General features: G+C 34.7%; 2 protein-coding genes across 2 annotated transcripts; one reads left to right on the top strand and one right to left on the bottom strand.

The window, feature by feature from the left end:
* Positions 1-27512: 27512 nt before the first annotated feature.
* LOC123561552 (transcription factor RFX4-like) lies at positions 27513-53590 on the bottom strand. The gene is made up of 18 exons (XM_053516918.1): positions 53449-53590; positions 42336-42443; positions 41514-41574; positions 40108-40231; positions 39401-39462; positions 38908-38985; positions 38745-38778; positions 38444-38542; positions 38014-38091; positions 37554-37717; positions 36640-36740; positions 36151-36354; positions 34939-35033; positions 33806-33923; positions 33291-33410; positions 32969-33091; positions 32228-32315; positions 27513-28205 (listed from the first exon to the last, which is right to left on the bottom strand). The coding sequence occupies exons 1-18, from the start codon at positions 53588-53590 to the stop codon at positions 27737-27739; spliced, it is 2268 nt and encodes a 755-aa protein (XP_053372893.1). The 3' UTR covers positions 27513-27736.
* A 7356-nt stretch (positions 53591-60946) lies between these two features.
* LOC128546334 (uncharacterized) lies at positions 60947-62585 on the top strand. The gene has a single exon (XM_053516745.1). It carries the CDS (start codon positions 60971-60973, stop codon positions 62285-62287), a length of 1317 nt encoding a protein of 438 aa, XP_053372720.1. The 5' UTR covers positions 60947-60970; the 3' UTR covers positions 62288-62585.
* Positions 62586-72089: the final 9504 nt, after the last annotated feature.

The raw sequence follows: 72089 nt of genomic DNA, 5'->3' as shown, positions 1-72089 counted from the left end.
AGGGAAAAAACGTTAGATTGGAGCATTTGGTCAGTAGACGCCAAGGAGGAAACCGTCGACAAAAAAAGTAATACTTTATTTTCAGTTAACATTTAATTCTTTGTGCTAACTTAAAAAAACTTAATGGTTTAAAAAATTTCTTTAAATTATTTTTAATAAGTTCTTTGATTACCATACAATGTATATTACGTTATAGATAAATCTATATGATTATTAATTCAACATTATTAATATATAGTTTTTGTTTTCGTGTATTATCTCCCCGTCTAGGGCTGAGCACCTGACCCTCAATGTGCGCGAACATGCCCTAGATAGGTATATAAGTCAGCTCTATATACTTCTGGGAGATATAAATAGCAGAGTGAGGTCATTCTTAACAAAGGAAGATGATGTCATTCTAAAAAAAAATTCAAAATGGCCGCCGCGCATGTGCAGTGAATTCATTTCTTATATGCAAATGAGTTACTATTTATAGTAACTAGGTCATCCAAGATGGCGCCCGTTTGTTTACACACAAAGAGGCCCCTATACTACTAGTACGCACACGACCTGAGCCAAAGTGACAAGCAAGTAAACGTAAAACTGCCTTTCAATTTAAGTTGTAAATGCGTATATTCAAGAGCAAGAGGTAAAATACACAACAGTTCCTACATGTGTGTATATGACAAGCAAGAAACAAACTGAACCGTCTGTTACATTTGAATAGTACACTTTTTACTATGTTAATTAATATTCAAACCTTTGATAAATGTTTGAGAAAACAGTTATAGAAAATAGGATTTAACAAGAAATTAATATATATCTTATGTTAATAACCAAAAATGTGGCAGCCATATTATAGTTACAGAAGAACTGTGAGCCTTTAAATAAGGTATTTATATTACAAGTTTCTCTGCAAGGCATTATCTCTCAGATCTAATGATAGTATTCCCTTTTTGGTCATCTTTGTAAGGAGTTTCATTTCTCATATTATTCTTATCCTGCATATTTTGCTACAGCATGTACAGATGCTTTAAGGATCACTTCCCTTATTACATAATTTGGCACATTACTTTTTTCATACCATCGGCATGATATCATGATAAATTTACACTTTATCTCAGATATCCTGTATAGCAAGCGTGTTCACTTACATCAGATTTTTCATTGTCATGGTTGTCATGTATATGTGATAAGCAGGACAAAGTCTGACCACATTTTTCATTGAAATTACGCATGTACACTGAAGCTCTTCGAAAACGCGCACCTAAGATAATTCTAGTTTGAATCATAGTTTTTCTTAGGTGTGCGTTTAATTAATTGCTTTTACCTTGTACGCGGAACAGATCAGCATGCTTTAATTGTCAAAATAGTTTTTCTTGTGATTGTTGACTATTAACCAGTGCCTTTAATTAAAGAGCCTGTGTTTTATTTGTTTTGAGAATGAGACCACATTTACAGGAATTTTAAAACATTTTTTCAAGAAAAATGATTTAGTTTCATTTTTAACATAGAAAATGTACACAAAATCAACTCATTTTAATGAAGTACTGGATGTTATAAAATCCTCCCTTATTTGCCTTGATTTTGAAAAAGCCGCCAATCAAAAAGCTATATCTACGGATAATTTTGTGACGAATGGAAAATATTATTTCAAAGAGAGTCACGATGGAACTTAGTCGCTCATCCGACTTTGACCTTTTGACCTTGGAAATATAACGGCTCTAGATTCAGTCAAGCAGGACCATTGGAACACACGTGAGAGAGATCAATGCAACTCTAACTTTGACATACATCGAGAGATATTGAAGGAACTTGGCACAGCTGTTCACCACAATTATTTGATGCGTCGTTCGCATGCCCTTGGACAGGTTTCACAAACTTCATTTCTGAGTAAATGATATATTTCTTACCCTGGACAGGTTTCACAAGCTTCATTTTTGAGTAAATGATATATTTCTTACCCATCTAAACACACAGAACCAACCATTTCCATGCGTTGTCCGGGGAGGACCCCATAATACCACTCGCATGTATACACCAAATTAAAAATCTAAATCTAACGACGGAGATTAAATATTTTGGAAAATTATTCGAGTAAGCCCACGCCCACATTTTACCATTCTTTAACGTTGTGTTTCAAAGATATCTGTGATGGACTCTCAAAACCCCTCACATTTAAAGAGAAAAACAATCTTTTTTGCCAGAAATATTTATCTAAGACCACTAAAACACGCACAGAATTCAACATTTTTGTTTATGCGGGATGTTTTAAAAATATCTAGGTGGAGGATCCACGTTAACACGGCCGAATTTTGGTAGCGACTACTAAAAAGCATTGCTACCATTTTGAGGTGTGACAGAGGTAAGAACAGTTTCCATTTAACAGAAAATAAATTTACCAAACCTCGCCCCCACCAGACGTCTTCTCTCAAGGCTTTCAATAGTGGTCCGATTTTAAAATTCTTTCAGTCTTGTGAAAGGGTTTAAAATGGCTTTCATGTAAAATTAACTTATTGTCAGACATTTCTTGCTCTCTAAGGAAAATACCTTATTTATTTCTAATATTTATATTCTTGATCATTTTCATATTCGTGATATATTCGAAAATGTACCGTGCGCAGAAATAATTAACCTTCAATTAATAAAATGATAATAATAAACCTGAGATCTGAAAAAAAAAAAGATCATAGTCTAACAACAGATAAAGAATGTGAGAGTAGAATACCCATGCCCGCTACCCGCCACCTCTCTGTTAAATTTGATCGCTGCGGTCACCACCCAAACCACTTTGATATTGTTAAATAAAAACTTTAACATTTAAAGAATCAATAGAAATAAAAAAATAACATTTCTCAGATGATAATTATCCATTTGAAAACGGAATGATTGAGCCCCATTTGGGTACAATTTAATACAAAATCAAAGGAGGAATTGTGTCCGTCATTGTTAAGTTTAGCATGGGGGACTGTGAGGGACTTTATAGGTGTGTTTGTGGGGGTTGAGGGAGTGGTACATTAGTTGAAATAAATCTGTAACCCCGTCGAATATCTTTAGTTTTTGAAGTTTTAGAATCCATACTTCAGCTACTCTTAATTAAACTTTTGATTTTTAAATTCGACTTTTAATGATATTATCATGTAAGCTAATTGCGACAGGTTGTAAGTTCTGTCAGATCATGTTAAGATATGTCTATATCAACATAAACTTTTTAAATTGAAAGAAAATATCAATTTCTCATTTTTCTTTAGCCTAAGTTTAATAAGATCAATATTGCTGAAAAATAGTTTATTGCCTATTCTTTATGAGTCCCTAATTATCAGTAATAATGCGCATTAGTTGAAGTATTTCATTTGTGGATGTGCAAAGATTCACATATATTTTTCTATGTCCTGTAGTTGTAATTTATTATAATACAAACCCATATTGATCGAATAGATAAAAATGTGATATTACTTTAACTTAGTTTATATAGTGCGGTCATGTCTTTTTGCCTTACGTAGAGTGCGCATTCGCGAAATTATATTTCCGTTGTTTAGGATCGCGCCAAGTGTAAATCCATCTATTGTAATAATATTTGAACCTTTGGTCTGAAGTCCTTTTAAGGTCAAGACAGCGTAATGCAGAGACATCTAGCGGAACGTCAAACATTACGCTTGACGACGCCACGTCTTTGCGTTCTAAACGTTGACAGTAAACAGCTTGTTTGCTAAAGATTTCATTTCGCATCCAGTTTTTCGTCATATCTAAACAATACAATATCTACTTGTAGTTCATAAAAGAAGTGGATATAACTACTGCCTTCTTTAAATATATTTTCTGATATATTCTTTTCCATCAAAGACAGAATGAACGCATTGAAGCAAAAAAAAAAAAAAAAAAAAAAAAAAAAAAAAAAAAAAAAAAAAAAGAGAGAGAGAGAGAGAAAACAACACAAAAACAATTGGGTCGGGCTGTAAGTTATCTCAACATCGGCATATGCAGCTATTATCACAAATTGAATGTTAACTTCCGTCTTTTTAAATGAACATTTTAAACCATGGTTAACAAATATGTGCAACTCAGATTTTAAAATAATTCCCGTTTAGATAACTTCAAATACAACTGACCCTTAGAAAATAGTCTCTTGTTTAATTCATCCAGTCAAAGATTACCCCCAGCCCTCATGTCGGACCAAATGACACACTGGTTTTCTTTGCATTTTTGTTGTTGAAATCATATGACAGATCTATGCTTGATATGTAGGTAGCATTTTCATAATGAAGTAATAAAATGACAGAATTATTTAGATGATTTTGCAGTTTGTGTGTTTGACTGAAAATATTTTTCTTGCATCAAACATGACACCAACTTTTCTTTTGATTTTTATTCAGCACTGACAATATTCTTCAAGGAAATGTAAGTTAAAGACATTTAAAATGGGCCCTGATGTGTGCTGCGGTCATTGGAAATATGGGTAGGGTGACTTCGGCCAAGAAAGTCCACTTTTTCTAGGGGTAACCCTGACCCAATTGTTAACAAGGCATGTTAAATGAAAATGTTTGTAGATTCTGATAGTGCCGGCATTAATTGGCATAAATGGTGGCGAGCTGAGAAATCCAAGATGGCGTCCAAGATGGCCGCCATAAAATGAAAAAGGTGCTTTTTAAAAATAATAAGGTTTTCTTCACTCATTTTTTATGAGAAAAACTGCTGGTATGTATTGTTTTGTAGAATTATTGCAACACACCTTTCATGAATGGTAAAACATTTCAATTGTTCCATTTAAAGGTAAAAAATATGTTAAAAAGTCAAAATCCCGCTAAAAATACAAATTTACCCATTCATTATCACTAAAATGTAGTTTTGAAAATTAGAACTTATAAATCCTTTTGAAAGAATTCAAAGAATGGCACAAAAAGATTATCTTATACAAAGAATGACAATTATTGACGATTTACAGTAAAACTGTTGTTAAAGGTACTCATACTAATGTGACTTTACGCAGGCTCCATAACCTCAGATCCCCTTCCTAAATTCCAGTTTGTTTAGTTCTGCCCATTGTTTTCTCGTTTGGGGCAAACCCTTTACTTTATCAGGGGACCAAACGCCGCTTTTCATGGAATTACACGCCTAAACACGTGTATCATTGAAGGTTCCATGTTCACCGCCGTTTGAATACATCTGCGGATGTCTCTAAATTGCTTTTTATACTTTTAGCATGTGTAAATGTTGAGTTCTGCTCAACCCGGGGCTAGAGGGCGTGGACGGTAGCATGCATTTCCACTACCGTCCATGAACAGGCTCAATCAAACCGAGCCTGCAACATTTTTGTTTTTGACGTGTTGAGCGACCTGTGAAGTTTCCACTTTTCTCTATTTTATATGCGCATTACAAGCAGGTAAACAGAAAAGTATTTGGAGAAGTTGATACATGCGTATAATTTTCTTCCTCAAGTTATGCAGGTAAGAAAAACAAATTTCGTGGACAGTTTCTAGTTCTAATTCATGTTTTGTATCCCCCGCCCCCCGTGTAGGTATTTTTTATCCATTATGAGGCCAGAACATCAGATTAGCTACATATTTGGTATATTTACGGTAATTGAAATAGCATAGGTGTTGTCAGAAAAAGGAAAACAAAATTCCAGAGTAAGTTTGTTAGTTTGAATATGCAACATTTTTTTTTTCATAAAATATTATTTTCTTTTTCTCTATATTGTCTATATTATTTGTCATATTAATAATGAATTAAAGGTAGACGCAGTTATAAAATTTATGCATTATTATATTAACTTATATTCCATTAAAATATTTATGTGCTGTTTTGAAAATGTCTGCTTCGTATCGCAAAAGATTACAATTAACATGTACAAAACCATGAAAGAAGTTAGTAACCTGTTAAATGTATGCATAAGTAGTTTATATATTTTATGTGCGTAAACAAACAAAACACTACATTTTTTACTATAGACTTACATATATATCTGATAGTTTTAAAACACTGTTGCAACTTTTGTATTTATACATTTATATGAATTTAATATATCGAAATGTGATTATATTACATTATATTACCTAAATATTTCAGTTACAATATTTTCAACCCAACACGATATGAAAAGAAGAAAAGAAAAAATAAATATTCAACTTTCTGATGTACCTATAAACAGAAGGGGATGTTGATGATAGACATCAAACTAAATAAAACTGATTCAGTCAGCTTACAAAACTTCAAACACAAATAATTCTTAATTGATTTTTTTCAGCACTATATTTTTGGTATATTCACTGTTTGGTAAACTTAAATTGGAAAAATCTCTTGTTATTTAAATAAGTTATGTAGTTTTCTCTTGGCATTTATATTATAATTCAATTGATGAGAGTTAATAATTTGAACAAAATCAATTCTTTTTTTCAATGTTTGTTGTTGCGATTGTATCATATCCTTCAACACTCTGGTAAAGGCTGATCTATGGTAAAAGCAGTTAGTAACTCGCACATAAAATGATTGTTTGAGAACAGCTGTGTTTATATATAAGCAAAGATTTAAAGTTAAGGAAATCATTCGCATGCTTCAATGAAGTATACTGGGGTTTGTCAAGTTATCTTATATTGCTGACAGTTCCTTGTGGTGTTCTCACTGCCCAGGCGCAACATTTGCTTGTTGAAGTCTCATGCTTCAAGTTCTAGAACTGTTGGTTGTATCTCCGACAGCATCATGCAGTTTGCGCACTACAATGGATTGTGTTGCTGTCTTGGATTCTCCAAATATACGTGCTGGTTGGTGATATATCGATTCTTACATCGTGGAGATAATCATTCAAATAGCAATCCCTTTGAAACGGAAGAATGGACGCCCCTTAAGCTTATGCTCATGCTTCACCTGCTGTTGGAACTGGTGAAAATGTCCACTACCCTTCAATGTTCCATCTCCGTTGCCTCTTTACGAATATAGATTCTGTAAGAACTGTGTTGTGATCTCTGTCTAGCTTGTTACCCGTTCACCATCTGACAAAGTAGTTGTCTCTAAGTATTTCCTTGCCTGTGATTATTGCATTTTCTGGTGTCCAAACAAAATCGGTATAAATAATTGTCTGTTCATACGCATTTATGATATATATATTTTATAGGCAAGCTTTACAATATCTAGGACAGACTGGCCAGAGGAGTTTGATGTTGGTCTTCACATACTCTTCAAGTGTAGCCAGAAGGATAATTCTGATTGTGACCGTTTCACCGACAAGAAAAGATGACAATTTGGAGATTGGTTGTTTCAGTTGAACCTTTTCCACAGTCTTTTGTTGGAAAAAAAAAAGAAAGTGTGCTGTGTTTATCTCTGAACATCAGCTGAACCTTTTCTTCTTTTGTTGAAAAAATATAGTGTATGCTATGTTTATCTCTGGACATGTGTTTAAATAGTTTTTCCAGCGTGTTAATATGCAGTATTCGGTCTTGTTGTATTCAGTTTAATTTTCCATTTTTGTGTCCAACTATGTATTAATTCTAGATCATTGTTAATAATTACTGCTAAGCGTCTGAAAAAGTCTCCATTTTTCACCTACACATTTGATACTCTTTAGATGTATGTTAGATAAAAACTAAAGAGCAAAGCGGAGAGTACTGAGCCTTTGGGTAAGCCTCTATCAGTGCTGAAGTTCTCAGTTTGTTATTTCCTAATTAGGGGCATCCTAAGCAGAGTAGGTAAGGTCGCTGACCTCAAGTCACTTGCCCCTCATCGATGTGAGTTCAAGCCTCACTCGGGGCGTTGAATTCTTCATGTGAAAAAGCCATCCAGCTGGCTTACGGAAGGTCGGTGGATCTACCCAGGTGCCCATCCGTGATGAAATAATGCACGGAGGGGCAACTGGGGTCTTCCTCCGCCATCAAAGCTGGAAAGTCGCAAGATGACATATACCTGTAATTTTGTCGGTGCAATGTTAAATCCAACAACATTTCCTTATTAGCATCAGGCTTTTCACTTTGTCAAGAAGGTCGCTATATATTGCCATGTCCTACCTTTAAATCCAAGTCTGTCTGACTTGACTATAATGCCGTCTTTCCAAACAGTGTCAAAGGCTTATTTCATGTCATTGCAAACTGTTACTGTGTCCTTTTTATGGTTAAATCTATCAAATATATTTATGATCAGACTCAGCAGAGCATGTGTAGTATTTCTATTTTTCTTATTGCTGAAACATACGTTTTTCTCTCTTGTGTTTTCTTGCCATTTAGCAATGTTCATGCCTCTGATATCTTTCCATATGTGTAGCAGTGTGATTCAGATGTAGTTCTACTAAAACAGCTATGTTATCAGATTTTACCCCCAACTTAACTTTTGTGTTGTACCCATGACATTTGGTCCTGTCCAGAATAGAAAAGTTGAATAGAAGAGTATTCATGTAATGCAGATTGATGTAGACAGACTGTCAAAATAAATCATGAATAAATGACATTCCATTATCAAGTTTTTCTGAATAATCGCACACCATTGATACTAGATATTGAGATTTGCAGCATTTCGTAATTATCAAGTTTTCATACGCTTTATCCGATATATCGACTGTTCAATGCAAAACTATGTTATCTCCCTATGTAAATCAATATAGTTAGCGTAGTGTTGCGTTGAACCATCCATATTTTCAAGAAGAGTTTGCCAGTGTGCAAAATTTCTGAACTTAAGGGCATGTTTTTGCATAAATACTTTTGAAATCTGAATATTGTCTTGAAATCATATGCTAAATATATACTTTTATCTATCCATTATTTGAGTTTAATGATTATTTGACCTTATGATCATTACTCTGCATAATAATTTTAGGCAATTTATGTTAAAAAGATACTCATAAAATCTGACATATCGTAGTAAAGTATTAAACAGAAAAATAGTTAAAATTGATATGAAAATGTAGACACGATGGTGTGTTTAAACATTGTAGTCATCATTACTTTTGTGGCGGCCCGGCCATCTTGGACGCCATCTTGGATTTCTCAGATCGCCACCATTTATGCCAATTTATGCCGGCAGCCTGATAAACTTAAGACCTTTACGAACATTTTGATATATAATTTGCTTTGTTAAATATTGAGTCCGGGTTTTCAACTTTTTGAATGTCCCTATTGTCATCCTACCATATGTCAATTTTATATAGAATAAAGAAGAATAGCTATTTAGTGTGTTGTAACCTATAATGAAGTTCTGCATGGACCAGTGCTAGAGGACGTGGGTGTTGCACGTTTAATTACCTCTCATTATCAAACTCGAGGACACCGATTATGTTGTTGTTTAGCTTGGTTGCAATCTGTCCTTCCATAGTATTTAATTTAATATTTTGTCATTATTTTTTTTCAAAAAGTGAAACACTTCAAATTTAAATCTAAACCTTTTCCGATAATGAGACCATTCAAACCGTATACTATTACTGGGTGGCCTTGCTGTGGCGTTTAACTGTATTTCAATCTTTGGTAGTTGGTAGTTGAAACCCGATGTTATCGACTAGTGGAAATACCGTAGATACCTGTCTATAATGCGCATTGTTTTTTACCATGGAAGCACCTCCGAATCGTCAGTGCGTATTTCACACAGGCATAGATGATTTTTTTTCCAACTTCAAAATAAGTTTGTTTACGATTTTCGCCATTCCGGCGAAGGGAATCTACTTTCCGCGCTAACTGTCTAGGCTACGTTCCGTAGTAGTTGAAGATAGAACTATAAAAAAAATCGTATAATATCCCCTTTTCTAGAATTCTCAGGGTTTCTCATATTATTGTTTTTTGTCTTAAAGTTGTCACATGATATAACGTTTGTTATTTTCTAGACAGGTATGGTACAAAACTGACACACTGAAAATGTCAAGTGATTTGAACGCAAAATGATGAAAATATTGGCATTTTAGTGAATTTACCAAATAATCATATTTTTTTCTGGTGGTGTAAGCAAAATTGCCATAAATCATTCACACTGCAATTAATTGTCATATTTCTTAAAGCCTTTACTACAGAATATATCTTTTTATTACACCATGGTAATTTTAATATTTATATTCTACAAAAGATAATAGGTAAGGGTAGATCTCTCGGAAGCACAGAGCACCAAAAACACAGCCCCAGAGCCACACATTTACATAGTAGGCCCACAACAAAAAGAAGCTGTAATGGAAAAAATATTTCAGACGGGGTGCTTCAAACATCCAACAAGTGCATATTAATATAAGCTAAATATTGATAAAGGGGGAGGAATTGGTAAGAGGCGGAATGGGTTCGGGGGAGGGGGAGGATTCCGAAGGGGCAAGTTGAACAAGGACGAATACACAAGGGAATGCCATGTTCTTTAAAAAAAACAGTCGCACTACAGCGTAAACCACAATAGCGCAGACACTCATGTACCAAAGATAAACACACAACGGCGATCAACTGAATAACATAAGAAAAACGAACAAGCAACACATAAGAAAACAGTAGGGCACCGTTATAGACTCACAAGCTTACAAACGCACCCACACCAGTAGGAAAAAACAATCAAGTACCGTCTTGGGATTCGGCTGCCAAAACAAAGAGGAGCCACGAAAACTTACTAAAAGTAAAGGGGGAGGGGATGCAAAAAGTAGCGTAAACGCAAGGGAAAGGAGAGGGCAAAAGGGGGAGTGGGGCGGAGGAAAAACGCTTACAACAAACAAGAAAACATACGCAACACACAATACAAGACAGACAAAACAACCTGTTGAAAATAGGGGCACCGCCTTGGAACGGTCAGTAACCTAAATAAAGGAAACTGGGGGTTTAAACGCGTTTAGGGCATGTCAACCTCGCACTTACCCTACAAGTTGAGTCAAACCTAAATCCATGGGAATACGAGAAACTCTTGCTCCATTTCTGTGGTTGTGGGTGGTATCAAATACTGTAACAAAATAATTAAATGGGATAATTTCTGTAACATCTCATCGCTCCATCTGAAAGACAAGTAAATTTTCTACAAAATTACACCCAAATATTGTTTATGAAAAGCTTAATTTGTTACTGGGAATAAAACAACCCTTTAGGCCCCTGAGAATATGAGAAAACAGCATATATGCTATGACTTTACTTGACAGATATTGAAATCTATTGCTTTCTATTTATCAATAAAAATATTTAAATTTAGAAAATAAACAACAAATATAACGATATATTATTGGTTTCTACTTTCGTTTTCAATCTACCTCAAAATTGACCAAACTGTTTTTTTTCTCGGGACTTTTTGGGTGAAAATAGGGGATGCATATTATACACGGGTACGTATTATTTACGGGTATCTATGGGACAGTCAACTCGCCAACAACGGATCACTGCCAATAGCAGATAACTTGAAAATAAAGTGTGAATCTCTCTTAAACGTGGAAGAGTATACAATACTTAAGTATCCAGTTTTTTAGACTAATCACTTAGCAGTTCTTAGACAAAAGAAGATGGATCTAATCGAATGAGCTTGAGTTTCGTAGATAACTCTTGCAACCATGTTTCCTGACTTGGATTTTAGCACTCTTAAATCCTTCAAAATAGAATATTTTTGAGCATACCTCACAGTTTTGTTTAGATAAAACCACACAAAAGTAAAATATAGTTGGTGCTAGTATGCATAGAAATATAACTGAAAACTAGCGCTATATTCTTTTACCTTTGAAATGTAAACGTACTGATTCTTATAATATTGCCTTGAAATCTTTATTTCTAATACCACAGTCATACTATGGTGGCTGATTTTGTCAGAAAAAAATATATTTTTGAATTGATAGAAAATATGATAAACTAGGTGACCCCTATTGGCAAAAGTGATCCACTATTGGTGAATCAGACAGGCTTAAAAATTTCTTATAAAAGATCGATTCAAATAAATCAAACATTTATATGAATGCGAGCCATAGTTCTAAGTGTAAACATTCTTCACTACATGCTAAAAGTGTAGATAGTGACCCGCTATTGGCGAGTTATCTTTAACAGGAAGTTCAATTTATAGGCTGCCTAATGTAGAGAATAATATTTAATTTACGAACAACAAAACCGAAACTACTCTGTTCTATGCAGGATATTTGACGGTTCTGGAATTTATTTGTTAATTTTTAAAATGAATATTGACGACCTCTTTAAAGATCTAGAATACGGGAACTTTGTGTGTGTCTATTTTGGTTTGGCGTATGTAGGTCAGATTTTAGAGCCATACACTAGAAACGGACTTCAACAGGTTCATCAGAAGATACAAAGAACTCTAGCAGGAAACCCGAAATGTGCCGGAACATGTGGAAAAGATCGATCAAGGTAGGCATTTAAGGTAAATATGAAATAGCAATAATGAATACGAAACAATCATTGAATACCTAGACATTTACAGGCCCAGACTATGGTGGCTGATTTCGTATTGGTATGCCTGCGAGGCGAAAACACGAGACAACATGAACACAAGTAAACTTGACACATTTTACATAAAACACGACGTTAAGAGGGCGCCAACACGCCACCCTCTTTCATCTGTTGGCCATTATCGAGCATAGATGGTAAGCATGGAAGGCCGGTAAGCTGATTCAAAGTCACAGGCCTTAACCACCAGGCTAAGGAGACCACGCCATAAGTTATAAGCTGTGTAATTTTACTATGAACTTATTCAGAATAGCGCTATCAAGCTCCAGTGTAGTTTATAAAGCAGAAAAATAGCATTTGATAAATAAATATACTTGTTACTTTTTTCCCAATTTCTTCAGCCCTCGTTCAGTTTTCTTTTGTTGATGCATAGTCTTTTTATGTCAAACACAATTCTTTTTTGAGTATTTTTCTTAACTGTAGTTCCATCTGGAGTGTTAGGCCTAAAAACTGTGTTTCCGATATCGCGACCTACCCTAAATTTTTGGCCCAACTCTAAATGTTTTTATGACCTTGGAGAATTTTGTTTTCAACGTTTTAGAAAAAAGTTGCAAAACTACACTTTTTATGCTATAAACATAGCCAGTGATGTTAGACATCAACTTACTGGTGCTCTAAAGTCATGACCCCCTTATTTGTATTCATTTTTTGACACAAAAATAATTTCTGAAAAGTCCAACTTAATAAAAAAAAATAAAAAAAAAGAAAAAAAAAAGAAAGAAAAAGAAAAAAAAAAGAAAAAGAAAAAAAAAGAAAAAAGAAAGAAAAAACAAAAAAGGAAAAAAATACCCTATTTTTTAGCATTCTTTTTTTAGGCCTAAGGCTGAATTGACATGTATGAGCATTCGATAGACGTCGAGAACTAGCCATTCACACTACACGCACTGTTTAGCTACATTCGCTTAAATATGACACTGTATTTGCTTTGTCTGTGACTCTTACATGGTGTTCAGGCCAGTGAAGCAGTGTTTTGGTGTCATTGGAACAATGGAGCAACAGAGCGACTAGCAGGAGGACTGTAGAACAATACGGTATCCATAATTTTCATAAAGCTTTTATTGAGTTGTTTTTGAATTATCTCTAATTTTACGTCTACTGATTCAAAGATATGACCTGTAGATTAACAAAGTTTATATTGCTATGTGTCTTACAGATGGTGCAATTCATGTAAAGACTGGCAGAGGGAGTTGATAAAATTCAGCAAATATCCAGACAAAATTGACTGGAAAAAGCAGGAATCGTCGAAATGGCCAGTATCGTATGAACACATTGCAAGCGTTTTCATGAGCACACCAGGAGACGGAGGACCCGTTAATCTTCGAGATCTCTCAAACACTTGTAGTATATGGACAAACTGCAACGAATTTAACATTGGGTCACGCGCAGTAAACTACGTGAAAGAGAGCAGAAACAATTACTTTGCACATAATGATACGCTACGTGTTACTGAAAATGAAAAAGCAAAGGCATTTGATGCGCTGAACGATCTGCTAAAACAAGGAGATGTACAAAATCACATTAATAAACAAGAATGTCTGAACGAATTAGACAGAATCAAAAATGATAATTATCTTCCAATGGAAATCGCTTTAATAAGTGAAAATATTAAAAAGATTAGTAATGACGAAGATAAAATCATTAAAATTCTAACAGAACTTACTGGAAGCGGTACAGAAGAGAGGAAAGTACTTGAGAGAAAACAAGATCAGGTTTTTGCGCTGCATGAAAGGCAACGACAGGAACACGTGTTTGTTAAAGCTCGCCTTGATCTTATATTGAATATACTACAAAGCAATCGTCATTATATAAAGTATTTGTGTGCTGCATTTTGCATCATCGCCGTGAGTCTCCTGGTATTTATATCACAAAGTTATCTGCAAAGCCAAAAACGGAATCTGAATGTCATCCCGTTCAGCATTGGCAGCAAATGTTCTGGTGAGTATATAACATAGACTAAGTACTCTCATTTCAGTTCTTAGCACCAGTGTTAATCAAAGCAATGGATGGGCTGGTGGGACGGGATTTTGTAGATGTCGTCTGTTTTATGTCAATAATTGCATACCTTAACAGTTACACGTTTACAGTTTGTGTAAAGTAGATGATTACTGCATTTACAGTTTGTCTGGGAACAGATAAAAAGCCATTTAGAAGTACAGAACAACAATTCAATTAACTCAAGAAATGAAACAACATTTTGAAATTTTGAAACAAATAACATTAAACCTGTTTCAAAATGATATATTATAATTATCGCAAAATTTCCCCCTCTATTAACCATGTTAGCAATAAATTAAATGTCAAAATATTCAAACATAAACAAAGTCTGATGTAAGAAAACATGATACAATGTTCACCATGCTTATGGGTATGATATCTCGGATAAGTTAATCAGTCGGGTGCTTTTGTTACTCTTGTCCCTTGAAGTACTTGAAATTCTGAAAATTGCAATGTCCACTTAATAACTTCAACAGTTCTTATCCAGTGTTCACTTAACTTAGAATGTTTAGAGTATTTCATCTTGGCTAAAAACCAGATCTAAAAACTTCTCAGTTCTAAAACCAGATGGATGGTATTTGTGGCTCTGGAGTTATAGCCCTTGAATTAGTCGAAATTACGAAAATTGACTAGTCTGTTCAATAAGTAGAAAATTTTAAAAATTAAAAGCAATAAGCTATGACGGGTTGTCTTGTGAAAGTTTGCCACTCTTGTTTAGGTTTAGCGTCTTTTTGTCTGTTCTTCCGTTCGTCTCCGCCATACCAAAAACATGGATGGAAGGATTTCAATAAAACATGGAAGACATGTAAACTGCTACATGGAAAAGGGGACATGCAAGTGTCAGCGAGATTGCTTGAAGAAGACAAGATTTATGGCTCTTTGTAATTTAATGTATATACAGTATAGATATAGTGTTTTTAATCTATTTTTCTGTCCGTCTGGAGCCATATCTCAGACATGGTTTGAAGGATTTCCACGAAACATAACATACTGTAAAATCATTTAATTTCGTGGGCATGAAATTTCGTGGTTTTGGTCAAAACAGCAATTTCGTGGGGATATGAATTCGTGGATTTCAACTTTAGAACATTACATGAATTGGAATTTTACTTGTTCGTTGGGATTAAATTTCGTGGATTGACTCAACCACGAAATCCACGAAAATAAGTCCCCCACGAATATTAATGATTTCACAGTAGTAGAAGTGTTAACTGCTAAAACGAAATTTAGCTTTACAACTGTCAATGAGAATGCATAAAATCAAGATTTATGGTCCTTTGTACTTATGTATATGATATATATAGTATTTGTATTCCATGTTATGCCCGTCCGGAGTCAAGTCTCAGTCACGGTTTGGAGAATTATTGATATTTTCTACATAGGTAATATAGGGCATTTCTTTATAAATGACACAGCTCAATTTTACTATGAAATATTGCGACAAAGCTTATAGGGGCCTACATATTTAACTTTTCTGTAGCGTTCTGGGTAAGATAAATCACTGTTACTTAATTCTGAAAACAGTTCATGGTTAGGAATAAGGTGTTCAACCAAACTTAATATTTAAGATATAATATATCTCTTCCTATATTTTATCAGATAGATAACAAAAACATGATGATTCTGTTCAGAAATGGGCAGGAGTAATAATTAAATCCCGAGTGCGCAGCGATTGTCGACTGTCCATCTTAATTTAGAATTTGTTTTGTCGATTTCTCGATGGAAACGTGGTCTGCTTTCGTTTATGACGAGCCAATAAAAAGCCTTATTGCAAAATATGGGAAATAATTAGATCTACATCATTCTGATGGATATTAATAGCACAGCGACGATATACAAATACGATCACAACATAGAATATGAATGACACGTTTTGTAAATAAAAACATCAGATAAATGTATTGAACGACAATAATGACTTTTACTATAAGAATATCGAACATACAATAAGAATAATGACATATACAATAACAAATGGTAATACTTAGAATATGAATGACACAACATTGAATAACAATATTAAATATACAATAACAATAACGATATAGAATCTAGAATAACATTGACTTTTACCATAAGAATTTCGAACAAACAATAAGAATCATAACATACAGTCAGGTGCAAAATTAATGTCCTCAAAATGGCCGCCAGTATTGGAAGGTTTTGTCAGATGGGTGGTAATAAATTGTCAGTAACATGAAAACTTAGAAAGGAAGTTATTTGAAATTTTCAGTACTTGGTGACACATCCGTTAGCTATCAGAAATGCCCTAATCTGTTTTGGTAGTTGCTGATAAAGTGATTTTATGTAAGTTGGAGTCAATGACCTCCAGATTTCCAAAACTTATCAATAAGGTCCTGTCTAGATTGATGTCACCTACTCTTTTTTGTAGTTTCAGTTTCGAAGTTTTCCAGACATTTTCGATTATATTGATATCTGGGGACTGTGGAGGCCAGTTCATGCAAGGAATCTAGTTTTCCTTTTTCCTCTGGGTGGTCTCGAGAGAGATGTGCAGTGTGCATTATCCTCTTTGAAGATGTAGCCCTATCAGTTGGAAGTTTAGCAATGACAGGCCACAAACGTCATCAAGCGCTTCAATATGCTTCCTAGAATTAATGTTACCCTAAACAGATCCCAAGATACCTACACCTTCATATGTCAGACATCTCCAGAACATAACACTCAACAGAGGCACAGACTTTTCCTTGTACACTTCTAAACACATGGGTCGGCATTTCTCCTCGTTAGTTCTCCAAACATAAACACGCTTATCTTTGCCAATAACTACTTGGGTTTCGTCTGAAAATATAATTCTAGACCAGTCTTCTTCTGTTTTCCAGTGAAGATGAGATCTAGCAAAGGACCTCCGTTTTATTCTATTTCTGGCTGCGATGGTGGTTGTCTTCTTTACTACTCTTCTGAAGTATCCATAAAAATGCAATTTTCTCTGGACAGTTCTTTTTGAAAGTTTATATGGTGTATTTCTACTTTATTTTATACTCTTCTGTGAAATACTGAAATTTATCAGGATAATAAAATTGATATTTTCACTGTTTGAAATTTTTATTTTTCACTGTTAGATCTATGGAACTAAATCTGAATGCGAAATGATATGAATTATAAATGATAGGAAATTCTTTGCAAAAATATTCTTCAGTAAAGGTAAAGATGTATAAAAATAATAAAATGATCATAAATATTTACATTTTATCATAATACAATGTCAAAGAAATCAGAAAACGTAATAGAACTATTTATAGTTTTTCTACAAAGACATCCTGACGTCACGGCATTATCACGTTATGATGCGATGCACGTGACGATGCGCGGGTAAACTGAATATAATTTGGTTAAAACCATTAAAAACGTATAAAATAAAATAGAAAATTTGTTTGTTTCAGTCAAAGAAGTATAAAATACACAGAATGGCAACTGGCTGTAATCTCGCGTGAGCTCGTGTCAGAGCGTGATTCGGCGTTATCTTACTAAAAACAAACACCGGCGAGCATGGAGTTACAATTTGTACCTTTAAAACTACATTTAAAATACATGTTAGCTTCTAAAACAAAATTAGTTTAATGTGAAATGGTCTTAAGACACGAAGTACACGTTTTTTTTTGCCACCGAAAGAAGCGTGGTCATACGGTGATAATTATTTTACCGATGAATAATTGCTTTCGCATACAAAATGGCGCGTGGAGAAAGCGCCACTTACGGTAAACGAGATCTCGTTTTTTTGTCACGGGAGGTTGGCGAGATTTGCTCTATATGCCTTTCAAGTTGCCAATCTATTTATTTTTATAGCTCTTTGTTTCAGTGTAAGACCGAAATATATTTCACCGAGTGAACACTATAATGCAATATTTTCACGAGTGTTCAAATATCCTCTATATATTCACTAGTTAATTCAGTCAAAGTCTTCCTTGTGTTAGTTTTCACCACCTTTATTAACACCCTATCTGTCCTCACATTTGTCTTCTTTTTTCTTCCACATTTCCCCACCCGCTTGTTTACATTGATGTTTTCTAACTTTTCAGCCTGTTTCAAACGCTTTAAACACTTATTTACTGTAGAACTACAACATCTATTTTCAATAATTCTGCAAGTTTTCTTCCACTATATAACCAGTTCATGTAATTATAATATGGTATCATTCACAGATGGAGTCAAATATTTACCTCTTCTACCCATGTCACTTTAGCAGAGGAAATATCAAAATGTAAACAAACCAGTTACTTCCCTTTTAGAAATTTTTTAGGTGCTAATATGGATTGTTATCCTGAAAAATTATCCTACCCTTATTTGGATTTGAATTGGAAGACAACACACTTTGAATTTGCACTCCTCTGTAAATCAATAACTTGGCGGCCATTTTGAGGACATTAATTTGGCACATAAGTGTAGATCTCTATAGCTCTACAATAACAATAGCAAAATTTAGAATGTGAATGACATGACATTGAATAAAAATAACAGACATACAATAATGACTAAATAGATTATATAATTTAGCAACGTTTGGCATGCCGTAATCCAACAGCTCGTAAACTATTTATGAACAGAATCATCATTTTTGTTATTTGACCCAGTGTTGTGAGCTTAACTTTTATATGACGTCACATCATTATGACGTCATACCTTGTGTCATAATTTTATGACGTTACTGCTGAATCATAACAGAGCTAATTCGCTTGTAGAGATAAAAACGAGTTTTACGGCCCTGCACATAAGTTAGTACGACTTCTTATCATGTTTTTGAAACGTTGTTTACTGGGGTAAATTATATCAACCAATCATATTTTATCGAAGAGTCATATAGATCTATATTGATCTAGGCTGTTTGCTATATCTTTGCATGGAGGCGAAGGTTTATAAAATTTGTTAGTTGTATTTTTGGTTGTTTGGGTCGGAGTCAGATCACCATTACTAAAAATTAGGGCTGTCATTGATTGGGTCTTAGGCATATCGACGATACCGATATATCAGAAGACAAATATCGACGATACATCGATATATCGATAATTAAGTTAGATTAACAACCTATTTGTTCATATGCATACTATATACCTTCTTGTAAATGCTATTTTAAGTTTTATTGCCTACTTTTCATATTACTGTTTGATTGTGTTGTATTTGTATTTATGAAATGAAAGAAATAAGTAGAAATTAATAAAATCTTTCATTTTTATTTTGCCTTTACTTCTCTTTTGCATTTATCCAAATTTACAACTTTGTGAACTTAATTGTTTTTGAGGGTCTGAGTGTTTATCTGGATAGTATTTTCTCTCCGTAAAATATCGATTTTTGAAAATGGGAATCGATAATCGATCGACAAAAAAATATCGTTGATACATCGATATCGTTTCTATCACTAAAAATCGAGAAAAAAAAATGGTTTCCGAACAATACTTTAGTAAGAAATGTCAGAAGAAGACCAAACTTGGCAAAAAGGCCTAGGTATCTTGCATAGACATCAATGACTTTTGTTTCGTTTTGATTTAATTGGGTCAAAATCATTTTTACACATATAGCCTACCTTAAATATAAAACGTTTTCCCCAGTAACGTCTGTTAGAAATATTTATAAATTAGATGTATAGATCTAATATTATATCATACTTTTATCCGAAAATATCTAAGCTGTTTAAATAACTTTGATTAAGGAATGTGACATCGTGTCCAAACTGAAAAAAAGTCTGCTTAGTCTGCTTAAATCTTAGTCCTGTCCGGCGTTGTTGTAATTCCTCGTAATATCTGAAAGGTTTGGAAAAAGCCGTTCTATATTGTAAAAACTGATAGATACAGTCGACATCGTACTTGTGACCACCTCTATTAAGCGATTTTTTTATTGAACGACCGGTCAGAATCCCTCCCGAATGTTTTCAGTACATTAATTCATTCCATTAAACGACTTTTTTATTAAACTAAACGACTAGCGACCACATAAATGTAGTCCCGACAGGTAAAATATTTGACAAAAGTATCTATTAAGCAACCGCGTACCAAATTCCCGCCGAGCATTTCTTCACCTGTGTACTCAGCGAGAACATTTTGCACCTGACTAAATACAGTTAACATTTGTTCACGATCTTAAAACAGATTTTGCAATCATACATGTAGTTTTTCGCCACCATGGGCATAGGCTAAACTCAAAGTACATTAACAATTAAATATAACTCATCTCTTCACCTGAATGAAATTCATTAAGAGACCATTCCATTAAAAGACCACTTTTTAGCAGTCCCTTGGGCGGTCTCTTAATACAGTGTCGACTGTATATCATTCTTTCACTTTGCGGTAAATGCGGAAATCGACTGATGTCTACACGATCTCTTACTGTAGCTCGAGAAGTGGTGAGCAGGCATCAAAATGCCCTTGACGAAAATTGTAAGAATTATTTGTAAAAATAAATTGTGATTTACAAAGGTTGGCCTTAGATTGTTTATATTGCGGCTTTTGAGCTTGCAGTTTTACTTAATACGCGCCATTTGATCTAACCTTATTGAAATAAACAATTTTGTTTAATAATAAATAAACTGAGCCGTGCCATGAGAAAACCAACGTAGTAGGTTTGCGACCAGCATGGATCCAGACCAGCCTGCGCATCCATACCGTCTGGTCAGGAGCCATGCTGTTCGCTTTCAAAGCCTATTGCGATTAGAGGAACTGTTAGTTAACAGCACAGATCCTGACCAGACTGCGCGGATGCGCAGGCTGGTCTGGATCCATGCTGGTCGCAAACCCACTATGTTGGTTTTCTCATGGCGCGGCTCAACTATCGTTAAATCGTTTTATGCTTCCCGAAGCTCTTCTTTGTTTTTATCGGTTTTAAAATTTTGCTCGAACCATTACTTTGCAACTTTTTAAGTGAATTTATAGAAACTTTTCATAAGAATAGAAGTGCAGAGAACAAGACAAATACACTCTATCTTACTTTTTATGTGCCTTTGTGTAATTAATCTATAAGAACCTTAAAGTGGTGATAATCAGCATTGTGAAAGCAATAAGGACACAAGAACTTCCTTGTAGTAAGGTAAACCGCATTATTTTTTCCAAATGAATGTTTATATCAATATCTTGTCGAAAGAGTCGGATTGTTTTTATATGAAAAACACATTTTTAGATTAACAAAAAGCTGTGGTCAACACTTTTCCGGGGATATTACACCTGGCCCCAATTTCACGAAATAAAATTAGTAATTACTTAGTTAGGTCTGTTATTTTTTTTTAAATCGTGCTATTGCTTAAGTTATTGTTATTTAATGTTGATTTTTTACAAACATTTCAAACAACATAGTTGAGAAACAAGAGAAAACCCCATTAAGGGCCTGACAAAGCCTATCACTTTTTGCTTCTTCTCAAAATAACGCGAAAACAATAAAAAAATTCATTGGAAGGTCCATTTATGCACGTTGGTGGGTATTACATAATTACGCTAGACAGACCTGCCCGTGTGTACAGATAGGTCTGCACACGAGCAGGGTAATTCTTTCTGAAACATTCTGAGTGTATATATGTATGTAATGTGGATGCATGCATACATTGATACATTCTTAAAAATTTGGAGTTAATAAAAAGGTACATAACACGTCTAAGTAATTTATAGCCTAGGCGACAAGGGCTCAGTTGTTAGAAACTTTCACCCACTGTTAATCGCCGGTTATTTTTTTTAATATATCAAAATATAATAGATTCATAATTATAATAAATGTTAGTGTGTAGTTTGAATGATGATCCTAAATCTTTCTGGAAAAGTGGGCATCGCCTATGTGTGCCACTTTCTTTACCAAGAACTGTTGTGGTTGGAATCAATCCACATTTCACTGGAAGCATCCCCTTAAAATTGGAATTCAAAAGTGTACAAAAAATTGCCTAATTCGTTCAAAAATAACTTCTTTTCTTTACTTCAGGTTGTTTGTCAGAGTCATATAAGTATCCGTTTCCGTTGGAAGTACGGATGCTAGAATTTTTACCCTACCAGAATAACTTGGTTGGTAGAGAATGGGTCTTTGATGCACTTGAGCAGAAAATGTTTGAAAAGTACACCAAGTCTAGAGGTACATTGATGACTGCAGGTTATGGATTCGGCAAATCGGCAGTTGTTGCACACCTACTATGTGCACGAGAGAATGAGAAAGGTTGGAAATTGAGACAACACATTGTCGCCTTTCATGTTTGTAAGTTCAAACACGAAAGTACAAAGAATCCTGTGCTGCTTATAAAACGATTAATATGGTTTTTATCCATAAAAAGTGCGGAATACGGATCATATATTGCTTTGCTTGAAAATTCAATTATAGATGATGACGAAAAATGTAAAAATGATACGAGATTATGTTTTGACCATGCCATTACAAACCCTTTGGACAAATTAACAGTGCCAAATGATGCTCCTTGGATAGTAGTTATTGATGCGTTGGACGAATGTGCGGACGATAATGGACGTAACCGAATTTTGGAACTACTTGCAGACCGCCTTATCTTTATGCAGCAAGAGGGCCCTAAATGGTTTAAATGGTTTATTACGTCAAGAAATATGACTTCCCTTAATAAATTAAACAAACTGGATACAGTGCATCTTCTATACGATGATGAAAGAAATTATGACGATATACGACACTTTATTATCAATCAACTGAATATCTTTGATTTCGATTTAGTTGATGGGTTTGTTTATAAAAATGGAGGAAATATTTTGTACATAAAGCATGCTTTGGAATATATTATTGAATCCGGAAACGTAAGTATACACAATATAGTTAACCTGCCTAGCGGTATCGGAGAGATTTATGAACTAAACTTTGAAAGGCTGTTTAAAACTAACAATGATTTTGAAGTAGCAAAATCAATTTTACAGGTGATTAGCGTCAATATGTTTCATACTGCTGAACTTTTTAGAATTATAGAAGCAAACAAAGTCACTGATAAAGCCGAGTTTATACGAATTATGGATAAACTGTCAATCTTTGTAGCACGAGATGATTATGTTACGTTTAGACATAAATCGTTGTATGTCTGGTTGATTAGTGACACCAAATCAAGTTACAGAATTTCTCTACGTTTAGGTCATGTGATGGTATCTGAATATCTATTTGATGCAACTGGATTACATGCCACCGATTTATCACCCTCCTTAGATTATTATGGGCACATGTATTTTTCGGCAATATCTACAAAATTGACCTTCCACGTTTCCGAATCACAGAACAGTTATCTCCAAAGAAGATATTTTTCCTTGCAACTTTCACGTTGCATTTTTTGTTATGAATGTCTACAAAGATACAAAATTTTATCCCAAGATATACGTTCTGTAAAAATGTTAAAACTAATGGTGAATTTTGTGATGAATAAAACTGTTGAAAACAACACGTTTTTTTCGCTTTATTCGTAATGTTTACCGTTATTCTATGGAATTTACATATAACAGAGTGGATGCTGTGTCGCTTTTATATGAAAACGTGACAAACGCTAAGGGCGTTCTCAGATTTCCTTTACATAAAGCAGCAAAGCATTGTCACGAAGACGTAGCTCTATATCTAATTAATGTTGTGAAAGTTTCGCTGTTGGAAAGAGATAATAAGTGCTTACGTGCAATTGACGTAGCAGCAAAAACAAAATGTATGCCTGTGTTAAAATTGATAACAAAAAAGGACAGATCAGTGTTAGACATGGAGTGTCTTATGAATTTAGGAAGTATGGACACTAAGACATTTTTTGAAATCAATAAAGAGCTTGTTGCCAATAGAATAAAGCCAAGTTGTCTTGATACAGCTTCTCAGAAAGAGATGTTGATGCGTATCTATCTTAAAAGACACAAAAAAGATCAGTGTGTAAGATATTTTCTTATGACTTTCTTCAAAATTGAACCAGTCTTCATGATACCTGCAGGTCACTGTAACTACCGTTATAATGCGGCGGTGAATTTCTTTACCGGTTTTCATCCCGAGCTTCTGTCCTGCTCAGATATTGATGGATATACGCCAGCTTTACGATTTATAACTACTGACGCTCGTAATTCGTTTTCAGCTATACTCGAAAAAGGTATCAATGACAAATGTCAACCTGTGTCAAACAGCATGTTGTACATGTTTTACAGTATTATACAGAATTCATTCTCCTTGGCATTTAAAGACATTTTAAATCCATTTAAGTATAATGCTACCTTTTGCCCAGAAGGAGCATCAGTTGAACATCTACTAATGCGGTATAAGAGAATAGAAATGATCAATTTAGTTATCGCAAACGGTTACATAATGAACTTGACAAAAACTGACTGGAAAGGAAAAACACCACTGGACTATGTCGACCAGATGTTTATTATGCAGTTGGAATGTCAGTTTGGTGTTGACATTCATGTATTATCAGATAAAGATAAACTCGATGAATTATGTTTGTGTGGCTGGTTTTATTTTTACCTTCTGTTGGTTATGTACACTATAGCTTGCTGTAGTGCATGTTTTTATTGGGTTGTGTTGTATTCTATAAAGACAATTCTGTGTAAAGTGGCATTCCTATAAAGTGGCATGTACATATTGTAATATAGTCATAACAGTCAAACTAAAAAGTAATGACTCTATTTTTGTCTTTCTATTCTCAAGGCATATTACTTACAAAGGAATTTATAAAATACTATTTATACGTGGGTTGTTTTTATACAATGTATAATGCATAATGCCAATATGAACTAAAATTTTCTGATTTGTTATTATCTCGTAATAATTGAAATTATTTAGTTTCTGTGCGTTAAAATTTACCTAACTTTAATGACCATTCGTTTATCAGTAAATTAGTTTTTTTTCTGTATTGGAAAGTTAATATCTATATTAACAACTAAGTCAACCTTATTTTACCGTCACTTACAGTTAGCCCCGCCCAGTGCACTTGAGCCGACACACAGGCACAGTGTTATTGGCGGAGTCTATTAAATAGTTGCATTTAACAATTAAATTTAATACATACAACTGATGTGACAACTGTATGTGAAATAGAATGCCCAGATTTGAACGAAATGGAGCAATTCCAATGGCAGAGCAACTTAGACACGTGACATTGACACCTTAGAAGTCTTATTCTTGATATTCTATATTATAACAATTTTAAACTACTCATGTCACTCATTGCATCATTTGTAAGGCCCATAGAATAATCCCAGACCTAGAGTAATTCGTCAAGTGTTCTCTGTAACCATGTTACACTAAATTCCACTAAACTTTCCATGTTTGGAATCTTGACATTTCATACGCTAAATGAAATATTTAATTATAACCCTGAACGTATATGTGTAGGTTAAAAAACGCTCGCTCAAAATTAATATCTTAAAACTGCTGTATTCAACTTAAACCGTCTTACAGTTAGCCCAGGCGGAGTCTGTTAAATCGTAATATTTAACAATTAAATTTAATACACTGTATGTGAAATAAAATGGCCAGATTTGAACAAAAAGGAGCAAATCCATTTGCAGAGCCACTTGGGCCTGCACAAGTATGTGAACAGTTGTCAACATTGTCAATTTGTTGTTTATATCAGTTAAATTTATGCTCAAGCGTCATAAGTTTGTTCAAAACGTATAGGAGTGTACTACGTACAATTATTCGATAATTCACTGAGAGTCAATAGAACAAAAAGTCTTGAAAGTATATAAATCAACGTAAAAAAATGTCCCGGTTGGAATATTTAAGCATTAAGGTATTAAAATTTTCTTAGAAATATGTGTGCCCATCAGATAAATCCTGAATGTATATTTGAAAATATAAAGGATCTGTTTTGTCTAACAGCAACGTTGTGAATGACCCTGTTTTGAGTCAGGTGGTTGAAACAACAGAATTCTTACGATGTTTTCGATATAGAAAACGGCATTAACTTAAAAGTTGATTCATTTTTAATTTAATTTATGAGTTGTAAGATACAATATACAAAAGTCATATAAAGAAAATCGAACTGAAAGGTAGAAATTACAGCAAACGTATTAATTAGGTCATATGTTATATTCCACCGTCAAATTTTGTCATAAGATTTTACGATCTGTCAAAATTTATTTTTATTTCTTTATGCTTGTGTATTGTTTTTGAAAGTATCTTGGTAACATATTGTAGTGTTTTACGCTACAATACATTTCATTTGAAACTGTTGCTGAGTTCACTGAAGCCTCGGAACGCATGAGAATTGCTCCTTTCTGATGGGTAAAGAAATTGTTATGCTCTTCTTATTAGTTATAACTGAATAATGTCATTTTTGTCATTAGCTGCAAGTCAATCTTCAACTTTAAAATATCTCCACATAATACATGCAGAAATAAATCTGAAATTCGAATACGTTTAGATTACCATAGTGTGTGCTATTTGTTTGTTTAGATATAAGAACAATTTTAATGTACATCTCTTTTAAAACACATTTTAAAAAGGTCTTTACATTCTTATGTTAGAGTTTGTTAACAAAATAAAATGTGGAAACAGACAAACATTTGTTTTAAATTCGTTTTTGTCTTTTGTACTGAAGCAAATATATTGACCTCTTCTAAAACAAGTCTGTGAAAAGTTCTCCCCCACCCACACTTTTTTAGCGTTATGATGGTAAATTATATTCCACTACAAATTTTATGTATTACACTACTCATGTATATTTTGTTTTACTTTATTTTTTCCCCTTTTTTATTATAAATCCATTGTTAATGCTTTGGTATTCTGAATATATATATAACCAACAAACCTCTCCTCAAAATATTGTCGGGCTGAGTCGTTCTATCGAAATACAATGTTTAAATGAAACTCTGGTCTGGTCTAAATGTCCTAAAGTTTCGTGATATTTAGCAATAATAAACCACTGATTCGCCCTTATTTGGAGAAATGGAATTTTATGACAACACTAGCTCACTGATTTGCCCTTATCGGGAGAATAGATTTTCCGACAGTACTAGTGGTACTGATTCGTCCTTATGTGAACTAGAAGGGTTATCAGAAAATACTAAACCACCGATTCACCCATTTTTGGAGAAAGGGGTTTCCTGATAATGCTAGACCACTGATTCCTCATTATGTGAAATAGTGGGGTTATATAAATATATAGTAGTGTTAATCCACTGATTTTCCCTTACTCGGAGTATCAGCGTTGTCTGATAATACTAAAATTGTCCTTATTTGGATAGCCGTGTTTAAATGACAATACTAGACCACATTTTTGACTTTATTTTAAAAAAATCTATGTTATCGGGCGATTGGCCCTTTTATTTGGAGCAACATATAAAGATCATTTCCATTTTAAAATAAAGTACGTATAATAATATACACACAGTATTAAGAAAGAAGAAAGATTCTTGAAAACAAAAAATATTTCGATAATTATTTCTATTCAAAGTTATAAATGACTGCATTTTATATAGCTGTATATTGTAGTATTAATAACGTCAAAGAAGGTTTGTTACGTGATGGTAGTACATGTCAGACATGTTCGGTCTGACAGTGTCATTTGGAATATCTTCCGAACATTTCTTACTAAAGGTATTGTGTCCGTTTGAACATCTCTTAAAACTTGTCTGATCTCCGCAAAATCCTCCGTAATAATGACTCGTGTTTTGTCGGCGTTCCGTCTGTAGTTGAACAGTTTGTATTTCCATAGCATTTCCCGGATTCAATAAATTATTTTTGTCAGAAAAATTCTTACTGCTCGCCATGTTTGTTAATCCCGATGACCCTATTTGTCCTGTTGTTGACCAATCATTGCAGTCGTAAGAGTTTACTGCGGTATTATTTGACGAAACAACATCCGGTACTTGTGAGGAATAAATGCCGTAAAAAGAATTCGTTCTATGACGGCATGTCGTTGGGAAAGCATTTCCGAATGGAGGTGGTTGGTTCAATGGCTGTCCAGAGGAACTAAAAGTAAAATAATAATCATAATTATAATAATATAAAAATAATAATAAGTCTTTATTTAACGAGGCAACATACTTGGGCAAGCCCAATCTTCCATATGAGCCTCACAACACAATTTACTTAAATATTTACAACAAATTATCAAAAAAAAAAAAAAAAAAAAAAGAAAGAAAAAAAAAGAAAACAATACATAGTTATAGGACAAGGGTAGAGAGGGAATTTCTCCTAGATTGCTAGGATGATACATGTAATTAATATTAACCCCCAAGTCAATAAAATGGACATTAACACTCAGCAATTGGGCTATAGATTACGACAGTGGTCAAATCTGGACAATGTGTGAAATGATAAGAAGGAATGTGTAAAACAAATAACTACACATGTATATGGCAACAGCACAGACTCTTTTAAGTCCACAGTTTTGATGGCTTAGCTTTCTATTTTTAGTCTCAATGTTTCAATGTTGCATAATTTTATTAATGTATAAAATGCAGTGAGATACATTTTTGCTATCAAAAATGTGTGTTGCATCTCAACTATGTTCACAATGTAAAAGCAAATGCATTTATTTGTTTTTATAATTAATGAAAATTACACGGCTCTTTTTCAACAAGTTCAGTGTCTGATTTCCTGAATTCTTCCTTTGAATTTACATGTTTGTGGAAGTAAATATCATTTACTACACTTAGCTGACAGTTATTCTTTGCACTGAAAGCAGTTTGCACTGTCTTCTCATCTTTAGACTGACAACTGCTACACACTTTGTCATTGTATGGTCGACAGACTTTTATTTACCAAACTTCACATAAGAGTTATTCTTTGCACTGAAAATTAGACTCATTTTTATCAGTCATCCATGAAAGTCATTCTGAGTTAAGGTAGGTTTTTCTACAAAACTGTCATAGTCATTCTGAATTAATTCTGAATTAATGTCACTATCATTGTAGTTACTTGATTCAAAGTCATTCTGAATAAATGTCACAGTTATTCTGACTTGTGATCGCAGTCATTTTGACTTAAGGGAATAGGCATTCTGAACTTGATTCAAAGACATTCTAAATAAAGGTCACAGTTATTCTGACTTGTGATCGCAGTCATTTTGACTTAAGGGCATAGGCATTCTGAACTTGATTCAAAGACATTCTGAATAAAGGTCACAGTTATTCTGACTTGTGATCACAGTCATTTTGACTTAAAGACATAGGCATTCTGAACTTGATTCAAAGTCATTCTGAATAAAGGTCACAGTTATTCTGACTTGTGATCGCAGTCATTTTGACTTAAGGGAATAGGCATTCTGAACTTGATTCAAAGACATTCTCAATAAAGGTCACAGTTATTCTGACTTGTGATCGCAGTCATTTTGACTTAAGGGCATAGGCATTCTGAACTTGATTCAAAGACATTCTGAATAAAGGTCACAGTTATTCAGACTTGTGATCACAGTCATTTTGACTTAAAGACATAGGCATTCTGAACTTGATTTAAAGACATTCTGAATAAAGGTCACAGTTATTCTGACTTGTGATTGCAGTCATTTTGGCTTAAGGGCATCGCAGTCATTTTGACTTAAGGGCATAGGCATTCTGAACTTGATTCAAAGACATTCTGAAAAAAGTCACGGTTATTCTGACTTGTGATCGCAATCATTTTGACTTAAGGGCATTGGCATTCTGAACTTGATTCAAAGACATTCTGAATAAAGGTCACAGTTATTCTGACTTGTGATCGCAGTCATTTTGACTTAAGGGCATAGGCATTCTGAACTTGATTCAAAGACATTATGAATAAAGGTCACAGTTATTCTCACTTGTGATCGCAGTCATTTTGACTTAAGGGCATAGGCATTCTGAACTTGATTCAAAGCCATTCTAAATAAAGGTCACAGTTATTCTGACTTGTTAAGGGCATAGGCATTCTGAACTTGATTCAAAGACATTCTGAATAAAGGTCACAGTTATTCTCACATGTGATCGCAGTCATTTTGACTTAAGGGATAGGCATTCTTAACTTGATTCAAAGACATTCTGAATAAAGGTCTCAATTATTCTCACTTGTGATCGCAGTCATTTTGACTTAAGGGCATAAGCATTCTGAACTTGATTCAAAGATATTCTGAATAAAGGTCACAGTTATTCTGACTTGTGATCGCAGTCATTTTGATTTAAGGGCACAGGCATTCTGAAATTATAAGTCCCAGTTATTCTGAATAAAGGTCAGACAATCTGACGGAAGGTCTCTCATGCATTTTGACTTAAGATCGTAATCATTGACTTAAGAGCATAGGTATTATGAATTATTGTCAGGTAGAATCAACAAAAAGTAAAATTCTCTAAGTAAATTCTAAATATTTACTAATTGTACATAATGTTAAAATATAAATTGAATATGAATTTCGCTAAAACGCATCATGTTTTATCTAGAATGTATTTTTTTTCTGGGGAGACATCCCCCTATCACCCTTAAAACAGTGACTTCTACTTTCATTACGGTTCAGCTACGCCTTTAACACCGGTGCACATTCTAAATTGTACAATAGCTATCACGGGTCTACACTTCATTTTGACGAATAAAAAACATAAAAAGTCCAGATAAAAACCAATTTGCATCTATAATGTGAACATTTTCTGTGGAAGCATGCCACACACTCCTTGGACAGTGGCCTACAATTCCATTTTAGCCTAACTAAACCCTTGAATTATAAATTTCAAGCCCTAGGTCTTGTGATTCAAAGTTGCATTTGTATTGTAGTATAATAAAACATTGCCAATTACAATGTAAATTATATTTTATCACACGTTACAATATAAAATGCTTACACTGTTTATTCTTAACTTCATTTTGTAAAACAGTTTCAATAAAGATTTTTAATAAAACACATCTCAAAATAAAACAACTATTGAGTTATCACATTCATTCTTGTTGTGAGACACAAAATTTAACATTGACTAAAAATTTACAATCATTAAACATGTTCAAAAATTCTCAAACCACCATTAGAACAGATTCCAAGCTTATCAAATTGGTCAGTGCCATTAATTCACATTTTCTGATTCTTAATGGGACATCATGCTGACAAGACAATAAGCCTGAAAGTTCCAAATCAAAATTGATTCTCCAGCTACCCCTTGTCCTAGAACTGTACACACATTTAAATCACTGTACAAAGATATTTTTACAGAAACAAACATTTACACCACTTTTATTTAACAGTATTAATTCGATACAGAGAACTTCCAGCGTATATACCTTCTTTTAAATTCTTTTAATGTATTTACACAACGGATATCAATAGGGATGTGATTCCAAAGTTTAGAACCCTACTAAGTAAGAGATTTACGAAAGAGTTCTACATTGGGTTTTGGAACCTTTAATAGTTATTGGCCATAAGATCTCAATCTTGTATTGTCAACATATTGAAATTTGCTTTGTAAATAATCTGGACATTGTGGGGATTCTATTTGCAAGGATTTGAAAACTGTTATTGCTTTTTATATGCTACACGGTCTGGAAAAGTCATCCAGCAAAGTTGTATGAAGAGTTCTTCAGAAGACACATCATATGGCTTATCTAGTATTATTCTAGCTGCTCTTTTTCGAAGTTTAATCAAACCGTTCTGAAGTTGTGAATTATAATTACCCCATATGATATTGCAATAGTCTAAGTGTGGCAAAATATAAGCATTGTAGAACAACTTAATTAATATTTTGAATAATTCAACAGCAGATCGATGGAGAAATTAAAATGATTCAGCAATACGGGTTTTTTTTTAAATAAAATCCAGGGAAATGTATATTAGATCTCCGTTAACGTTCTGATTAACAATAATATAGCCAGCAATTTAAGTTTTTCGAACAAAAAGTAAACAAACTATTTTGTAGTTGCTAAACCGCAGCAGTTTCAACACTTTTGGGTAAAGCTACATGCAATAAATGATTGGGATAAGTAATATAATGAAAATGTGTCTGCAACGATAATTAAAAACGTTTTCTCTCCATCACTGTCTCTATCTAACGACTCACCAAATCATTCTTTGATTGGTACACATAACTGGCTGTTGAAAACATACTGATTCGTTTTGAGAGTAGTATCCGGAACTTTCTTCGATTTCTGAAATTATAAAAACATATTTTGTTGGCGACAATGTAAAACTACACCCGAATACTTTGCTGCTAATGAGAATGAATATTACAGAAATATTTGAGAATCTAGTTACATTTAGACTGATATATTATATACAAGCAACACTATGCATATCATTATGAAATCAAAAAGAAAGGTCAAGCTTAGATGTTAAAGAAATATATATGTCTAAATAAAGAATATAAAAAAATGTCTTTATTTAATTTATTAAACTCGTGTTCATTTTGTTCAACTGTTTGTTTAGGTATTTTTATTGGATAATTATCTGTACATTTGTTTTCAACAAGTAAATAAGAAAGTAGGTCAAAGTCATAACTCCTCATCTTCCATTTTGTAATAACTCCGGCCTTTTGTGCACCTCGAAAATGTGAAGTTTGGTTAACGTTTGTGTACATGGTAACTGTTCTTGAAACCAGTCTATGACACAGTATTTTAAACAAGTTGACTGACTTGTTGACCAGCATTAGGTAAGTACGTTTGAGAAGAACCTTAACTCTGTCTTCAATTTTAACAGAATTCTCTTTTCCTGTTGGCACCCTGAGGCGATGTTGTTTTTTTTTAAAATTTATATATACTATCTCTTTTTAACCTTATCTGAAAGATACAAATTTTTGATATACCGCCATTCTGGAATGGTAATTCAGGTCCCCGTATAACAGTTGTTCTTTGTGTATCCATCGAGTCAGTCAAAATACTGCTTTTGCAAGGGTATTGTACAGATAGCAGAAGTTCATCTAAAAAATCTGAAATAGTATATATAGAAATAAAAACAAAGTTCTGTAACTATGACATTTTAGTTAAATGATATAAATAGTTCTAAGTATGTGCATACGCTGAAGTGGTAATACGACAAACGTCATAAAGGCTACCCAAAGGTAAATATAACTAAGCCATTTTTGATAATTTACATAACTTATTAAAACAGATACATGTATACATTACCCATTGCTATTTCTCCTTTGACTGCACGCAGTAAGTCGTTTGCCTTGTCATGGTTGTGTATATTTTCAACCATATAGAGTACATACTCATCAAACATGAGATGTAACAGGTGAAATGAACCTGAAAATATGAAGTATTAATTTCGGCGAAACAAATAAAAATGACTTTCAAAAAGCATGTCTTTACAACAAAATTTAACAGAACATTCTAAATGCAAAATACAAGTAAAATTAAGTATTAAGTCTTATAGACTAACGAGAGAGAATGATATATACACTTTTAATACTAAAGGAACAGTCATGTTTAAACAACACAGTCCAAACAAACTAAATTTTAAAGGGAATACGAGCGAGTTGTGAGATGTTTAAAGTGTGAATTCCTTCCCAGCACATCTTTTCCATCGTTTCAGAAGTTTTTCTTCAAAGTAAATGCAAATCATAATAATTCAATCTATTTATGCATGCGTCAATGCATTTTGTACCAAACATAAAAGATATTATTTTATTTATGTATACCAAAGCTAGGTGCACTATGCAGGGTCATGTCCCGTATCACTCGTGTTCCAACACAACTCCACATCAACAGGAACTGTCTGGCTACCCGAGGAGTACCATCGCCTTGTTGTTTGCATTTCTAATAAACATTTCAAGATAACATATATCTTTTCATTTGTTAATAGCAAAATAGATAGTGTATTTCTTGGAAAATCTAACTAGTAACTTTCCATACTCCCGTGCCCAAGCATTCCCATTTGCCGTTTAGAATAGTGTATGAAATTTTTCGTAACATTATGTTTTATTTTCTTTAATTTTTCTTGATATTCACTTTATAGAAGACATAAAATAAAATTAAAATCTTTATGAATTATATGAAATTAAACCCATTAATATCTGTTAAAAACATAATTGACGTAATAAGAAAAGACTGCACTATGTAGATGTGTGTCCATAGGACACTGGTGCTCCCCTTCCTGTCAATGTAAATGGTTTTCCGACTCTTATAGGATAACTGCAACATAAACTTACAAGCACTTCATGCGTATTTTTAACTAAGTCAAGGACAATAACTCTGACCTGGCTGAGTGAAAACCTAAACAGAATATCAGGTGAACAAAACATGCTTTATAACTATCCTCTAAAATGTTTTATGACCCTAGGAAAATTTTTTTTGAGATACATGCGACACATTTTATACCCTTAAATAAGAATGGTGCTGTTTTATTTTCTGGTCCTTTTAGACAATAGAATCCATTCCATGTTTATAAATAATAGAGTTCTGCTTACGCTGTTGCTTGTGGGACGGGAGCGAGAGTGAGCATTAAGGGTGTTGCAAATTTCATTCCCTCCTCCCACGAACAGACTCATTTAAAACGAGTATGTTATGTTTGGTTGATTGTAGTCTATGTTCATAGATTTTGAACAATAAATATTAGAATGGGATGAAAAATTTTTGTTACAAAACTTCAAGCAGCCCTCACCAATTTCCGTCATTATGACATGAATGATTTCTGGAAATTCCCTGCAGCTCACCTTTGCAACTGCGCAATAGTGTCGGCCCGACTATGCAGTTTGAAATAACATCTCACATTTTTAAATGTAGAAATCGAAATTGCCGAAATTGTTGATATTTAATCTCTTATTTTTCTTACCTTAGAAACACATTGTTCTATCATTCCGTCAAGCCATTCTATGTAGGATTCCAGTGGCGCTTGCTCTTCCAGTAATATTTCAAAATCCCGCGCAACTGGAAAATGTGTAAACATGATTAGATCTGCTTTTCACTAGAAATACGTAAAGTGGCAAAAGAAACACGATCAAAGCCACCTTTTAAGTATTGTAGTAGTCACAAACTCGCGTTAAAAGTGCAGTATGTTTAATGTAGAATAAAACCATACTGAATAAAACACTTGCAGTAATCCATAACATTCAGCATAATTGGCAGCAGGTTTATGTCCATAGTAACACTTACACGCATACACATAAATAAAGTGTAGAAACATCGGTACTATTGATGCATACATGAAAAAGACCCTACAGTACAAATTGATGTAAAGGCATCCTAGCTGACGTAACGCTATGTAGGTTTACCAATCGAAATAAAATGCGTGCAACCATGCTACCTAGAATACCCCAGGCATTTAAAAATAGTGAAAAGTTTTAATTTGTCTAGTGTACAGCTTTGAACAAATTCTACGGCGTCAATTAGTTAGTCACAGGCAACATATTGGGTACTAATGGTAATTTCAAAACCTAAAACTACATGTTGAAGTCCAAGAAGAAAAATAGTCGAGTTGTTTTTGTTGTAGGTAAGACAAATAAATAAAGGCTGTGAATGCTTTCTGACAAGAGAACCCTCATAGGTATTTGATATTTTAAATAGCAATTTCATCATTTGCAGACATTGTAACACGAATAGGTGTATGACGGAACGATTTTGTTTTTATTTATAATCGGGCAGGTTTCCATGCATCATAAGTTCCCTAGACTTACAAAAATCTTCATTACCATAAATTTTATAAACGATGAGAAGTAATATTTTGTACTGTATCGCGGTTTAAAAACCTCATCATTCCCGATGGCTTATCACTAAAAATTACTGTATTTAATCAACAAAATAATGTTTTACATCAGTTTTCATAAAATCACATTTGTATCGAAATCAGTTCAACTTTTGTAATTTGAAAATTCGACACCCTTTAAAGGGCTGTTCAATACTTTTAGCAAAGTAAATGCTGTCACTGACGCATATCGAATTTGGGGCGTGACCTTGAGACTGTAAAAGGCATAGATAAAATTAGACCAAACCCCTTCCCGCTTCATGATATTTAAGGTATTTCAAAATGACAGAAGTTTTGCCTCACGTTTTACAATGACGATATTATCTATGTTGCTGTTGCTCTCAGTGGTATACAGAGTCTGTTTGATAATACTGTTGAGGTCAACGTTAAACCAATCATCTAACATCTGTGACGTAATTTCCGCCGAGTTAATCACAGTCCTTGCAGCTTGACAAAGGTGGTTCAGTGACGTTTGTCTCTTTAATACTTGTGAGAATCGTCTGGCAACTGCATCAAGAAAATATTTGATCAGTAACAACTGATAATTGATCAGTTTTCGAAGTATGTGTAAATTGGTGGGTTACATAAACAGGTGGAAGTTCCAGTAATCTGTTGCCATTCTAAACGTTTTAATAAAAATCTACTAACCACTGTTTAAACTATATACAAATGTACTGCATTAGAAAATAAGGTAAGAACATTTTTGAACATCGAATTAAAAATATTTGTACTGTAAAGTTAATTGGCAACCTTTCCTTTTTGATAACAACGTGTAAAAGCAGCATTACTTACGATCAAATTTCACTCGTTGTAAGCTTTCCGGCAGAGAATCTAACGCCTGTCGCAACCAATCATCAAGCTGAACAGAAAAGTTCCGTATAACTTGTGTCAGACTGGAACGTATAGAAATTTTCAAAATCAAAACTGTTGTTTGACCCACCGTTTTGTTTTTAATTTCTCTTTAGATATAAGACTATACAGCTAATATTATACATCATTCTAAACAACATAACTCTGAAGTTGGCAATTGGAGTAAGCCAAAATACCGTGATTTTAGTTTTGAATTTATCGTCAAAGATCTATCTGTTTTGGTATTCTCCATTGTAAGTTTCGGCCATTTTTGGCACCATTTTCCTTTAAAGTTAAATTTTAAATTTTGCTTGTACATAGAATTGCCACTATTAAAGATATCGAATCTTTACAAATAAAAATAAAAAAAGACCCTAATCCCAAACTAATACCCCTTTTACAATTATGTTTACATTCAGTCTGGACCTTGCAAAATAAAGCCGCATTACACACAAAAAGCCCTGCAAGGTGGATCAAATGGATATTCCATGTTATATGCCAGTACGTAATAAAATGTTAATTATTCGTTTTGATAATTTCAACAGACGAAACAAAGTTGTACCGGGTTAGAAAACAAAGTATTTTCAGTTGTTAGCAAGTCAGAATCGGATCATCTATCATGTGTATCTTGTTGCGAAGATGGTTTAATACGACAAAATGAATGAGGGCCGTAGTGGCGGACTAAAGGAACTTGCAAAAACATTGCATATGCCAACAAAATATTCACAAGCACTCCAGACGGAGTCAAATATTTTGTTCATATTTTCAGTTAGATTTTATCCTACTTTAAAGCTATATACTTAGCCATACAAGACAAATTGTTGTGGCATCTTCGCAAAATGTTCAACAACGTTTACCTTTCTGGTAAAGGTTGTAATACAGTGGGCATCAGCACGTTTGCAATGGCTCTGTAGAGGATGGAGTCACACACTCCTACCAGTGTAACCAAGGTCTTGCTCTCCAAGATCGATTTGATGTGAGTTGGCATCCCTTGCCAGAAGTGAAGCAGGAAACTTTGCACCTGAACAGGATAAAATAAAACTGTTACGCTATACAAATTACGCACAAAGTGTCGGTACAAAGTGCATGTCTGTACTAAACTTTTTCCAGCAATGCAGTACGAGTGTTTTGGTATTTATACACGAGATAATTAAATAATCTTTTCATTACTCCTTTTAAAGGTATACAAAGCTTTATACCCTAAAATGTCTGTAGTTTGCAGATTGCAATTTGAAAACTTACGCCATTTGTATAGTTATCATTACCTTATTTAAAAAGTAAAAACAATATCAAATGTAACGATTCAAATATACTTGCCTCGTCAAAATTTGCTCTTATAACAGTGTCCAGAATTCTTTGACAGTGGGTCCTGTACATCATTAGGAATGTCAAAACCTTCGAGTGAAAAGTTGAAAGAATGCGAGAATGCGAGCATTTGTTATAGTTATATAACCTTAAAGCAATAAGATCATTATATACAGAAAAAGAAGACATGTTGCATTTTATTCATGAAATTAGATATTTTAAAGTGCACATCATTCCGAGACAAATTAGATATAAGTGATATAAAAGAATTTTTTTTCAAGTTTTCTTGTTTCGGATACAACACGGACGTTGCCGCGAGTTAATCTAATACGAGGATAGAAAGATAATGTAGTGTATAGTTCATTCATTGATTTTGTGTTTAGAAAAAAATCTCTAGGCCTGAGACGTCACATGTGCCACAGTTTGTGACATTCCCAATTACCTTTTCCTGCGCCACGTTTGGAGGTATCTTGATGTCTTTGATATCTGGGAAGTCCGGGAGCAAAGTTCCAAGCTTAGACCGTGGCGAGTATGCAATGATCTGAAATAAATGAAAAACATGGCTGATTATTGTTTTACGTTTACATAAACTATTCACAGTTTATTTAACTACATTTCATTTATAAATTTACCATTTTTGCATAAGTCTCATTGCCAAAGAGTCTGAAAAACAATAGATCATTAAAGTAAAACATATTATTAAATGAGATTATATTTTGTTATAAACTCTGACAAATACTTACTTGTTTTGTGTTGTCCTTCTTTCCATCAGCAGAACTGAAAGAAAATAACAATAAACCAATAAGACGATGATCCTACAATAGGCTCGAACATGTAGTTGATGAAGTACTCATATCAGTAACGACATAATTCATTTCTAGAGTTCAATGATTCGGATTAACGTACCTTTGAACTCCTTTCGCTGAAAATGCAACTTCATAATACTTAGATGATTCTCGTACACCAATGCCATAATAATGGTACCTGGAAAAAGAGGTTCATATAATGGCAAATGCAAACTACAAAGTTACAGCGCATTTGTGTATATTAAACCAGAACTTTCTTTCCGGTTCTTTTCAAACACGTCATTATTTTAAAAGCACTTCTCCCTTGGATTTACGTATGTTGACTAAATTATGTAAAACATTTTTTTTAAATTGTTGATATTCCAACATATTTGCAATTTTGTCATATGAATACTTTACAATTAATATAGGCGTATATGGCTATTACATGTATCGTATTATTTCAGTTATTGGTAAGTAACAATTCGAAATGTCTAAAAGTTTTTTCAAATACATGTATGCATATGAAAATCACGTAACTTACGTTACACATTTTTTGTGTATTCATTACGTCCCGAATATGATCGTTAACTTTATCAATCAAGAAATCTTACTTTGACTGTCCTCGTGTTCCTAGACGTCGGGTTGTCAACTGCGGGAACTGTTGTCTGATGATCTGTAATATTTCAAAAAACTGTCTAATTATTTTGTTCCCAGAAACGGATTTTAGAACAATAAATCTACTTGGTTGATATTTCACTATTCAAAATGCATTTGTCAAAGAGAAGAACTGCGAGTGAAAATGATCTGAGTTAACATATTGTAGTTATATGTGAGTTTTAATCGTGTCTATTTAGAACAGGTCACATAGCATCGTTTAAGGTCTAACTGGTAGAGGAAATCTCCAAGTACCGGCATTACTTCAGACACAGAAGACATCACGAGGAACCACCGACCTTCCGCAAGTCAGCATTCACCTGCCGACCAGCTTTGAGGGGCAACTGATTTTAAGTTGGCGGCCATAACCCCTCAGCGACAGAAGCTCCGACATATTACAATTAAAGCTGAATGTGTTTTCTTATAAGTATACACAATAAGGTATTATACATAGTATTTTGATGTATGCAAATCTCACAATGATAGTGACTCATGCATTAATACGAGTAAAAGCTCAGAAATTAAGTGTATTAGAAATTCTGCTGTATTTTTCAATTAAGGGAAGTAAATATATCTGCATATATATTTGTAAACAAACATGTCATATTAGAACAACTTAAATAAATATACTGTAATGTGTCAACAAAAGCAGGAAGCACTTAACCTTGCCAAAACTAGCAGCGTTCACTGGCTGGGTGTCGTGTTTCTCGCAATAGTCAAGGTAATGTACATACAATGTACTCCTGGGAATACACACTCCCTCCGCTATCTCGTAGTTCTCTTCCAACCTGGTTATTTACGTTATATGTGTTAAATACGATTAAATTATTCTCTTGTTCAGTCGAAGCAAGTTGATCCGGCATGTAATGATTCAGCTAATTATATATTCATGAAATTTTGTATTAATACTAACAATGTTTATTTTTTCTAAAATAAAGATGTAAAGAAATTGGAATAGTAATCAATTTTTAAATAAATCACGCATCATTTTAACCCACTGTTGTATTATATATTCTAACATGACTCGGTTTGATTTCCAGTTAAGGTAGTTCTGCACGTTTGGATCGAAAAATTTTCTACAATGTAGAATTTGATCAAACTCCGATTTTTCAAAACTACATACTATACCTAGAAAACTCAGCAAATAAAAAGGATATGGTCGTGTGCTTGATTTTTTGCTAGACTGATTTGAAAAATGTTGACCTCACGCAATTTTTCATAATGGAAGTGTATGGGAAGATCATAACTTTCATAACATTTTCGTGAGTAGAAATTTTTCTACAATGTAGTTTTTGATGAAACTTCTCGCAGTTGTTAATAAACATATGGCCTATAATATGGTGAAATAAAATATATAGGTTCGTGTGCTTATTTTTGAGACATTTGACCATTATTAAAGTGAACCGAATATCTCACGCTAATTTTGAGACATTATTTTGAATTATTTAACTTGTCAAATGTTTAAATGTCGTATGTTGGCTGTAGAAATATAGTAACAGTTTTAATAAATTTACTCACAGGTTGTCATTAATTCATAAAATGATTTTCATTTCCGTACGCCGAATCCAGGCTTTATTCTACGTTTTCCGGATAAATGACGTTACGCCATCACTTCCGGTTTATCAAACGTGCAGAACTACCTTAAACAAAGAAGGAAATCAAGCTCTGTATACTCTGCGATAAACAACGGTTGACACGTGGACCTGTAAGAGAACTTTATGACGTCAATTATGACGTCAAATTGCCGAAAGACGTCCGATACATTACTCCTTGGGTAAATAAAGTCTAGCATAATATTTGTTACAATATTTCAATCAGAATGTCAGAATGAAAACAATCAAGGCCTTCTAGTGATTTATCGTCTAATTTACCACGGTTCATCGTTTAGATGCTTCAGTATTTAACCACTCGGGCTAACGCCCTCGTGGTTCAATTCCTACGCATCTGAACTCTGAACCGTGGTAAATCAGACGATAAACAACTCGAAGGCCTTGATTATTTGTTAATTAAGATAATACAATATGGCGTTTTTATTCAGACAAGTGTGAATGTTAGACAGAAATATATTACCACTTTAAAGTCTGAGGTGTAGAATGAGGCTTTGACGCAGATCTGAGTCTTGTATATGTGCCTGAAATAAAATGGGCTCTTGTTATACTCATTAAATGAGCCGCGCCACGGGAAAACCAACATAGTGCGTTTGCAACCAGCATCCGCAATCTGGTCAAGATCCATGCTGTTCGCTTTCAAGGTCTATTGCAATACTGCTAGCGGACAGCATGGATGCTGACCAGACTGCGCGGATGTGCAGGCTGGGCTGGATCCATGCTGGTCGCAAATGCACTATGTTTGTAGGTCCTGGTCAATATTAGATGCATTAGTAGCCATGGGCAGCCCCAGAGGGTTATATGAGATGACCGGACAGCGTTCGTTCTACTTTAACTATATTTAAAATATATAGACATACCCTATTTGAACGTGTAGGTATGAGTCGGACCAAGATCAGTACGTGGGTAGCTCTACACTTTGAGAAGAGGTCAAAGAAGGTGACCGGTTAGTGTTTGAACTTGGAACAGTTTGCAGTTCTGACCATATCTGGAAGATTTTCAACCTAGTTCGAGCCCCGACCACCAGAAAATACTGTTATTAAAATGTAGGTATATATCCTGGATACAATGGTGAAATCAAGCTTGGGTAGGTCATACATTGATGAATGGTGGAAATTATAAGTTCCTATATACTTACGTACGTATCTCAAAATTTAGAGCACTTGGCACGAATGCTCTGTCGTAATCGATTTATCTATAGATATGAAACAATAAATTGTACTGTTCTGGTAAATTTGGGCAATAGATTTCTTGCAACCAAACCTAAACTAATTTAATAAGTTACCTTTGCGTTCTTCTGGTGATTCGTTACCAAGGAAACTGCTATCGATGTCATCAGTGACGTCATTGCAATCAGATTTTTGGTCATTAGAAAGACAATGTTCCAGCCAGTCTGTAAATAGTACATTTAAATGTGGACTTTTTAATTACTGAATAATAAGTCATCTGAACTTTCATAATTTATAAATACTGTAATAACAATGCCTTGTGTACATAGCCTAAGCGCATAACTTGAATTGCGGCTTAATTCTTCTGCGATTTTTGACATAGACTGAATGCAAGTTTGACTGACAAAGGAAAAGATCCTAAATAAAATCCAGTTGAATCAAAAATATTATTCAGAAGCCGTTTTGTGATTTGTTGAGGACTTTAACTTAAAATAGAATATAAAATAACATCCACAGGTTAGCGGACATCATAAAATAAAAGTTATAAAATAACTCCCATTTGTACCCATCAAATACGATTTTAAGAGTTTCATTTGAATTTATAGCGGATTATAACCGGCATTCCAGGTCCTACGATACCGGTTGCCCAGCAACGGCTGCTCGTGCGAATAAACGTCATCAAACAGTAATTTGTAAACAGTGTCGGAAATTGTTTACGCTCAGGTGAAATGTAAATTAGGTTATTTGCTGTGTGGTAGAATATGGAAATTTTGATGACATGAAAAATAAATGTGTCTCCAACAGTCGCCTGTTGCGCTGTCTATGCTTTTATAATTCTCCAATAGTTCTCCAATAAATCTAAACAATAGATTGCTAGAATTTATATTGTTCGCACGAGTTAAAAGTGGCTACCTCCTCGTACAGGAATTATAGTGTCATATTAACCGAACTCTGACTCGTGTTTGGTCAAATTAGCACTGAGTATAGGTAATCCAGTTAAGCTTCCTTGATAGGTATCTCAGCGGATCGAGAAAAAGGTATAACGACCTGCCAGAATATTGACCAGTACATATCATAAACTATCTTGCGAGATCGATTTACTTAATTTTTAAATATGGTCTTGTAAAGGGCCCTTTAAATGTGTGGATTGTAACCATTTGAAAGTAAGCTCATGGAGGAGAGCATGCAGTTTTACAAAACTGATCGTGATATATATATAGGTGCCACAAAAAATAACACCATTTTTTTTTTTGCGTATTAAACCATCAAAACTGATATAAATACTTTTTTTAAATGTGTAAAACGTTCCATTTAAATAAAGTTCGAAAATGTAAACAATGATACAAATGATAATATGACAATTTTATGTCTGTCCCGAAAACGTTGAACCTAGAAAGGAATGCTTTTGTAAATCAAATGCAATACCTTTAAAGATGCACTATGTTTATTTTTCACTTATATATTTTATCATCAGAAATTGATCTTATTTGGCTAAATATTTATAAAATAACTATATGAGAGCTGCAATTATAATTAAATGTCATACAATATTAACAATTTTAATGGCTTTACATGTTATGATTATTTTTGTTCTTTAAGTATGAAATAATCGCTTATTAAATAGACTTTTTGGTAAATTTTGAACAATCTAAGTTGCTAATATCATCTTTAAGAATTCTTTTACCGTTTGTTCATCGGTTACCTGTTGTATCATGTCTGGCTTGAATATATTTTTATTCTTTTTCGTTTGTCATATAATTCAGCTGCCGAAGTTGAAACGTAGGATTTCAGTATATATATAATATGTACGTCATTCGTACATGCAGGGAGTTGTTTTTAAAGACCTTACAATTTCAGTAATATAATTTATTAAATAAAATATCAAATGGTTATCTAGAGTATTGTAATGTTAAAGATGAATATTTATCAGAAATTATCCTTGTAATTAATAAATATAACGCCATAGTGATATTAGTGATATCACATAAACAGTAAACTCACCAGTGACATAATGGTTCAACATAAAAGTTCCATACCGATATAGGATAGTCAAATTAATGTGTAAATTAGATTACTGGCCATGTGGGTATTTCACTGGTGGATAGCACCATAGTAAGAATGACAAACAGTACATAGAAAAGTCGAAGACAGGATCAATCTTTTTCTTAAAGTAAACATTAATACTGATTTTAAGCAATGTGATATATGATAGCTGTATATAGAATGCAATTGTTGAATAGTCTTATAATTCTGTATGGAATAGTCATATACTTGTTGTAATAATTATTATGTTGTTTTAATAACATACTGTTGTTTATCTAGATGCTTTACATAAGTATGTGGAAGAGCTATAAACTGTTAAAAGGTATCATTTTTTTGATGTTTGTCGTTGGCAGATCGAAACCCCGTCGGCAAATGTAAACGAATCGATAATCAAACAAACATGTTGACAATGTGTAAACATTCTAAATCAAGTGTAGACATCTTTACTACACTGTAAAATACAACAGTAATATGGATTCGCACCAATTCTTTTACACAGATGATAAAAGACCAAATTGACAGTCAAAACGCCAGTTTAAACCAATTACCTACCTTATCAAGTCCTTGGTAATAACAAGAACGGTAAAATATTGGATATAGCCCAATGACTCTGCAAGGAATGCATCAGTAACCAAAATATGTTCAAACCCAGAATTCCATACAATCTTTAGGTGTATGTCGTCGGCATGTGAAAATCAATTGCATTGTAAGCTTTACAACCATTGCACATGGAAATGTTTTCTCTCCCGAAATGATTTTAACTACACAAAAACACTTGCCTTCCAATGGTAGAATTTATGGGTTCATTCTTGTATTTTAGGAGGCTTTAAATGTTTCCAAAGTGCAATCGTACATGCAGAGGCTGCAAGTGTATAGTGTATAAATTCTGATTTTGATGCAAGCGTTTGAAAGATATCATTATTGAAAATTCTAAAATTCTATTCTATTCTAGTCTATGTTCCGTTCCGTTCTGTTCTGTTCTGTTCTGTTCTATTCTATTATTAACCAGGTTTTCAACGAAAACCTGAGTTATTAGATTGGGGTAGATGTCGGTCGGGCGGGTGGGCGGCGGCGGCGGCGGCGTCAAACTGGTGTTTCCGGTCAATAACTTTTGTTTAAGTAAAGATATTTGAATAAAACTTGGTATATATGTAGCTTATATCAAGACAAAGGCTGGGATTGATTTTGGGGTTTCTGGGGTCAAGGTCAAGGTCACTGTTACTTAAAATAGAAAAAGGGTTTCCGGTCAATAACTTTTGTTTCGGTAAAGATATTTGAATAAAACTTGGTTTGTATGTAGCTTATATCAAGACAAAGGCTGGGATTGATTTTGGGGTTTCTGGGGTCAAGGTCAAGGTCACTGTTACTTAAAATAGAAAAAGGGTTTCCGGTCAATAACTTTTGTTTCGGTAAAGATATTTGAATAAAACTTGGTATGTATGTAGCTTATATCAAGACAAAGGCTGGGATTGATTTTGGGGTTTCTGGGGTCAAGGTCAAGGTCACTGTTACTTAAAATAGAAAAAGGGTTTCCGGTCAATAACTTAACTTAGGAATGAGCTATCGTGATGAAACTTGGTGTATAGAAAACTTATATAAAGTTGTAGCTTGGGATTGATTTTGGGGTTTCTAAAATCAAGGTCAAGGTCATTGTTACTAAAAATAGGGTTAGGGTTAGGGTTAGCATATCTTCTACATGCATGGAGGGATTTTGATGAAAGTTGGCACAATTGTTCACCATCATGAGACGGAGTGTCATGCACAAGAACCAGGTCCCTAGGTCTAAGGTCAAGGTCACACTTAGAGGTCAAAGGATACAAGAATGAAAACTTTGTCCGGAGCATATCTTCTTCATGCATAGAGGGATTTTGATGTAACTTGGCACAATTATACACCATCATGAGACGAAGTGTCTTGCGCAGTTCCCTTCTTTAGAATTACTTCCCTTTGTTGTTACTATAAATAGCTTATATTGTAACTTTTTCATTACTAGACGTAGGGAAAAATCGAGACCACTTTTCTGTAGTACAACATGCATGTGACATCCAATTTTGAGGTGTATTTTGACCAATCTCTACCTGGTAAGGATTTCTGTGTGGACTTACAATTTTTTTTTTTGTATTTTTTTTTTTTTTTTTTTTTTTTTTTTTTTTTTTTTTTTTTTTTTAAGATTAACTTCCCTTAGTTGTTACTATAAATAACTTATATTGTAGCTTTTTTATAATTGACCGTAGGGAAAAACCAAGACCACTTTTCTGTGGTACAACATAGTTGTTACTTTCTAATTTTAGGTGTATTTTAAGGTATCTCTACCTGGTAAGGAGTTTTTTTGTGGACTTAGAAAAACAAAAGAATTACAATGATTACTAAACAACCACAAAATTAAAATTACATCTGCAAATACAGGTGCTAGAGTAAAGAAATTTGCTGTGACGGGCGTATATTGTGACATTCTGGCACTCTTGTTTATTCTTATGAAAAGTGTTGAAAACCTGGTTTCGTGGCATTGCCGCATTTCTTGTCTTTTGATCTGTTTTGTTCTGTTTCGTTTTGCTATATTGTGCCCCAATTCTCCTCCTCTAGAGCCTGAAAGGTATTTTAATGTACAACCCGCATTCTCCTCCTCTAGAACATGAAAGGTAATTAAATTCACAACCCCAGTTCTTCTCTATAACCTGAAAGGTAATTAAAAGTACAACTCCAATTATTCTCCTCCTCTAGAACATGACAGGAAATCGTACGAGCGATATATTCATCTAAACAATCGTTTATTGCATTTTATGCTCTCCGAAGGAGAAGCATACAGCCGTCGCTTCGTCCGTCCGTCCGTCTCGACGTCCGCCCGTCCCTCCTCCCGTAACGCTCGTATGGAGTATTTCTCGGCAACTACTGGATTGAATTTAAAAAATACACTGCCAAAAGAAAATGCGCATATTGTCTTCGTGTTCCGGTCGGACGATTTTTTACAGAGTTAATACCCTTTGATTATTCAACATTAGTATACTGCAGTACAATTCTTTCCGAAGTATTCCTCAGCAACTATTGGCTAAAATTAAGCAAAACTTCATATAAAGCTTTGATATAAAAAGGAGATGCGCATGTTGTCTTCGTGTTGGTCCGATAATTTTTCACCGAGTGACTGCCTTTGATTGTTCAAATGTAGTATACTATGTATTTTAGGGAGCTTCCATTGGTTTTACCGATGTTGCTTTTTGTTGCTGTTGGTTTTTTGGTAGGTGAAATAAATGTTTTAGATTTAATTGGGGTACAGATGCAAAACTTAAATTTCATAAATTTGTGACATATTCGTACGATTTTTACGAAATACGATTTTTATGAAATATTCGCACGAATTCCTCACATGTATGAAAATTCGTTTCTGTGAAAGTTACGGTTCAACAGGGCATTGTATTTAGATACTTCAATGATGCGTATAACCAAGGTGAACAATTTTTAATTCTTTAACATTATTTCCAAAGAGTTACGAAATTGTTAGTTAGAAAACTGTGTATGCATTGCTAGAATAACAAGACAAAGAAAAGATTATCAGTATCAAAAATTCTTAAGCTGTGCCTTATGTTGAGTGCTAACATGTACATGTACATATTGTTTGATACATGTATATGGGGAAGGGCAAGACATATTCAAATAATAAAATACTATGATACATGGTTAGACCATGTAATGGACCCGCAATGACATTCGACAATTTCCGTGCGATTACGTATTTTCATATTCTATATTTCGGCATCATTCGGACATAACAGAAAATTGCCTCGGAGATTGCCGAAATCGCATACGGAGAATACGGAGTCAAACGAAAAATGCCGAGAGTCATTACGCGTCCACTACCTTATGAGAAATACATATTGGGTGCGATAGGTCAATGGATGCATGTACAATTTTTCCGTTTAACGCAAATTTATCGTATTACTCTGCACATTTCAAGACAGGTGTGAATAGATTGCAGTGTTGTGGGCCATGTATCCACGACGCCGAAACAGTAGAGTAATGCTATTTTGCACTAAGGACAGATGTATATTTGTATAAATGTTTATACTATGTTAAATTTTTTTGTAAAGCATCACTCGTTATATAGTTTAATCATGTTCATTGAAACTAATGTTCAATTTCATGTAAAGAAACTAAACTTGATAGGGCGTCGACTTGCGGCCTTTCCAGTGTTCCGTAGTGAACTCAGTCAAGTTGTAAATGGAGGAGAAAATCATCCCTTGCATAGGTAGTAAATTTCAAATTCTAAAGTTATAAAATGAAGTTTGCAATCAATTAAAACATTTCGGAACATTAAAATAATTAAAATGTGATATGAAGTACAAAAAAGCCAGAACGGTTTTGCCGTAAGGTCTTTTATAACTGAATTCAATTATACAATTTCTTAACTGATGTTCAATTTTGATCAAACTGTGTTCCTACGAAAATAATTGCATTGTTGGGACACCAGTTTGATTGACGTTGTCAGCCATGTTTTCCTCAACTTTGGGTTTGACTCTAGGTAAGATTTTTTTTATAATGGTTTATTATTTTTAAAGAAAGTTTCCATAGATATATTAATTTCTTTATAACAGCTTTTTATTTCGTAGTGTGTATGTTAAACTATTCTGATACTTCAACAGCATTGCTTATAAACAGAGCGAACTTTTTAATATAATATTTACTTATGAAAGCTTTGTAAGTCTTGCTAGAGAAGAAAATATCAGTCTTGAGGTATAAGTTAAACATCATGTACTAACAAGAACAAATACGCATACAAATTTGACAGTGAAAGACGCAATCTTGTTTGTGTTAATGTTACTATTGGTTGTGAAACAAACCAAATGAGCCGCGCCATGAGAAAACCAACATAGTGCATTTGCGATCAGCATGGATTCAGACCATCCTGCGCATCCGCGCAGTCTGGTCAGGATCCATGCTGTTCGCTAACAGTTTCTCTAATTGCAATAGGCTTTGAAAGCGAACAGCATGGATCCTGACCAGACTGCGCGGATGCGCAGGCTGGTCTGAATCCATGCTGGTCACAAATGCACTATGTTGGTTTTCTCATGGCGTGGCTCAAATATACATAAAAGATTAAATCGGAGAAACTATACACGATGTTTCTTCTGTTCGTAAATTCCCCTTGAAGTACTAAGTACAAAGTAGCAAGAACGAAAACGCTTAAAATGGCTTAATTGATTTAATGTTAATACGTAAAAGAATAATGATAAAAATTGTTGTTATTCTGTGAAATACAAACTCAAGTTGAGAGAGACTGTGCAAGTAATTTCATAACATCTAGTTTATTGGCTATCTGGTGAAAACTTGAAAAAGAAAACATAATCAATAGAAATACTAGATAAATTAAAGCATTAATCTTTCGCCTGCTGGTGATTCTGCGTATTCGACCGTGCAGACCAAGATCAGCCTGCACATTCGTGCAGCCTGATCATGGTCTGCACTGTTCGCTATTAAGACAATAAATTTTCTGTGAACAGCCCTTCGCATGATAAATGGTATTGCCCAAACTGAATAATGAACCAGTCCATTTTAGAAATTTTATAATGGTAATAATCAATTCCACGTAGATTGTATTGTTTAGCTTGATTTATGCATCATTTACAATTTTCCAGTTAAAGGGAATGGACGCCGGTTTTGGCTAAAATGATTTTTCTTTAAAATTGAACTTCGGTCATATTGTAAACATTAGAGCATGTGTCTCTGTTTATAAGCTATTTAAAAATGAGAGAAAAAAATGTCTGAATCTGGAATCTAGCCCGGGTTACTTTTGACCATTTTGATGAATACACTTTAGGAATACGTACTTTACGACCGTATATTTAGTACAATGTACCTTCGGTTACGCTGTAGGGTTAACGCACGTTTTTTTGTGTAACAACATCTGCAGAATCCCAAGGGATTGGTTGGTGCACGAGCCCGTAGGGCGAGTGCACCAACATAGCCCGAGGGATTCTGCAGATGTTGTTTCACGAAACAAACGTGTGTTATCGCTATTCTTGCATAAAACACAGCTAAAGTGCTGGAAATGTCGAAAAAACAAGACTATATATTCAGCTGACATTAGCCGATCGAAGTCGGCCGTTTCAGGTTGTTATGGACACATGTTTTATTTATGCATTTCCAGGGCATACAGAAACAGTGCATATTTTATACATGTCGAACGGACATTCTTGCTGTGGTAATTTCTTTAATATTAAATATATGTAAAATAAGCATGACTCCCCCTTTTTCCGATATATCGGTAGGAAGTTTAGCTTTAGAGGCTCGGAATTATGAGAAAAGGGCATACACGGCATCCTGTCTTTACACAATTTGCAGGTGAGGTGCCGACAGAACACAATTCTGCTTGGTTTAAATTAATAGTCTGTCCCTTACGCTTTTTAAATGTAAATATTGTCGTTTAATAGAAACTGGTATCGATACCTATATTCTTCATGTCGTTAAATGAAATCTCTAGGTCTATAACTAGAAAATTTTGCCTTGCACCCCACCCCATCGCGATCAAAGTTTGATAAACACAAAAATTTGAATTTTTCCAACATAGATATAATCAACTTAGATTGGATTTATAAACTCAAACATGGTTGGTGAGATCTACAAATAAATTGAAAAATATATAATAAATACCTTCTGTTCATCAAATGTTCATTAACCACGGGTGGTAAACGCGCAATCCAATTCCCACTGGGAATACGCTAAAAATGGGTTGCGCGACTTCCGGTGCTGGTGTTGCGCATCAATATATACAAAATCGAGGTAGGTGGGTTTTTGATTTTGTAAATAATTACACATTTACGAGTGCTTTCGGAAAAAGCAAAATGCTATTCGACACAAAAATGAATAAGGATCATATATGTGAAATACCAACTTATTAATTAAAGAATCAGCTCTGTTATCACGAAAACTCTGATGGCTCGGGCTGTCAAAAAAGCATGGAATCATGAAAAATGCAAATTTTCTAACTCTTGTGCCTTCTTTCTGGAAATGTGACGCTTCGAATGATCAAACACGTGTAAAACAGTCATGAATATTACATACACTTGAATGAAATATTGCTTATGGGAGAAAGATTGGCAAAAAAATAATCGGGAATGGGGTTGCGCCCCGGGAATGGAGTTGCGTGTATACATTATACACATTATGATGTATATGAGCAACTCCATTCCCGGTGCGCAACCCCATTCCCGATGATTATTTTGTCAATTATGTCCCCGTAAGCAGGATTTGAAACAAATAATTTTGATATTCGTTACTTTATAACAGTTGAGTTATCATAAAAAGCATCAGATGTCCTCAGATTAGGCATATGAGGTCAAAAACTTCCATTTTTGTTGATTTCATACTTTTTTCACGTTTCGTGTCGCCAGAGTTTTTGTGATAATAGAGCCGAATCATAACTTACAAACCAGATATTTTACACATATGATGTATTATCATATTTGTGTCGAATAGCATTTTGCTTTTTTCGAGAAAATTTATTCTTGTCTCATACTAAGCAAAATCATAACTTCACATACCTCAATTTCGTCTTTTTTTACGCGCAACACCAGCACCGGACGTTGCGCAACCCATTTTAAGCGTATTCCCGGCGGGAATTGGATTGCGCGTTTACCACCCGTGTTAACTATGCAAAAATCCTTCAAACTTTACGCTTCGTCATGTTTATGCTTTACATTACACACCATTACTACATCAGTAGACTGCATAGATGTGTAAAGTAGACACAAACATTTTTCAAAAGTTTTAGTGTAAGATTTAAAGTTAGCATGTCAACTTTCTCGACTCAAATTAATTTGGAAAACGAAATTGTATTTTTGTAAATGTTGATTGCCTATCATTTTCAGGGATTAAATCGCCGCGGCGTGTAAACTTACTTTGAGTCAAATACGCGTAATAATACAATAATAAGGAATGTCAATGCAGTCGCGTATTACAAGTTAAAGTAAAGTTAGGTTGAAAAATGATATTTTTAATAAAAATGCAGATGAAAAGATTTCATAAATCTCGGACCTTTCGACTTCTGCCAAAATTGATTCGGGATCCATAATTTGCTTACGTTGGACCCGCAACAGCATATTCAAAACGTTCACCAACAGCGCGTGCTCACGAGAATCCCCTTGTTTGTACACGTTTTTTCCCTGTTTGTGCATGCCCGAAATCGGCAAAAAACAAATCTGTTATGCAAGAATCTTCAATTTTGAATGGAAAAATGAGTAAAACAACTAATTCATATGTGTTTCCATTACATTAAATCTACTGGTAACTAAGTTTTAAAGCCATCTTAACAAATATAGCAATAATTTCCTGATAGTGTTAAAAGTTCTCTTTTCTTTGTTGTACGATGTGGAGGTCATTCCCAGAAAAATACTCAAAAGGATATTAAATTATCTTTTTTTTTTGTTAGGATTCATTTTACATATTCATACTACCACGAACTCCACACAAATTAATCACTCATGAAGAATAATTTTCGCTAATGCAAATATTTATTACTAATATGCATTCCAGCGTTTGCTGTGTATTTGTCTCTTGGTGCGCCAGTTGAGGACAGGTTTCCAAGATGGACAGTCAATATAATACGGAATAAGAAAGTTGTTTGTGCTGGTACACTTATCAACAGTAAATTTTTCCTTACACTTAGGCGCTGCATTAACGAGAAGTAAGTAAAATTTAGCAGTACAAAAAGAAACAATCCCTATGCCCTTGTATCTGATTTCATGTTTTGAGTATGTAGTATGTAAATTGCAGTGTTGTAGTATACGGGAACTTAGTGGCTAATTCAGTTTAGTAAGACTTGGTTGCAAATTCAGTTTAGAATCCAAGCTTTTGGGCACGGTAGAAATTCGATCAATGGCTAGACAGAGGCTTGTTTGTGGCAAGGTAGCTTTCCGTCACGGGAACCTGATAATGGCAATGTAGATCTCTAAGACCGTGACCTACTAATTGCAAGGTAGTTTTCTGAGACTTGGACCTGCTCATGACAATGTAGATTTCCGGAACGAAGACCTGTTAACAGATATGTAGTTTCTGTTCCTGGACCTGTTAACGGTTATGTAGTTTCTGAAACTGGACATGTTAATAGCATGGTAGCTTTCTGTTCCTGGACATGTTGATGGCAAGGTAGCTTTTTGTTACTGGACCTGTAATGGCAAGATAGTTTCTTTTTGTTACTGGACCTGTTAAAGGGAAGGTAGCTTTCTGTTCCTGGACATATTAATGGTAAGGTAGCTTTCTGTTCCTGGAAATGTTGATGCCAGGGTAGCTTTCTGTTACCGGTTCTATTAATGGCAATGTAGTTTCTGTTTCTGGACATGTTAATAGCAAGGTAGCTTTCTGTTCCTGGACCTGTTAATGTCAAGATAGCTTTTTGTTACTGGTCCTGTAATGGCAAGATAGATTTTTGTTACTGGACCTGTTAAATAGAAGGTAGCTTTCTGTTCCTAGACATGATGGCAAGGTAGCTTTCTGTTCCTGGACCTGTTAATGGCAAGATAACTTTTTGTTACTGGTCCTGTAATGGCAAGATAGATTTTTGTTACTGGACCTGTTAAAGGGAAGGTAGCTTTCTGTTCCTGGACATGCCAATGGCAAGGTAGCTTACTGTTACTGGACCTGTTAATGGCAAGGTAGCTTTCTCTTTCTGGACCTGTTAATGGCAAGGTAGCTTTCTGTTACTGGACCTGTTGATGGCAAAATAGCTTTTTGTTACTGGTCCTGTGATGGCAAGATGGATTTTTGTTACTGGACCTGTTAAAGGGAAGGTAGCTTTCTGTTCCTGGACATGTTGATGGCAAGGTAGCTTTCTGTTCCTGGACCTATTAATGTCAAGATAGCTTTTTGTTACTGGTCCTGTAATGGCAAGATAGATTTTTGTTACTGGACCTGTTAAATAGAAGGTAGCTTTCTGTTCCTAGACATGATGGCAAGGTAGCTTTCTGTTCCTGGACCTGTTAATGGCAAGATAACTTTTTGTTACTGGTCCTGTAATGGCAAGATAGATTTTTGTTACTGGACCTGTTAAAGGGAAGGTAGCTTTCTGTTCCTGGACATGTTAATGGCAAGGTAGCTTACTGTTACTGGACCTGTTAATGGCAAGGTAGCTTTCTCTTTCTGGACCTGTTAATGGCAAGGTAGCTTTCTGTTACTGGACCTGTTGATGGCAAAATAGCTTTCTGTTACTGGTCCTGTGATGGCAAGATGGATTTTTGTTACTGGACCTGTTAAAGGGAAGGTAGCTTTCTGTTCCTGGACATGTTAATGGCAAGGTAGCTTTCTGTTCCTAGACCTGTTAATGGCAAGGCACTTTTTTGTTACTGAAGCTTTAATTGCAAAACAGCATATTTCTGTTACTGGACCTATGAAATGCAAGGTAGCATTCTGTGACTGGGTATTTCTGTTTTCAGACCTGTGAATGGCAAAGTAACTATTTTTCTGTTACTAAATCTGCTAATAGCAAGGTAGATTTCTGTCAATTGACCTGTTTATGTCAAGATAACTGCCTGTAATTGGACCTGTTAATGGCAATATAGCTTTATGTTACTGGACCTGTTAAAGACAGTGTCACCTTCTGTTATTGGGACTATTGGCAGCAAGATGTGTGTAACTGGACCTGTCAATAGCAGTGGTGCGTTAGGTTACTAGACCTTTTAACGGAATGGTAGCTTTCTATTTCTGGACATATTAATAGTAATGTAGATTTTTGATACTGGGGCTTATTAATGGCAAGGTAGTTTTCTGAGATCCGATCTATTTCGCGGCCAAGTTGATTATTAATTAAGCCGGTTTAGCAACATTTAGGCCGATTTTACCCTTCAGACAAATTTCATAACTTTTCAAAACAAACTTGAATGTGAATTTGTCGAGCCATTGATCAAACTTATGAACTTCCGTAAAATAGTGCAGTGCTCCAAATCTAGTTTAAAACCACAACTGAAGCGCCAGACTGACTGCGAAGAACATTTGTACGTAGTTTTTCATCACAGTTAGTCAATGACGTCCAGTCAAGTTTTTTTGGGGAATATACTGTTGATTTGCATTTAATCAGATAAGTTCTCACTGCATCATTTATGTATTTTCTTTCGTAAAACGATTTCATTCTTTTTCTTTGAACAGGGAATTGGAAGACTACAAAGTAGTTGTAGGAGATGAGGAAGTTCGTCAAGTTTCCTACATTCTAAAGGTTTGTTTCTTATCTTCTATATGAATTTATTTCTGAAGTTTTACACGTCATAGTTTGCTGGCTATGTCTAATAGTAAAGTAAACTAACCAGTAGTCATTAAATTCTGAATCAGTATTTCTTTCTTTCTTTCTTTCTTTTTTTATATCAATTATGACTTGTCTGTTCTGTACCTTTAAGAGCTATTTGTTAAGTAAGAATTAATGGTCAAGAATATGAGGCTATTACGAGTAGGTTGTCAGTCAGAGTGATGGACAGTTAGCCCGATGTAGTGATAAGAGTTCTGTAGGTGATGACGTCATAACGGAAATTTGCAGGTGGAAATGTTGTCAACAATGTGTTGTCGGTAGATTTGATAAATTGATTTAGAATCCTAAAGTTGATGACGCCATTGCGGTAAGGTTGTCGAAACGTGATTAGCTGAATACATTGCCACGCTTTCGGAAGATGATGATCATTGCGTAACTTTTTGTCTAGAATGTTATCAGTAAAATGAGTGCCGGTAATTCTGATAGAATTGCTGAGAATGTATATTAAGGTGCACGATGACGTTTGTCAAAATCGTTAACAGAAGGGATGCCTGTAAGTCTGCTAGAATGATAAGATTATCTTATAGCTATGATTATGGTTATGTTTTATGGAATGATTGTCAGCATATGAAGATTCGACGATTTTTATCTTATTAAAATACGTCAAGGAATAAAAAAATGTTACGCCTACCTGAATATAGTTATTTTTCACGTGTGTACAATACCGAAGTCTCTGTGACTGTCGGCCAGCCTGATATATTGGTTTTATTGTTTATAGTAGTGAAGGTAACGACGTCATTTTGTAAGATTGTAAAACAAATTATTGGTTTATTTTATTACAAAATTCTTTATTTTAGAGGTCAGAAGGTGATGACATCATAACAGCAAGAATGTCTGAAAAAGTGATTGTGGCTCAGCCAGATATTGCTAGAATTCCTAGAATCGCAAGTGAGGCACAGGTAGTAAAAGCACGACAAAACAGTAGGGACAATTATGCCCACGGGATTAATAGAAAAGGTATTCATATATCCGACGATAAGTAGTGCATGACGAGTTATTTGATAGTCCTTGTTCAACCGATTTCGTTCCGGATTTTGATTTCGTATTCAGTCTGTTAAAATACATATATTAAGTAGCCATTAAGTTTTATCGGGCCCAGTAGTATTAGCAACATCGGCCCCAACAGTATTCGCGATATCGGCCCAAACAGTGTTAGCAACATTGGCCACAGTTACCTTTACTTTTATCAATGCAATTTGAAAAAAGTTTAATTTTAATAGAAAAGTTTCATTGTTTTTCTTTTAAAGGAAACGACCTTACGTTTATGATAAACGTACTGCCAGACAAAAAATGCAGGAATGACTTTGAACGTGGTAGGCATATTTGCTTTTCAACGATGTCCTCAAGGGGAAGTGTATGCTCCGTGAGTATTTCTTAATTTCGTAGATATAATGTTAAGTATGTTAGCCTATGGGAACATAAAAGAATAAATGGGGAAACTTTCTGAAATAATGTACAACAGAAGATGCTTACTAATTATATAGAAAGTGATATCGTATCACTCTCGCATACTAGACGTTTACCATGATTCCCTGATACAACAACTGACCAATGGGAATGTATCGTATATGAGATACCGCGATTTTAAGTTCGAATAATAACAATTTAGGGTACTAGTGGGCAGGAACATTACACACCACCGAAGGCTTCAGAGTTTCAGATTGTTACTTTTTTTCTTTTCACATACATGTAAATTGTTGTAGAGCATGTTGTTTGTTTGTTTTACCACATAAACGTTCAAAATTCTAGAGGCGAGCTGTTGTGATCACTCACCGTCCGACGTACGTTTGTCCTTGACGTGGATATTCGTTGTTAAAATGTTTCAGCTTACTTGCACACAGAAGCCACCAGAGCTAGAAATAGAAACACCTTATTACATACTCGTTTCTATTCCCCGTGAAGTTACACTGGTACCGGAAACGTCAATATTTCCATACACGGACGCCTGAATTTCATGTCGGGTGCGTGACGTAATTCAGTGTTTGTTTTTGTACTATTTTTTTCTATTTAGTACAGTATTGTCAATCCTATTCAGGCTATTGAACAAATTTATGATATTTCCATTATATTTATACGTGTAGATGCGTATGTAATAAAAAGGTTATTATCTTTGCATCGGGAAATATGCACTCGTTCTTCAGCGAAAGAATATTGCGCTCCTAAAGTCGCGCAATATTTCCGCTGAAGAACTCGTGCATATTTCCCGATACAAAGCTAATAACCTATAAATATACTCCAAATCTTCAGTACGATATTGAATTAATTTCAGAGAAATATTTCTTGGCCCTCTACCAAGATTATTCAAATTATTACATCATGTCAAAAGCATGACCACTGTCGGGCGTGGTCATTTTCCCTGCATGTACATATTGGAAATTTTAAAAACGTCCTCTTATCAGAAATCGTGATCCAATTTAAAATAATTTCACAGAAATTATCCTTATCAAGAGATTTGTTTTTTGTCAGCAATAGAAAACATGGTCACTTTTGCCTATGCGCCTATAATGAAAACTTAAAATCTTGAGGGGTGTTGTATATCAAATTATTTTGATTCGCCAAAAACATAGTCGCCAGGAATGGGGTTTGGGGCTGGTCATATCTTCCTGTATATATGTAACATAAACTTTGAAAAACGCTTTTAATCAGAAGATGTTTGACTACATTATGGAATTTTTCACAAGAATAATGCTTAGGCTCTGGTGAGCGCTAAAGGGTCATTATGACACTCTTGCAGATTTATAGTCCTAAGTTTAACAACACAGTATTGTGATTTTGTTCAGATACCTAGAATTGGTTATCTCATTTACCAGACAGATTAATTTAATTATCAAACATCGATTACCTATATTAACTCACGCTGAATGTCTCAATAACCTTACACCATTTGTCTGAATTTTCTTCTCTGACCATATTACTAAGGAATTGTTTTATCTTAGCTGATGCCTGGCTCACCAGTTATTTCCTACTTAAGTGGGTCTTGGACACTGTTAGGATTAGCTCCCTATTCAAAAAGCTGTAATGATGAACAGACAATTGCTTTGAATGTCGCCAGTCACCGTCGATGGATTAACAAAATAAGAAGTAATCTTCATTTTTACATTTACATTGCAACAGAAATAAAATGAAACCAAACTACAGAAGAGGAATACAGAAAAAAAGAGAAAAAGATTTGAGTGGTTGTAAGTTTAGCAGTTTAAAACATTAAAAAGATAATCATATGATTCATAAGTGTCAAATATTTACCAATACCAGGGCTTTCCTTTAGATAACTGGTATCATTAGGCTTCCTGGTTATACGCTGGAAGTGAAGGCCAGTCTCTGAATGCATTCTGATCATTTAATAAGTATGCTGGTTCCCAGCGAAATTTGGAAAATAATGGACAACGGTTTGGAATGGATAGCATTATATAACCAGAAACCAGATTAAGAAAAAAATAGTCACTAATTTGGATTATGAACTATTTAACCTTTAGCCTGCCGGTAGAAAGTGAGTCTGCCTTTGTGACCAGAGCAGACCAAGAAAAAACCAACATGGTCTGTACTCTTCGCTTATTCAGTCAGTAAATTTTCAGTGAACACCCCTTCGAATAATAAATGGTATTGCCCACATTGAATGATGTACCACTCCATTTCATAGAAATTTAGCAGGCTAAAAGTTAACAGGTCTTCATACTCATGAACATAACATTTATAGCTAAAGTTTGGTAGAAATAAGTCGTTTACGAAAGGTACGAGGATTGTTCAAATATGAATGCATATAGAACGTACGGAAATTTGTGCAGCGCAAACACCTCTTTTCTGCAGTATTCCAGTGTCTTCGTAGTATACCTAGAAAAGACTATGAAAATGCCTTCAAGGATTGGATTAGAAGACTGAAACTTTGCATATCTGTTGGAGGTGAATACTTCGAGGAGACCAAATAAAATTTTCATTGAAATCTATCAAGGATACATTTTTATGTGCTTAGATGCATTCATATTTGAACAATCCTCGTAAGTACAAAAACAAGTATTCGAGTTGAGTTTGAACAGGTATACAGGAGTTATGTGTCTTAATGTCAAAACTTAATCTCATGCAGGTTTAAACGCTGGGTCGATTTGCACCTCTCATGATGACTGTGGCAAGAACATGAAATGCGAGAAGAACAAGTGTGCTTGCACCTACTGCTACAAGCCTGAAGGCGGAAAATGCATAGGTACTGAAAACCTTGTAAATATACATGTACTTTTTTAAAAAGATATATCGAATTATAAATTGTAAGTGAATCATTTATTTTAACTTTAGTATATTCTGTGTGGACACTGATACTTATCTTTACCGTAGATCTAATTAAGTAATTAATATGATCTGATGATCTGCTGCGACACTTCATCTTTATCTTACACTAAGAAAAAAGCTCTTTCAATAGTTTATATCCAAGTAAATCCTTTAAAAACATGTTGTAAATTTAAGCTACAAAACACACTTCTTAGAATACTAGTATTATAAAATTAACTGAATGTTCAATTACCCCAGTGTATATTTTTGCACTTACTTTGAGTGAAAAATAATTCCTTAACAGCCCTTTTTTACCAAAGGCGTAATAGGACAGTTTACACCAAACATTAAGTATTCCATGATAAGCAGATCGAAATATAGTTCCACGGTATAATGAGTCGTTAGTCGCTGACAGTAAATCGGCTACTAATTTTGTTAACTTTAATGGATGGCCTATAGTGATATGATCACAGGAAAAATGACTATACAGGAAAACAATTAATTTATCGCGAAGTATATTTCATTTGAATAGGAATCAACAATAATTAAACTTTCGTATGTAAAACATATGCCAAGAAACACCATCGTAAAATAAAGCTTTTTTCATAGGTTGAACTACTGTTTCGTCGATCTTTTCCTTTTTTCTATGATTTCTCTTTGAATATACACGCTTGACATTGGACTACAGAACGCCAAGATATCAAAGAAATATTTAAACTTCAAGAACTTTCTACTTTGTAGAGCAATGCAAACTACTGCCGTTATTTTCACGAAAAGGAGCTGTTGAGAATAATATTGATAAAACAATAGCGTTTTCTTCTGAACGAGGCCGTGCAGGGTGGGGGTGTAGGTAACGTGATACCAATTAATTTCTTCTTTATTTCATATAAACGATTGCATCAACAGACATAATGTCAGTACTTCAGTACTTAGAGCATTTAACCGTGTATATCTTAGTAGTATCACATCCCTACTTGTAAAATATCTAAAACTATATAGAGGAGGTTTTCATATCATAGAAATGCTATTCAAAACTGACAATGATGTCTCAACTCTTTTTATGAAATAAAGAAGAAACTGAATTTATTTTATGTTACCACGATAACCGAGTCGTTTGTATAATTTATCGTTGCAGTTGCAGATAAAAAGGTACTTGTAATTGGTGCGGGCATGGCAGGTGTTGCGGCAGCTAAGTCTTTAGGAGAAAAAGGTTGCTCAAATGCTTTGATTTTGGAAGGATCTAATAGGATTGGCGGTCGTTTAAAATCATTCAACATGTCTGGATATACAGTGGAGTTAGGTGCGCAATGGATATATGGTCTTGGCTCTAATCCTATGGTTGCGTTGGCAAACGAATATGGACTAGCAATAGCTCCATATGCCTCTTCTGCGGTTGTTCGGGACAAGTTTGGGAATGATGTAACAGAAGAGGCGTTCAAGGAATGGTATCGCCTTAGATCCGTAATGAAAAAAGCGAAAGAATTCGGCCGTAAACTTCAAAGAGATCATAAACCTGACATTACTTATGAAGCTTTATTGCGTAAGTTTGGATGGAATCCGGTTGACATTGCGGCTGAAGCTATGGAGAGTTACGAACTTGATATCATAAATGGAAAGGAAACACCTTCGGTTTCTGGCAAATATTCGGATACACTACGTGCTTTCGAAGAGCACAATAGCTATGTCTGGATGATTGCCAGTGACCCTAGAGGATATTCTTATATTATAGAGGAAATGGTAAGAGGCTTTCGTAATGGTCAGAGCATATCATTCAACAAGACGGTTACAAGTATAATAAACTGGGATGACGAAAATGCACCGGTTAAAGTATTTACTGAGGATGGATCGATATACGAGGCAGATGACGTCATTATCACTGTCAGTCTTGGTGTTCTGCAATCTAGAAAGATCAGTTTTAATCCACCTCTGTCAGAAAATAAAATGATGGCTATTGACAAATTTGGTTTTGGACAAAACACACTCGTGTATTTAAAATTTCCAACTGCCTTTTGGGATAACGTCTCTGCTATAGTATATGCTTCGGAGAGACGCGGTAAATATAACACTTGGTTTAACATGAACTATGTATATCCAGGATGTAACATACTCCAAGTGAACGCAAACGGTTTTGAGGGAGAGGCAGTAGAACGTATGACAGATGCTGAGACAGTTGAAGAACTAATGGGCATTTTTAGGTCAATGTATCCAGACGCCAATATTTCGCAACCTGAATCCATTGTAAAATCTGATTGGCTGACCGATCCTCTCACAATGGGGTCATATTGTTACTGGACTCCTGCATTTAGACCGGAAGATATGGACAGTCTCGGGATGTCAGAAGGGAATCTTCATTTCGCCGGGGAGTGTATAAGCCAGACAAATTACGGTTTCGTGCACAGTGCGTACACTTCAGGGATACATGCAGCGATGGACCTTGCAGAAAGTGTAAATCTCGAAGAAATGTTTGACAAGGACAAGAAGAAATAATGGATACCGCTTTTTTCCTGTAGATGAGAAGATGTTCCGTCAAATTTTTTTTCAAATACAAATTCAGATAATTTTTTCTTAGTTTTTTTTTTGTTTCTCTCGCACTGAATTAAGTATCGAAAGCTTACATTTAGCGTTTGTTTATAATTTTTTAAAATGTAGTGTGATAATTTTGTCTCCCCTTCCAATAGTTAGACAAACAAGGTATACCTAACCTGAAACCGTGGCTTAGTGAAGCATTATGAATTACTACCTCATTATCGAAAGAATTTCCCAAACCCTTTTTTACCGTACGGAAGTACAGAGTCCAATTTGTACGAACTTTTGTATAAGATCTTACAAAGTATTGGGAATACGTACACATGTGAATGGCCGCGCAGAAAGGGTGATCTGTTAAAGTTTTTAAATAATTAGATGTCTGTAGGTCCTACTTTTATAAACATCAATCTTCTTAACATATACAATATAAGTGTGATTACACTTTATTTATAGCGAAATTGAGTTAATCCTCCTGAAAACGCATTGATGTCATCCAGGTACCTCAAAGACTTCAGACGTTTTAGTTGTTTCTGAAAAAAAAGAAATGCTTTACATTTTACGTTGAGTTTCGCAAGAACTTCGATAAATTTAATAAATTCCACAAAACTTGTGTTTAAGTTTGAGTCGCAAATGAGCGTTGGCTGTTCAATTTTTATCAGGGGAGTCGTACTTTTACATAATTCACATACTATTTAAGTTCTGTCCTAGCTTTCTGTTTAGGTTTGAAATTCTTGCCGTTTTTCAATAGTATTTCAATTATACTACGGTGTTCTTTTTACCTATCTAACGTTCTTGGACATTTTATCCGCAAATAATTATCTTACTCACATGAAGCAGTGATGAAGAGCTAATGATTTCGGACTTAGTGTCTTCTTCCAAATTATTGTGACCAACATTCGCTCGGCCCGTAATAGAACTCGAGACCTTATCATTTAGAGTAAAAAACTCTATCTACTGAGCTAACCATGCGGACCCGGGAGATTCCACGGGAAAGTGTCCAAATTTAATTATTATTTTCATGACTTCACAAGTTATCAACATATAAAGTATAGAACACATAACTGAAACGAGCGAATGACATTAAGATACATCCAGGTCCTTTAGATAACAGATGAATAAGCTAACATTAAACTCTATTACTTGTTTCTATTTTATGTTATTAGCATTTGCATTCGCTATGAAATTGATAAATTGCGTACACCAGGACCATTTTTAAATGAGTGTTACTTAGATTGTAGAGAAAAATATTGTCAGTGCTTAGTAATTTTCAAAAAAGGTTTGATTCAAATGGAAAATATAGTTAAAGAAACACACTGTAAAATCAGCTAAAACGGAGATACAAAAGATTATGGGTAGTGTACGACCTAAGTTTGTATGCTGGAAATACTACCAAAATGGATAACAGAGACCTGTCATGCAATTTTAACACACACACACATACAAGCGCGCGCGCGCACGCACGCACGCACGCAGAGAGAGAGAGAGAGAGAGAGAGACAGACAGACAGACAGACAGACAGGGCAAAGACAGAGACAGAGAGAGAGAGAGAGAGAGACAAAATGACAGGGCAGAGACAGAGAGAGAGAGAGAGAGACAGAGAGAGAGCAATTCGACGCCGCAATCAACACACTTTTATTATGCAGTGCCGTTTAAAGCTGGCTGTATTTTTCAGATGAAATTATTATTTTGAGACTATTCATTTACACACAATTTGAAGAAAACTGTTTGTGCTACTTGAAGTCTCTTTTGAAAAATATACGTCTGAATTTGATCTATGCCGTCCCCAATTAAATGCAAAAGGGAATGGATATCCAAACCTGTCACAGAGGGGGAAATCGGGTCATTCAAAAGTTCTTCGTGGTTAAAATTTATCATTTACGAATTCAGTCTTTTTTCCTTTTCTTGGAAATAATCAGGGACTGATTTCGACTTAATTCAAGTTTTCGTATTTCAAGAAAGTATAAAATAGCTGTATTGTTCATCTACATAAAAATTATTATTGTATATTTCCCCAGTTGATTGAGCATAGAGCATTTAACTGTTCACATATATAACACTCTAACAAGCATTCAATAAATCAAACTAGAGGAAGTAAGATTTGAATGACATGCTATTAAAATTAGTCGTTCAAATCATGAAGAATACATTCTATGAGAAGTTCCTTTAAAGCATCTAATATTAATTAGCAGTTGGATTGGGTAATTCGCTCTCCACCTCTAGACCCTGAGATGTGATTAAATGTAAAACGCTCATTCTCATCCTCTAGAACATGCTTAAAACAGAAACATTGAAGGGACTTTTCGATCCGTAAGGGAAGAAGGACTGAGAAAGCAGTTAGCACAATGTCCAACATCATAATGCTGCCTCACCGGAATATCACGCCTTAGACACGTGACAAGATACCCCGCCCAGTCACATTATACTGACACCTGTCTGACCAGTCCTATCACTATTCGCCAAGCGAAGAAGCCACACTTAGGTACCATTTTACGTCTTTAGTATAACGAAGCCAGGGATCAAACCCACGACTTCCCGCACTTGAAGCGGGCGCTCTACCACTAGGCTACCGAGGCGGTCGCAAGGAATTGGGAGACTTTAAAAAAGGTAATGAAATGTCTAAGTACATGGAAGCAATGAACATACTGGCAGTTTCTGTATGATTAGTCTGTTCAGAAGAGGTTGAAATATGCAATACCTCTTACAGCCCCGCTGGTACTGGTTTTAGCGGAATGCTATCAAAAATGTATTAAATGGACTGTAAGATATAAAAGGACCGAAGATATTTCAATGACCTTTCGTTAGATACCTCTGAAGACTGATGTTTCGGCAGATACCTATGAAAAACGTAGCAGTTTCGGTTTGATTGCGTCACGAGAGGTAATCAAATATGCTTCATCTGTTTCCTATAAAACCTGCTCATTCAAACTTTGACCTGAAAAAATAATAATACTGAGTGCAAGGAATTGGGGCATCTTAAAAAAGTTAATGAAATCTATAAGTAGATATATAAAAGCAATAAAAGCAATGAATTTAACCAAAATACATACAGTTTCTGTTTGAATCAGTCTGTTCAGGAGAGGTAATGAAATATGCCATACCCCTCAGACCCCCATTAGCACCGGTTTTAGCGGAATTTTAATAAAGAAATGTTTTAAATGGACTGTATCATCGCAAAGGATCGGAGATACTTCTGCAATGACGTATCGTCAGACACCTCTGAAGACTGACGTATCGTTAGATACTTATGAAAGCTGACGTACTTCATTAAGGTATGTTGGATACCGCTGTGAAACTTAAGCAGTCTTCTAAGTCTACCGTGCGATGAGAGCAACCTAGTTTACCAATTGACATCGGAAGAGAATACATTAGATTTTATTTATGTATTTATAAGTGTTTAATCTTGTTCCCGACGACCACCCAGGCGGCTAAAATGTTTGTTCAATTACACGGACTTGGCGTGAAACATAGTCGTGGAGCACAAAAATGTTTACGCATCTAGGCCTTTCTGGGCGTATGCCGTAGATTAGTTGAATCCTCGCCGTCAAATCACCGAAAATCAAGTCAACATATTCACCTTCAAAGCCGGTATGTGAAAGAACAAAAACAAATATCAAACAGGGAATGCCACGCACCAAAAACGCAGCCTCCTCAAAACGAAACCCCCAGTATGATTTAAGCAAAATCTGACTGTTTATTAGAGGTGTCTATTCGTGAGAGGTTATGTAAAGTGCAACACCCATCACGCCCCCTAGCACCGGCTTAAGCACAATTCGTGTTTACCGGTGTTGAATGTACACCATGAAAGCATTCCGTAGCTTATGACTTCGGTAACCCTGTCGTAATACCTTTTCTTTGTACCCTAACCCATTTTTCAGTGGGTGTGGTGGGCACTTACAGTTGCCCTTGTCCGTCCATTCGTTTGTCCGTCCGACATTGTGTCGTGCATAAGTATTTGACCCAAAGTCATCAAAATTATGAAACATTACAGGAACATTATTCAGCATGTGAAATTTTGCACATGGGGTTTTGTTTGGGATTTCTGTCGGTCAGAACAGAGTTTTGGCCCTTGATTAAGTCAAAATTATGCGTAAAGAGCATACAAGTTTGCGTCGCACGTATCTCATAACGAGTTTGACCTGGAGTATCCGGTGCTCTATCTAAGATTTTTCTCGGCCAGACCAGAGTTATGGTACCTGACGTTGTGAAAAATACACATTAAGCGTTGCAGTTGTCTTAAAAATATCTCACTTAGAGTCAGGAAACCATGTACAGTGACATGAATGAGAGGCACCAGTGTCCTATGGACACGCATCTAGTTTTCTAAATATATAAAGATTTCTGAGATTAAGCTCCTCTAACTTCGAGCAAGATTTTGCTAAACGACTTAGTTGTGATATGAAGACACCGTATTATGTTCCTCAGGGGCCGTCACCGTTAAGGTTGGAGAAGTTGAGAATTTCAGAATGAAAATCGCCTCTTTATCATATAGTTTTGTTTCTTAATTACCATTCACAATAGTTAAATGTAAGTATAAAAAGACGCTTCTAAATCTGAGGTATCAGCCTTGTTAAATTGTAACTCTTTTGGATAAATGTATTTCACCATTTCGGAAAAAAATAGGCTGTCCATATTCAAGGTAGCACAAGGTTTCTTTAAAAGCTTAAAATAAATAATAATGTCAAACTGAGCATGAAATCACGTACATTACAATATAAAAACAAATCAGCAATGAGTGGGACGCAGTTAATCCTCATAGAGACGCCGATTACATTACTTGTCTGTATGTTTTATTGTCAAACAAATATGTTATCAAACAGACATCGCAACGCTTCAGATATCTATCACAACTCAACAACTGTTAGAAGAAAATGCTCTATTTTGATTTCATGCGAAATAATTTATATTTTCTCGTGCAAATGTTTTCTCACAAACAAAATGCTATCAGTTTTTCTTTTATGAGATTGTGCGGAAAATAACCTTAAAGTGTAGAAAAATCGTAAGAACTTATAACAGAACATTTGTGGTGTTTATTCAATAGCTTTTTGATGGACCAAAGCAGGTTTACACAAGAGTCTCATATACTTCAGAGCAACACATATGCGCGTTGTCTTTAATTGTTGTTAGACAATAAGTCAAAAGAAGAAAAATATGTTTGTGGTATATAGCAATGAACCGAGCTTTATGTGTTTTTTTGAGTAATTTAGCGATCAAACAAAGAGTAGGGAGCTCCAACAGATTGTCGTCAAACCAATATTATAACAATGCGCGTACATTCAATAATCAAATTTAGACACCCATGCTGCAAGTAATAATCTTTTGAGACCATTTACGTTCACATTTAAATTAGCAGCTGTTCAGACAGATTTCTGTTGTCACAGAATGCATCAACTGTTATTTCTCAAAGTATATAATCCAGTTCCCTGCGATACGCAATAATCTTCCATGTTCAAACCTTGGTTCAACCCCATGGACTCAGTGTAGAACACAATAATAACTGAGCACGTAATAATATACAAAACTTCGCGGACGTATGCCGTCAACATGTTGAAACCACGTCGGAATATCTAAATGTACGAAACCAACTTGTTAACAATGTTTCTACACTTTAAAGTCAAATCCAGACACTTTTTTGCTTGTCAAATTCAGCAGTGATTAGTTTTCGCACTCCTACGACAAATGAAAATGACTAAACTACAACAAAAATGTTTGGCCGATTGCCGTCACCTCATAATGCTTCAATTTATATTTAATAATTCGCATCGTATCTTTTCCAGGCCTCGACGATAACTTTTACGGTCCAAATATTAGTTCAAGGCTATGCGGCAATAACGTTGCACCAAATTGTCCTCAAACTTCTCATTTAGGTCTTTATTAGATGTACATCGCCCGAATGTCAAAACTCTGTCTGCAAATCCCCATGTACCGTTAATATGTTAACAATGTGTTTACGTTTAAGAAGTCTACAAACTTTCACTGTTAGAAATAATGGTTCGAACTCATTCTGCGTCTGATGAAAAAAACACTGTTTGACCGATTGCATTCGACACAGGATTCATCATTTATTTATATATTTATCAAAAGGGCCTCTGTGGCCGGTTGGTTAATGTGGCTGACTTCAAATCACTTGCCCCATCATCGATGTGGGTTCGAGCCTCACTCGGGGCGTTAAATTCTTCATGTGAGGAAACCATCATACTGGCTTATGGAAGGTAAGTGGTTCTACCCGGGTGCCCGGACGTGATGAAATACTACATTTCGTGGTCCTTCGCCATCAAAACTGGAAAGTCGCCTTATGATCTATAATTGCGTAGGTACGACGTTAAACCCAACAAAATAAATAAATAAATAAATTTATTTATTCAAAAAGGTATTTCATCCTGTCCACGATTATATATCGATCATGTTCTTGGTTCAATCCCTCATACACGAGTAATTGTGCCCGGCACCAAACTGCCCGCATGCCGCCCTCAAAACCTTTTTAAACCGTTTGTCGTCGGCTCAGAATTCATTATGTTTCATTCATTTATTCATAAAGAACATTATCCGGTCCCAAACGATATTATGGATGGATCAAATCTTAGATGAAATACATTGCCTCTGAGTAGAAACAACAGTAACAACACAACAGTGTTATAAACTTCATAGTTTTGCATTCATTGATATCATCGCCGGCATCTTGAAACTGCACGTGAACATGCAATCAAGAGTAAACGTAAAGTACCAACAGCAGAAGAAATAATAATGCTGTAACAGTCAACAGAAGTATCGGTAATACTTCTGTTATACCTGGCAGTGGAAACAGTAACCTTGTTGTTTATTAAAAAAACAACAACAACAAAAAAACAAAAAACAGACACACAAAAAACATGCCCCATGCAGTTTCGTTTGAATGAAAGTGGTAAATGATGTAATATATGGGTAAATGTATAACCTAAATGTTATGTTCCTGACAGTGATAAAACCCTATTGACCTTTGCTCTCCGAGTGTGACCTTTACTTTTAACATAGGGGTCTTGCTGTTATGCACGAAACATCGTCATATTATGAGGAACACTTGTGCCAAGTTATATTAAATTCCCTTGATGGATGACAGAGTTATGGGCTGGGCAGGAAAGAATACCTATTGATCTTTGACCTCTGTGACTTTGACCTTTAGGTTATGAGTCTTGGTGTTGCGCATGACACATTATGACATGTCATGTGTGCCTTTGAGTGTGACCTTGACCTTTGAGCTAGGGCTTTGTGTGTTAAGCATAACACATTGACTTATCATGTGATACATTTGTGCAAAGTAATATTAAAATCCTTTCATGGACAGGAAAGAAACACTACTTATATTTGACTCCGTGTATGACCTTAACCTTTGAGCTAGGGTTTTTGATTTTCAGTACGACACATCATCCGATTATGGGGACCATTTGCGCCAGGTAATATTAAAACTCCTTGATGGATGGTTGAGTTGCAGACGGTACAGGAAAAAAAAACATGTTGGCTTTTGAATTCCAGTGTTAGGGCTCCGGGTCATGCGTATGGCACGTCGTCTCATTATGGGGAACATTTGTGCCAAATAATATTACAATCGTTTGATGGATAACAAAGTTACAGACCGGACACGAATTCGGACGGAACGAACGGACGAACGCTGAAATTACTATATGCCGCCCCCAAGGGTGTGGGGGAGGGAGGGTTGGAGATAGGAAGCATAAACTGCTTATATTGCTCTACTGCTAACATGCTGGTAAACTCATTTGCAGTTCTCGTGTTTTTATTATGGTGCTTTGCCGTAAAAGGCTGTATAACGTTTACATTTTCGCATTTCTTTTTTATAAATAATGAAACACATACTTCGTGCATTGCTAGCATTTTATATTTTGCCGCCATAACAGAAAAGACCACAATGAAAGTTACTTTTTCGCCATTTGCTATAAAAATACAATACAATTACTTACTTATAGGTTTGCAATTTATCATTTTTCCTTTCGCAAATTATCTTCACCTGTCATGATTTTCGATGACAAAACGGCAGATATAAAAAGCGTTTTCATTGGCGAAGACAATTTACGTATTCCATACATAGGGATAAAATCTGATTCTTACCCGAGTATAAACAAGCAGCTATGACAGGCTAAGATAATTTACGAAAGCAAAATTAAATAGCAAACTGTAAGTAAGTAAGCAGGACCGAACATATTTTTTTGTCTTGTAAGTTTGCATTTAGCCTGTTCTGACCGCTTGTAACGTTATTTTCAACTGGCACGGTGTAATTAATGTGGGAAGACTGATGCTAAAAATGTGATATTTATTCGTATAGAGGAAAAACTACCGTTTCGTACGCCGTTGCTCGCTTGTTATGCGTAAACGGTTTGCAATTGGACTTTGAATTAATATTTCTCTGAAAGATTATTCACTTGCCACCCCCCCCCCTCCCCACCCCCACGCAACCCCCCAAGACGGCCAATCATTGGTCAGGAAATATCTTTTAAAACAGTTGTTGACCTGGAAGCAATGTATATGTCAAAATGCTGATTTACACCTTGCTAATGGCTCATTGCCACAGGGGCAAAAGGCAAAAATAATTCAAAATGACTTTTTTCCGTATTATGTCTCAGAAAAAAAATATCATTGTAACATCTTTAAGGGTATATGGCTCATGGACCCGTGCTGTATCCTAGATACGTTACTCCACCTGTGTTTTCCACAAGGGAAACATATTTCTGGCGTTTAAGTGACATTATTAAAGATATCTTAAAAATAGGAAATGTCCTAACATCACCCTTGTAGTGTAGAACTTTAGAAAGATGCATAGTTCATATATGCCTCGGGCAAAATAAATATGCAATGCATCTGATTCCGTGGATCAAACAGTACATGTACTGTATTTATAGAACAGTCATATCCATTGTCTTCTTTCTAAAAACTATAAACTTGTCCATAAAATGTACATATAGTAGTTCAAAATAAGACACATTTAGGACGTATACATCTTTGCAATGGAAAGTTTAAAAAAAATCGGTTTTGATGTTTCTGTCAATTATTCCTTCATTAATGGAAAGTCAAAATTTAAAATCAGATTAAGAAATGAAAAGTACTTTTTATATGCTTATTTTAACGAACGTTTAGGAAGTGAAACGTGATTTGGGAGTTTTATGAAAGATTGGACAATATGAAAATGCTGTTTTATTTACATAAACACAAGAATATGAGAAATACGTGTTAGTCTATAGAGAAAACATATTTAAATGAACCTAAATTTGACACTTGACTGTATCTGTGACAATTCAGTACTTTTACCTACAAGGACGTACATTTTATAACGCTTATCTTGGTCTTAGGTTTGTAGTTAGATAACAAAGTCTAGTCAAGTATCATTGCAGCGTAGACGCGGAATATATTTTGGAAATATGGCGAATATAATAATGTGGAATGTTTTGGTAAGAATACCATATAAAATTATAAAACTATAGAATACTTAGAAGTATTAATTCTAACAGAAATGATCTTTTAGTTTTTTTAAAAAAAATGACACACAAAGATGAAATTGGGTCTGCTTAGAGAAAATGACACCTTGATTATTTGTCGAATTGTTTTCTAACGGACATAAAAATATTACCCTTGGATATAAAAAGTCCTAACCTGTAAAAATGTTCAATTTTGTTTTCATATATTTGAATCGTATCTTTAACCTGTTCACTTGTAAATTAGAATCATCACAACTTTAGATACCAGCAAATCAAAATGTATGTGGTAGGTATATATTTAAGAT

The sequence above is a fragment of the Mercenaria mercenaria genome, chromosome 10, assembly GCF_021730395.1.
Source record: "Mercenaria mercenaria strain notata chromosome 10, MADL_Memer_1, whole genome shotgun sequence".
Classification (NCBI taxonomy): domain Eukaryota; kingdom Metazoa; phylum Mollusca; class Bivalvia; order Venerida; family Veneridae; genus Mercenaria; species Mercenaria mercenaria.
The sequence above is the reverse complement of the archived record's forward strand: the minus strand, read 5'-3'. Positions and strand labels throughout refer to the sequence as shown.

What these genes read in the sequence shown, in the direction of transcription:
- LOC128546334 (XM_053516745.1), top strand. Translation starts at nt 60,971, where the DNA reads ATGGCAGGTGTTGCGGCAGCTAAGTCTTTAGGAGAAAAAGGTTGCTCA.
- LOC123561552 (XM_053516918.1), bottom strand. Translation starts at nt 53,590, where the DNA reads ATGTCCAGAAACAGAAACTACATTGCCATTAATAGAACCGGTAACAGA. An exon ending in ACGCTGCTAGTTTTGGCAAG is followed by an intron (nt 39,463 to 40,107) that starts GTTAAGTGCTTC and finishes GAAATATTACAG; the next exon opens with ATCATCAGACAACAGTTCCC. An exon ending in ATTACCATTCCAGAATGGCG is followed by an intron (nt 32,316 to 32,968) that starts GTATATCAAAAA and finishes TTATAATTTCAG; the next exon opens with AAATCGAAGAAAGTTCCGGA.